This window comes from Ornithodoros turicata, chromosome 8 (assembly GCF_037126465.1).
Source record: "Ornithodoros turicata isolate Travis chromosome 8, ASM3712646v1, whole genome shotgun sequence".
Lineage (NCBI taxonomy): Eukaryota > Metazoa > Arthropoda > Arachnida > Ixodida > Argasidae > Ornithodoros > Ornithodoros turicata.
In genome coordinates, this window is record NC_088208.1 from 7,405,365 (window position 1) to 7,467,776 (window position 62,412).

The 62,412-nt window shown below is 48.3% G+C and overlaps 1 protein-coding gene and 1 long non-coding RNA gene across 3 annotated transcripts; both read left to right on the plus strand.

Moving 5' to 3' along the window:
* The first annotated feature begins 4,907 nt into the window (after positions 1 to 4,907).
* Positions 4,908 to 7,079, plus strand: LOC135365890 (uncharacterized). Its single transcript, XR_010413988.1, has 2 exons — positions 4,908 to 5,127; positions 6,785 to 7,079. It is a non-coding gene; the product is annotated as an uncharacterized LOC135365890 (long non-coding RNA).
* Positions 7,080 to 12,881: 5,802 nt separating this feature from the next.
* LOC135365891 (uncharacterized) lies at positions 12,882 to 48,239 on the plus strand. 2 transcript variants are annotated; one of them, XM_064598570.1, is made up of 11 exons: positions 12,890 to 13,267; positions 13,762 to 13,892; positions 18,399 to 18,470; positions 22,873 to 22,905; positions 25,779 to 25,931; positions 26,974 to 27,188; positions 36,640 to 36,716; positions 37,675 to 37,795; positions 40,212 to 40,391; positions 44,005 to 44,112; positions 47,972 to 48,239. In XM_064598570.1, exons 1-11 carry the CDS (start codon positions 13,167 to 13,169, stop codon positions 48,134 to 48,136), a joined length of 1,356 nt encoding a protein of 451 aa, XP_064454640.1. In that variant the 5' UTR covers positions 12,890 to 13,166; the 3' UTR covers positions 48,137 to 48,239. The 2 variants fall into 2 exon arrangements, with proteins under 2 accessions (XP_064454641.1, XP_064454640.1); XM_064598571.1 differs by lacking the exon at positions 44,005 to 44,112 and having other exon boundaries at positions 12,882 to 13,267.
* The last annotated feature ends 14,173 nt before the right edge of the window (positions 48,240 to 62,412 follow it).

Consider the following 62,412-nt stretch of genomic DNA (forward strand, 5'->3'; position numbering starts at 1 on the left):
GTTCTTCCCGCAGAGAAACTAATATGCCACAAATTTTTCCGGACGAAATCGCTCCACTCTGCGAGGAGCGCGCGCTGGAAATGTCTCTTCCGCGTTCCTCCTCTCCCGCGCATATTTCCCTGCCGATGGTGTAACTGTACGGACCGCTCTTCGGTTCCCCGTTACGTCACCGGTGTTGCACAATGGCAAGTAATGCCGCGAGCTCGCGCTGTGGCTGCCGCCACTGCCGAAATCTGCCGATCGCGCGAAAGCTGCTGTCATGGAGATTTCCACTCCCGATGAACGCATACGCGGGATCCTACGGCGCATGCTCCTGGCGGGATTCCTCGGCTCGGCAACACGTCACGATGACGTGTTGCTGAGCCGGCCGTGGTCGCGTCAAGTTACCCGTTGTGTCTCCGCTCGGCAGCTCGTCACGGCGCGGCGCCAGCTGTCCTCCCTTCGCCGCTCCGTTTAAATTCGCTCCCGAGAAATCCGCTCGCGCGACGAAAGTAAAATTTCGGTTCTAGACTCAGAAAAATGTCTTCTTTCGAACGAAACGAAGAAAAAAAATCGTTTCATAGTCCCTTTAAATCACTGCATTATCCCTGCGTGAACTGGCATTCAAAAGCGTGGCAGCAGACGATATATTTTTACGGCGAGTTCCTGGACCTCTAGGCTGAATGATTCAGCCTCTACTTTAAATGTCTAGTCATGTTTCAGCTTTCTTTCGGGAGACCCCGAAGGAGAACGATCAGAAGCGCACCGATCATCCCCTCGAAGCGTTCAGGAGGATCGCCACGCGTGAGGGATAATCCACACGGGGTCCCAGCAATCCAATGACATCTGGACGTCCTCAGAACGTTTATCTCCGGACAATAGAAACGTCGTTAGTACATCCTTTATCATCTCTGGGACGTCTATGGGACGAAGTGACAAAACCCCGCTCCTCAAATCTCAGGATATCCCCAAGAAGTGTTTATAAAATACCCGAACTACATTTTACGGATCTGAAATGGACTTTTGGATCTTTTGATTGGATATTTTGTTGAATAGAGTATGCACCTACTAGATGATTAGTTACATAAAATCCACTTGTCTATTGGGAATTTTTGTTCGCAGGGTTCTCGTAAACCTCGCTATATTTCGACATGAAACAGGTACAGGCGTGTTTCTCTCGAGCTTATCTAGGGAATTACATATTTTTGAAGGCATGACACGATTCACTGATTCTTGGCGAATTAAAGTTTGTCAGATTTTCAATACATCGGAGTGTATGGGAGATGCAACAACATCGCTTCTCTCTGCACGCACGCCCGTGATATTTGGGCCAAAATGATGTCATCCCTACAGTACAACAACAACTTTATTTTGAGATGGAGGAAGGGGAGGTTCATCGCCAGAGGCGATAGTCAAGGCACTGATTGCAATGAACAAATTCGACGAACTTACTGCAGATTTCCAGATCCATGCGAATGAAAATAATGGCTCTGTCGTTTTGCTAGCGTGTTCTGCACGCTGGCGCCGATTACATTACTTCCGTAAATCGCGGGAGGAAAGCAAAGCGAAGAAAACAATTTTGCGACGGTGCAGACAACCCTCTACGGAAGTGAACGTTAACTAGACCGCATGAGTCCGCCTTAATTTTTTCATTGTATGTTTTCTGGAAAGTGTGAGACAGCAGAATTGGAGCCAGTCATTATTTAAAGTAGCACAGAAGTCATTTTTAACACCCTGTTTTCTTCCTATAAAACTGTTAAGTAGGCCAGTAAGATGCACCATGCAAACTAATTCACACCACAAAGTCATAATTATCGCAGAAATTGAATTTAAAATACGCCGCAAAAAGCGAACGTGCACAAAGGTGGTGAAGAGCAGTACCAGCCTGTGATCTGCCTGGAACCTCGCGCTGACAGTATAAGGAGAACGCTCGCTGATTGGCCTAGAGAAATGTTGTCTGCTACTCCGCTGTCGTCTGCTATTCGGCTGTTCGGGGTTCTGAAAAAACCTTTCTTCTGGTTCGGTAATGATTCGGCCGCTCCTTCTATTCCCAATAAACCTCTACCCGAGAAACGTCATCATGACGTTGATAGACACACCGAAACCAAAACAGATCGGAAAGGGAGATGTGGGTTCCACGAACGGGCACTTGATCGCTGCCTCCCATTGAAAGAAAAGTAGGACCGAATGTCGCGTCCTTTTCAGAGACCATCGTAACTCCCCTCAAGACCGTGGCTTTCGGGCGCGACCTTGTTCGCCACTAGCTTTGAACGTAGTTCAACTCTACCAAACTCGTGGCGCTGTCGAACATTATGACATCATTTGTTTACAAACAAGTAGAGGTCTATTCTCCGAGAGAACTGGCAAAACTGGTTTACTGCGGCAAAGAGACAAGGCGCTGACCCCCACTGACCGGCGAACCAGAACGAATTCTCCTTATAACGTCATCGGTGACGTGGCATCATACCTCATCATCCTCGTTATACCTGGAGTGGCGAGTTAAGGGTGAACCCGTGGAGGCATGTTTATGTGAATTTTTTTCTGGGGAACAAATTGCACACATCAAAACCTTTCGCGCTGTTCGGTAAAATGACACACACTTTCATCAGACGTCTGAAAATCAATCTGAATTTTTTTTTGGATGGCCCTCTGTACTCCTTTAAAGCAATCTCGTTCTCAAAAAAAAAAAAACCCGAGATGCACATATTTTAAGACATTCGTCACCACATTTACATAAGTGCCAAATAATAATAATAAAAACACTGTAAAATCGAACTTACATGTACAAATTACTTTGTAAGCGTTACAATTTTTATTTTGTTTTTTAAAGCTATGAAAACAGTGAAATAAAACAACTCAGGGAAAAGGTGCTGACGCCAGGACTCGAATCGTTACAGGGTGTAACGGAAGCATCCCCGACGAGAAATCAGGTGGGTCTAGGTTCGAGTTCTGGCGTCAGCACCTTTTCCCTGAGTTATTCGTTTCTTGGGCGTTGGAGGCTTACCTTATGTGTTTGTGTCGTCCGTGTTTGTAGCCTACATCGGTTAATTGTCGTTGTTTATGAGAGATAGATACCGTTTTTGCATGCAGGCGGACATTTTCTCGGAGAAAGCTTGTAACTGCTGTATCAGTAAATACCCTAAATTAGTTAACTCTTTAATTTGGGACTTTTGGGACAAAGTCCGGAGAGTGGTCAGAGAGACATCCCTCATTGAAAGCCCTTCTATCTTTTAAAAATTCTGAAGCAAGCACGGGTTGTTAACACATACGTCGCCGAATTTTGCTATGCCCATAAACCGAAACCGTGCGCATTCCGCATCAGTGGGCCACAGTGCTTTGAAGCGATTGAGATGATTGGAGTAGGCGCTGATCTGATGGCCCGATCAACCGCTTTGCGGGAGGCACCCGGGTTCGAATCCGGGCTGGGATTTTTTCTGGGTATTCCTCAGACGCTGTCAAACATATGTCGGCACACTTCCTTTAGTGTCGGCCCAGGACGCAAATTTCCTCAGAGCGTTAGCCGTCACGTTGCCTACCTCTGTGAGGTTGCCAACTGCGCTCGCTTGCAGCATCATCATCGTCATCACCAGCTAACCCGCCGACGGCGAAGATCGTGCGCTCATGAGGGGCACGGTTTTGCTTTCGGCTCATTTGCGCAGCAAAATTAAGCGATTTATGTTTCAAAGCGCGTGATCGTTCCGGGATTTTAAAAAGACAGGGTTGCTTTCAACTCCCATTCTGCTGCCTCGCTTCTCCCCGGAAACCCCCAATTAAAGAATGGATTAATTTTGGGCAATTGGTCATCCGTAGTAGTTACACACTCTCTTTTTGAGAAGACGTCCGCCGGCTGAAGAGCTCAAATGCTAAAAAGGCATCTATGCGCTCCTCTGGCAGTTTTTTGATAAAATATCCGTAGCAAATAAAAGGGACATCCTGTCTAGCGTAGCTCGCACAGTGAGTGTAGCTCACAAGCATACCACACTGATGGAATTCTATGGAACCTACTGTTGGAACACGAAGAGAGACCCAGAAGGTGTCCTCACTCTAGTGGGCTCTTCCGACTTGCAGACGAATATTTACGAATATCTCTTACAGACACTTGGTACAACATGGTACAACGTGGGCGCACCAGTTGGTTCTGGGTCAAAATCGCGGGTCAAAAACCGCGAGATCCAAAATCGCGATAGGCAACATCAGCGACAAACAAATATCGCGACACCAGAAACCGCGAGTAGGGGAAAACAGTGACAGGCAAAAAACGCGACAGCGCCAAACAGCGGCTATTTTATAGCATAGCCTCCTATACGTACATACAGGAGGCTATGGCTATAGTCACTCTCTAAAGTGATTATATAGTGACTGCATTCCGTGCATATTTGCCGTTTTTCTTTCTTTTTTTTTTTTTTTTTTCTCTCTTCAGCCCCCTTCGACGTCTGACATAGTGTGATAACGTCCATGTTTATGTGAGTTTATTTTTTTTTCTAATAACAAATTACACACATGAAAACGTTTCGCGCTATTCGGTAAAATACCACACACCCTTTCATCGGACGGCTTAATCTAAAATATTTTTGGATGGCCTCTGTACTCCTTTAAGGGTTTGCTGGATACGCGACACTACTGGGTCATTGATTTGTGCAGCACGTAGCCCTCTCTGCGGTTGGCCTTTACGTAGCGTTACCGTCGTATTTATTGCTCGGCCAATTCATGGAGCAAAACTACGACCAGAGACGCCGACCATTGATGCAGCTGAATATGGAGTATCTGTGCCGCGGTGCAGTATCGAAGCGTCTTGTCCACCGGTAATTGCGCTTACCGACAGAGCTAATTGACCATCTGTGCGAGATCGCTGTCTATCAGAACACAGAAGCAACATTCATGGATGACGTCCGAGCAGAATCCAGCAGCTGCGAGGCAGATGCTTCGTGTTGTCGAATGGTGCGAGTACCTCGCCCTACCCGACCGAAGGAAGAACAAGATTTACGATGGCTTCTCCTTTCTTGGTCACCCGCCGTGCCCGTGATTTAAACACCTCATGGCGTAACTCTCACGCACCGTTCCCAGGAAGACATCATCTTAACAAGAATGACCCTTAACAGGCCGTCCACGTTCCCCATCTATGTGGCTCTCGTCTGCTTCATACTGTATGTAAGTACATGTGAATATATGGATAATATTGATAATGAATTGGTAATGTACGCACCGCGGTCACAGCGAACCGAGAGACAAAGCGCGGTATCATTCTAAATGCTGGTGGACTTTTGCTTGACCGATTTCTCTTCCGCTCTCCTGGTTGTTGCAAACGGGACCCATACGTGTTTTAACGCTTTACATCAAATGTTACAAATGTGGCGTACGCCCCTCGTCCTCAGCAAACCGAGAGACAGAACGACACCATTCTAAGTGCTCGTGAATTTTTGCTTGGCCGTTTTGTCGTTCTGTCTCCCGGTTGTTGCACACGGGACCCGTACGCATTTTAACGCTTTACATCAAATGTTACAAACGTGGCGTACGCCCCTCGTCCTCAGCAAACCACGAGACAGAACGATATCATTCCCCCCAAAGCACCGAATATCCTCTGGATGTACGAGTAATGTCCTAACGGATTCGCACGTTCGACAGATATCTGAGTGACATATCCATCGGACGTACGAATCCGCTAGGACATTATCTGTACATCCGGAGGACATTCGGTGTCGTTGGGATCTAGGCCGTTGTGGCGGACACAAGCTTTGATTTCGCATTTTGCGATTTGTTGTGGATTTTGAGATCGGGGACATTTCACGGCTGGATATATCGTGGCATACCCCTGTGGTCCACACCACGCATCTTATTCTAACTACGTCGTGCCTGCTCAGTGTAGAACAGTCCGCTTTATTTTCTCCGATTATTCTTACGCGTCAAGCGTTTCTGGTCTCAGGTCTTCCTTTCGTCTTCCCACACTTTCCGCCAGTCATAGGTTAAGTGTGGCATAGGTTAAGTATAAGGTGGATGATTGTGCTGCAACGCCAACCCTGCTCGTCCCTGTCTATAGTTTTCTTTTTTTTTTAATTCCACGTAAGCGCCGCGAAACAACTGTGGCTATGAGCGGCGTACAGACGTGGACAGATGGAGAGAGGACAGCAAGGAAGGAGTGAGGGATGGGGGATCAGAATGCGTCCTGGGCCGACTTTAGGAGGAACTGTGCCGACATTCGTCTGGAAAGCCCAGGGAAAACCTCAGACAGCTCAGCCGGCGACAGGATTCCAACCGGTGTCACCTCCCAGTCCACGTCTATATAGTTGCTTACGCATTACGGTTCTTTTCTTTTTTCTCTTCTTTTTTTGTAAAGCGAAACAACCGACAGGCTATCAAGCCTTTGGACGGACGGCCTTTCAAAATGTCGCGTTAGTTCATCGTATGCGCCTCGATGCGGCTCTTACATGTCAGCGGCGTTACCGCTTGAGACAACTTGACTCTCCCCAATGCGGTGCTGTAGAAGATCTAGAGCACATTCTTCTCCGTTGCCCACACTACCAACATTCCCTAACCGTACTCTTCGGATCCCTTAACGAGCTGGACTCTCGCCCCCATTTTGTCACAAAATTGCTTGGTCCCTGGCCACATCCGGCCCACCATCGCTCTGCCCTCAAAGCTCTCTTCATCTTTCTGGATACCAGAGGACTTCGATCCTTATTGTGAAGGGGCTCATTATTTCAGTCCCCGCGTCACCACCAGCAATGCGATAGAGCATCGCCCCTGGCGATGAAACTCCCCGTTCATCATCTGGCAATAAAGTTGTTGTTGTTATTTTTGGTCCTTTCAGAAAGCAGCCTTTGTTCATGGCGCGTTTGGTGACTGGGATCTAAAACGCACACTCAAAGTTGAGATGCATCTGGGCCAGGACGGTGGAGAGGCTCGCGACGGGACCTATGATGTGATGACGCCATTCGGGACCGTGTACGGCGTTCCTCCTGGCCAGTACCTCATGGACATCCCATTCAGCCCAAGAAAACCTGCCGTCTTACGTTACAGGAATAGCATCTTGCCAGCTTGACAGCGGGATGTCCCAGTGACGTTTCAAGAGCAGTAAAATGTTGCTTTTATATTTACTTATACAACTGTCGCATGCATGGTAATTTGTCGTCGTGCACACCTCAATGGCAAATACAGTGTCTGCGAGAAGAAAAAAAACGAAATCACACTTTCCTTGTCCCACAATGCCTTGTGAGGCCGCACCACGTTCCCCTGTTACCTACGTACGCCCCAGCAACATCGCGTATCATCTGCATATACGAATAATGTCCTAACGCCCGTGATCGATTCGTACGTCCAATGGATATCACTCAGATATCCAGTGCGGTTGAGGACAATCCGTATAACGTCCAGCATGAATATTCCTGGGAATTCAAAATACTGCACGCAGTAGTTCGTGCCGCGTACAGCCATGGTCGGCCGCAAACAAGCTCTGTCAAACAATTACAACAAATTTGTTTACTTATCGGTCCTAGAAACGCTCAAGAAGAGCTGGCATTGTTGTCTTACAATGGACACTCACAAAAGCATCTGTAGGTTGGAAAATTCCCGCGAAATTTTTAGATGTAACAGAATACCTGTCTAGTAAGTTCAGCCATATTGAGATGCATCCGGCCCGTGGATTGATGGACTGCGCGATATGCTCATGCCGTGAGCAGCACGACAACTATCGTCGCCGTTACAGATGGTTCCCCCTCTAGACAGACTCTGTATCAGGGCGTCAAGCGGAGGCGGAGGAGACTAGGTGGCGAGACCAGTGCACGGGATGTTGCCGTGTTCGCTTCCCAGGGTCGGGGACAGTTGAAGCTCGGGTGGGAGGCGCTGAGGGCAATGAGGATGTCGATAGTTGCACTGCAGTAGCAGGATCGTCAGCATAGTAGGCCGGCTTCAGCCTGTCAACGGAAATGACTTCACAACGACCACGGATGAGGACAACATAAGGTTTGGCGGTGCACTCGAGAATCTTGAAAAGGTCATCATAGCGTGGGTGAAGTTGCCTACGGGTGGCATCACACGGACGTAGACATGCGTGCAGGTTGTCAGGTCCTGGCTGACGAAGACTTTGACAGCAGCAGGAGCACGCGGTGGTGTCGGTCGCAGCTGGCTCATTGTCGCGCGAAGCCTCTGAACGTACTGTTGGGGTCTGGAACGTCTGCGCTGGAGCCAGGACGAGTAGCGTGGAGGAACTGCCCAGGCAATCGGAGTGTGGTGCCGTAAACCAGTTCCTTAGAGGAGCAGTGCAGGTCTCTTTTCAGGGCAGAACGTATGCCAAGGAGAAGCACGGGGAGAACTTCTGTTCAACGAGTAGTGTCGTGGGTGCGAAGAGAGGTCTTCAGCTGGCGATGGAACCGTTCAATTCACCCACTGGCTGAAGGATGGTAAGCTGTCGTGCGGATCCGTGTCGTGCCAAGGAGTCGAAAAAAGTCGAGATTCGAACTGACGTCCGCGATTCGTTGTAGTGATGGACGGTACGCCGAAACGTGCAATTATTCATGAAGAAAAAAATAAAGCGCGAATAGACACGACGAAAGCAGAGAAGACAGGACAGGCGCTACTCCAACGAACAGTTTAATGATACAAAAAAAACAGTACGCAGGCGCACAGCCGCCAAACCAGACCAGTCACCCTATACCTCGGCCCACAAGCGCACGAGCTCAAACAGACACAATCGCTACCGCCTCGACAACATCCTCCTCTCCCCCAGTGATGTCGGCCATCGGGATCGCTTATGGCAGCGTGTAAATCAAAGCACAAGCGGAGTCCGCTAATAACCTTGGATAGTCGGGTTTTATCAGTTGTGAATCTAAATGCAAGAAGTATAGTAAATAAAACGCTTGAGTTTGAAGAAATCTGCACTTCTCTAATGCCAGACGTTATTATTATTACTGAAACATGGCTAACTGAAGACATTGTTGATTCTGAAGTGTTTCCGTCGAATTACAACGTGATCAGAAAAGACAGAGGTTATAAAGGTGGGGGTGCAGCAATACTGTTGAATAATACATTTAAGTATGTCTTGTTAGAAATACCCGACGATGTTGAAAGTGTTTGGTGTAAACTCTGTATTGACAATGCCAGCTACTATATTGGTGCCGTCTACCGTCCTCCTGGATCACCCCCCTCTGTCATGGATGCACTTAATAAATACATGAGCAATAACCTTGACAAAGGAGCAAAGATTATACTAGGTGAAGACTTTAATTTTCCAGATGTCGACTGGGAAAATCTTATTCCTTATGGTAGAGATTCTTCCAGCGCCGATATTCTCATTAATATTGCGTATGAATTCGGGTTGACTCAGGTAATTATGGTTCAATTTTAGATTTGACGTTCCCTAACTTGAACTCTGAACCCATGCACTTGGGAGGTGGTAGATGGCATCTCAGACCATCTAATTACAATTGTCAACATTGTGCTTGGTCATAAGGCTAAACAAAACGAACAATATAAGTATGTTTTTGACTACAACCGAGCAGATGATGTAGGCATAATAGACGAATTTGAGAAGCTGTTCAATATGTCTGTTGCTCTTGAGCGTTCATGTTCAGTTGATGACTTGTGGAATTTATTTAGGCAGAAAGTACTTTTCTGTTTGAATAATTTTGTACCAAAAAAAAAACGTAAAAAGACATATCGTGAGAAACTTTGGATTACTCGTGACATCATACATAAGCAACGTAAACTAAGACGTCTTCGAAAAAATGCGAACAACAAGGACTTGATAACATTATTTCGTAACCAAATTAGAACAGACTTAAGAAGCGCTAAAAAAACAATTCTTTGAGCAAACTCTGGTTCGGTTTATGAACAGCGCACCACAGAAGTTCTGGCGATATGTTATCCCTCAGAAGAATAAGACAGTATCCTCATCCGATAGACTATCTGCTGAACGATTCAATGATTATTTTGCCTCTGTATTCTCTATCGATGATACACGGCGCCCATCATGTCACGATTACACCGGGCTTGATCCTCTTCCCGACCTTGAAATATCTGAACCCGGAGTGCTGAATATGTTGCTTCGACTAGATCTTAAAAAGTTACCGGGGCCAGATAATATAGATAATACATTTTTAAAACGATACGTACGCAGAATACGTCGCACCATTGCTGGTAATTTTGTTTAGGAAATCTTATGAGCCAGGAAATGTTCCTAACGAATGGAAGCTTGCTAAAGTCATACCCGTTTTCAAATCGGGAGACAAAACAGATTGCTACAATTACAGACCCATTTCATTGACTTCTGCATGCTCTAAGATAATGGAACACTTATTATTCAAACAAATGGTGGAATACTTAGATAGAAATAAAATATTGAGCAGTGACCAGTTTGGTTTTAGAACGGGGTCGTCTACAACATTGCAGTTAATCGAGGCTGTGCATGACTGGGCGTCGTGTCTCAACGAAAGAAAACAATGTGATGTCATTTTTATCGATTTTGAAAAAGCATTTGATAAGGTGTCACATTCGAAACTAATAATGAAAGTTGCGAATATCTTTCAAAATCAGAAGTTAACGTCTTGGATATCTGCATACTTAACGTCTAGGCAACAGTTCGTTTTCTTTCAAGAGACTTGTTCAAATACGCAAAATGTGCTGTCAGGTGTCCCTGAGGGAACTGTCTTAGGACCCTTATTATTTCTTCTATACATAAACGACTTAACCGATTCAGTACCGTGCAACATCAAACTCTTTGCTGATGACTGTATTTTGTACCGATGCATATCCACATCAGAGGACCAGTTTGTCTTAAATACTGCTTTGCAAGGTATAGAGAGGTGGTGCCGAGAATGGCAAATGAACATTAACGTAAAAAAGTCAGTGGTTATGTCTATAGGGCTGAAGAAAAACATGTTAAAATTTAACTACTACCTCGGAGACTTTCCGTTGCAACATGTAGACCAACACAAATATTTGAGTGTGATTGTAGATAGTAAGCTATCGTGGAACCAACATGTCGAATATGTAAAAGGGAAGTCTCTTAGGAAGTTGAACGTAATTCGTCGTACTCTAAGGCATGCACCATGTAAAGTTCGATTGGTGGCATACACTACACTTATTAGACCAATAATCGAGTACTGTTCACCAGCATGGTACCCAGAAGAACAAATAAAAAGGCGAGAACTTGAAATGGTTGAGAGAAGAGCTATTAGATTTGTCTTCAATAAATTTGGTAGATACGATTCGCCCACTCAACTGTTACATGACGCAGAGCTTACTCCATTACCTGTGCGAGTTGAAATGCTGAGCTTGAAAGTGTTTTGGCTACTGCTCAACGGAAGACTTAACACAAGCGCTGAAAATTTCCTATCGTTTAAAGAATCTGGGAGAACTCGACTGAGGCACACTAAAGTATTTATGTGAGCCACACTGTAATATCAACGTCTTTAAAAACTCTTTCTTTCCACGTGCTGTCTCGCACTGCAATTCACTTCCGCAAAACATCGTTGAATGTGACACATTGTCAAGCTTTTTGAGCATGATGTATGGCGAGCCCAAATAGGCTCTTACTGTTTTTCTGAGCTTTTATATTGATGCACCTTGTCCATGCTCACTGTCGTGCGTGAGCACTCCTACTTCGGTGCGGAATAGTATTACTAAATAAATAAATCTGTCCACGCAAGTGAGGAGGTAGGTGGACCCGTTGGATGGTGGTAACAGACCCAGGAGGTCAATGTGAACGTGGTGAAAACGGCGGGACGGAAGCGGAATGGCGGACACAGGAGTGATGGTATGCCGGTGAACTTTGCTTCTCTGGCAGTGTATGCACGACTGGATCCAGGTACGAATGACTGTGAAGTAAGACCCGAGACAAGGAGTTTAGACAAATTCTCGTTGAACTCCTTGTCTCGGGTCTTACTTCACAGTCATGCTTAATTGTCAGCGCCATTTCGCTTCTGTCGACCAGATACGAATGTCGGTGTTCATCTTGGGCCAGACAAATCTTGTGGTGATGAGCTTCTGACTAGCCCGAACGCCAGGGTGGCAGAGCCCGTGGAGAGCAGTGGAAAACTTGACGACTGAAGCTCAGTGGGACGTACGGTCGAGGAGAACCTGTGGAGACATCGCAGGGAAGCTTAACGTCTCTATAGGGTACGGAACGGTCTTGCAAGCGTTATGAAGATGACGAGCACAATTCCTATAGCTCATTGTGTTGCTGATGTTCTGCTATGACGGCGAAATCGATCCAAAGAAGGCCAGGGACTTGTAACGCCGTGACGTGAGCTCGCGTCAGTGCGTCGGCGACGACATTGTCTTTGCCGTGGATGTGGCGGATGTTTGTCGTGAACTCTGAGATGAATGCGAGTCGGCGGAGTTCGCCAAGTGTGTGTCCGGCACTGCTACCTGTAAACGCGAAGGTTAGCGTCTTGTGGTAAGTAAGCACGAAGAACAAAGAACCAGAAGTGTTTGATGGCAAGCTAGATAGCAAGAAGTTCCCGTCAGAATGTGCTATAGCGAGTTTCTGGTGGAGATTACGGTTTTGAGAGAAACTCGAGAGGTGTCCACCCCAATGGGAATTTGCCTACTACCGATGATCGTTCGACGTTCTATTTGTGGGCGCACGAACAACTTCTCAAGGTTTCACTCGGGGATACCTCGAGGACCGACGCCGAGCAACTCGGGTTGCCGGAGGTTCCCGGTTTTGGGCCGACTGACAGCGTAGTTGCTGCAAAGGTTGCCTCGCATGAACGCTGCCCGATTCTGTGCCTGTTAAACTTTTGCCTGTTCGTTCCTTTTGCATTATTCTCACGAGGACGGAATCTTTCATACCACGAAGATATATTTTTGCACTTTAGTGCCCCTTTCACGAGCGTCGTGATGTTTACCTCTCCCGCATTGCTACCGTCCTCGGCCGGGACCGATCCCGTGATCTTCAGCTCAGCAAGCCAGCCAACGAGCCAACTCGTTCCCGACCGAACCAAAGTGGCCTGCGATACGGGCCATAGTATGGCGAGCTCACCATACTTTCGGTAAAGAACTCAAGAAGTGAGAAGAACACAACAAAGTGAAGACCAAGGAGACTCTCGCATGTATTGTCCCTTGTGTGGCCTTCACAAGACCAAGAAACTGACGAGGAGGAAGAAGAAGAAGGTACATTGGATCATCTCCTTGAGCGTGGCCCGTGTAGCGAGTGTCAGACGGTCGTGGAACCATTCCAAGGTGTCGGTGTGATGGAGCAGCCATTGATCCCTGCCGGAGAGCTCCCAGAACAACAGCAGGGTGCTGTACCCCCTGAAGAACCATTGGATCCAATGCTGGTCCAAATGCAGATGTGAGTAGTAGGACACATGAAGAAGACCGAGAGACACAGAAGGACGACACACGCAAGTGCTTTATGTCCATGTCTCTCTGTCTTCGTTGGTCTACACCTGTTAGCCTGCACCTTTCCTTCGTTTCGTGAGTAGAAACAGTTTTTAAGAAACTATCATAGGTCAGGTGTAACAGTCGATCTCTGCTCTTATGGCTGCGCAAAAACTCTAGACTTGAAGCATCGTACCTGGCAGAAGTAGCTGGGGGGAGCGAAGCCACGGAGCCATTCAAGTTGCCTTGCCAACACCGTCTTGCTACGACGCACTTCTCAGCGTTTGTGGGCTTCGCTACGCTTGTTATCTTAGTCCAGTTATTGATTATTGCGTTGATTATTTATTATTATTTACGGCAGTGGTACCCTAACAGCGTTATTCTGGGTTCCCCAGAGGCGAAGTGATCAGTTTACGAAGCGGTTGACCCGATATGAGGTGTCAGCAAACTATTCTCCTTGTGCAGGGAGGAGCAGTTGTTTATGCTTCTCAACCAACCAATCATTCCGGACATTCTGGCTTTCACATGCGGCTGCCTCTACCTCATAGTTGCTTACGCGATGATGGGTGGACTCTCCATATACTTGTACTACAAATGTAAGTACGTTTTATACACGTGACTGTCTCGCCAACGTTAAGCCACGAATTGTCGTGGCTCTAAACCATGTCTCATTTGTCAAGCGGTCCACCGGGAGCCACTATGAAATATATTTTATGTCTTCGTTGTATTGTCTGTGCGCAATAGAGTTTACGACGACTCTCTGAGGAAGCGGCCGCTCCGATCCCCTCGCGTCACATGGAAAACTCCCAATGCATTTGTTATTTGTTTACTGGCGCAGGCGGTACGCCGCGGACCCGCAAGTGTGAATGCTTCTCTGTCGCCCCACCTTCGTTTCTGGTTGGACATTAGGGCTGCAGACAGCCGGAACGGAAGACTGCTCTACCCGTGTATTCACACGAGCGTATACAGCTCGCGAGCACAATACCCGTGTATTCACATTTCCCCAGAAGCGGAAGATGCGAAAAGCGTCATAGCTTTCTGCTGTCACGTGAGCGCTCAGCGTCGTGTCTTCACGTACATTGCTAACCACGGGGAACATCCTGCGCCTCAGCCACAAGATATTCCGTAGCAGACGACAGGAAAACACGCTGACGGCGTCGTCTGCTAAGTGTCGTCTGCTAAATGCGCAATACGCCGCTCCCGGTAGTCCGCACCGTCTGAATGCTCAGCACAACACGGGACGGAATTAACTTCGGCTCTGTATAAGCAGTATTTTCGCTTTTTCTTCCACTAGAATCGTCTTCTGTGAGTATGTAGCTCGTGTGAATACACGGTACCTCAAAATAACATTCCCTGGCTCCCAGAGACGCTTTTGCACACGCGACGCTCACTTTGCTCCGTTTTGCAGAGGCCCCGAAGCGAGAGGGGACACATTGGATGGAGCGCGCTCTGCAGATGTGCTGCCGTCGCTGCGATAGACGCAGACGCGGTGGTCGGAAATGAGGACCGTAAGCACTGTGCGGTTGATCATGCCAGAAAGCAGCGTGACGACAAAGCGTGCCTCCTTAACACTTGGCCATATCAAAAATACGCATCAAAGGACTGTGTCTTTAACAGGAAGTGAACGCGTTTGCAGTCGACAACCGTTTCTGCACAAGGCCCATGGCAACCTGCGGTCGGGCTTGCTGTTGGTACCGCACGCAACAGGGTCACAGCCCTTCGTCCGCAGCCATAGAAACCTTACGGAGTACAGGAGTTATTTATTTACACATGGTAAACGAGGCTTTCTTGCTCGAGACTGTACTTCTTCAGCTTACAAAGCTATGAACATGGTACAGACGCATATGTGCAGTTGACGGAGGAGTTTTGACATGAGAAGGTGACAGGGTGATCTTTTCATTTTGACCTCTGTTTGCATCCTTTCCATCACCCTGTTGCCCTCTCATGGCAAAACCCCTCGGTCAGCTGTATATATGTGTCTGTACCATGTTCATATCTTTGCAACCCGAACAAGTGCAGTGTGGTGTACGAGCGTCTTGTTTGCCATAGTTGGAGGAATTGTAACTTGTCGTCGGTCCGCAGCTTCACCTCCCGGAGCTGCAGTCTTCAGTTTTCCCGGTTAGGGCTGCGCCACACAGATCGTCTTGCCGGTGACGGTGAACGTGCTCTACCTGGCGACCTGCTGCGGTGGGGGACGCTCGGGGACAGGTCGCGTCGCGAGCCAGCAGAAGCATTCTGCTGCCTTAGATAGTCTTCAGTTGCGGCGGGGCGACTACCGCGCTGGGGGCGGGGGGCGTCGGGTGAAAAACCGGGAAGGCCAAGTCGTCGGTAGGGACATCGGCGATAGACGTGGTTGGCCTCTCCGCAGTGGTAGCAGAGCGGTCTGAAGTCGGGAGTCCGCCAAACGTCCGTTTTGCGAAACGGCTGAGAGTGTGGCGGGACGCTCGGAGTAGGTTGGACAGGCCGAGGAGGCGTCCAACGGTTTCCGTAGTACGACGGACGAGTAGGTGGCACCTGTCTCACAGCGGCGGCGTAGGTTGGTCTCGGTACTTCGGCGTCAGGGTTGGCGGTTGACGATGTCTGGATTGCCTGCTGAACCTCGTCCTTGATGATCGCACCGATCGAAGACAAAGGGTCTTGAGCCTTCTCAGGACAGAGGAGAGCTCGTACTTTTTCGCGTACCACCTCTCGAATCAGCTGTCTGAGCAATCCGACGTCGAGGCCAGCGGTCGTGGAGAAAGCCTCGTAGCCCTGGTGTCGTTCGTTGACGGTAGCGCGAGAGAGCAGGGTCCTCTCAATGCGGACGGCTTCGTCCAGAAAAGCGTCGGTCGTGGCGGGTGGATCCCGGGACAGGGCGCGAAAAATTTCTTCTTTTACGCCCCTCATGAGTCGCTGAACCTTCTCCTCGGATGCTTTGGGGTCAGTTCGCCGGAAGAACCGCAACACATCTTCGACGAAGCCTGTAACGCTTTCGTTTGGCAGCTGGATCCGTCTCTGGAGCAGATGTTCAGCGCGTTCAGCTCGTTGTTGAAAAGCGAACGCCTCGCGGAGTTTGCTTTTGAAGACGTCCCAGGACGTGAGTGAAGTCTCCCGGTTCTCGAACCATGTCTTCGCGGTGCCTTCCAGGGAGAAATAGACATTGACGAGCTTCTGGCCGTCACTCCAGTTGTTGAACTTGGCGATCAGCTCATAGCGGTCGACCCAATCGTCCACGTCGTCGTAACACTCCCCGCTGATTGTCTTCGGCGACGGTGCAGGGGCTATGGGCGTGGCAACAGGTTGCGCCACTTGGGTACTGGTCTCCGCAGTCATCTTCTTGCGTTTAGGGGGTTCTAATGGACCGAATTCTGCAGGCAGACCAAGCTGTCGTCTGCTTTGTCGGAGTTGGTCTTCCAGGCCGTTGGACAAGGAATGCCCCGCACCTCCACCAGAAATGTCACGAAGCGAAATGGGTCGGCGAGTCGTCGAATAAACAGCGAACGGTTTATTCGACTACTTGGTAGCAAAACACAAGAGTTATAGCTATCTGAACACAACTGAGTCCAAAGAATGAAATGCCCCAGCTTGGAGCGCACAAGCATTTAAGCGTCGCGCCGAAAAGTCTAGAAACAGCACGTGCGTTTGCCAGAGAGCAGGCGATGTGTCTGGAAGCTTCTTGCTTCTTCTTCAGCGTGCGCCGGGATGAGATGTACCGATTCGTGCCTGCCCTGGAAGTTTCGCGATGATGATTCGGGGCAATATACTAAACATAACGCAAAAAAAGCCATAACACGCAGCCGTAATTCTTTACTGAAACCATGAGATTAGTGGAAAACGTAAAAGGTTGTTACAGGAAGGAAACTCGGAGACTCGCTGTCATGAATATGGTCCCAGTTTATTCCAGAGGGGCGGAACCAAACTGCCTGAACGAAGGTACAGCCCCAAGTTCCAGGCTCGCGATTTCCCATTCTCTTCCCGTACTCGCATGGGCAGAAACGTCCTCGTCAATTCCAACAAAGTAAATGAGAAGCCCGTGAGATAAGGTAAAAAGAATGACGATTAACAGGTTATAAGCACGAATAATTTAATTACGAGAACTGACGAGAACGATATACTGGCGACCAATAAGATGACAGAGAAAGGCCACGCCTCCTAGTTTTTCGTCTGCATTGGACGACGAACTGCCAGTGTGGTAGAAACGTGAAAACCGTGCGCTCTCATATGGTGACGGAAATGCGCCTCTATACTTCCGCCGCTCGCTCACGACGTCGCATTCGGGCGTAGAGCCCTGCACGGGCCGACTTTTCCGGGCCCGACCCGGCCCGGACCGGGACCTTCATATTTTTATGCGGCCCGACCCGGCGAGTAGATCCCGGCCTAGTATTTCCAGCCGCGACGTACACGTTTCTGGCGATTATCAAAGAAATTTATAAGTAAATTTATAAGGAGAGAAGACAAACATACAAGTGATGGCGGTTTAACACCGTAACCGCACGAGACCAAATTAAATCCAGAACGCACGCGGGCATGGGCGTTATCGTTACACTGTCAAGATTTTCCGGAGGTAGAGAATGCTGTCGACAAACTGCTTCTCCCAGTCCCTACCCCTCTCACCAAACTTTGCCAAAGTGATTGTGAAATATGTGAGTAGTGAGGAGCAATGTAAAGTGGCTTGGAGAATGTTCTAGAGGGTCGAATCATATGCATAATGCAGTATCCTTTGCTTGTCTTTGCAAAATATGCACATGAATGCCGCAAGCGCATGATGATATGAACTAATGCATCTCCATTGTGTGGAATTAGCTGCGTGGCCCGGCCGGGCCTGACTCTCGGGAACATATTTGTCGGCCCGGGCCCGGCCCGGCCCGCGGTGGTGGCCTATTTTAACGGCCCGGGCCCGGCCCGGCCAGCGGTGCTGGCGTATTTTGTCGGCCCGGCCCGGAGCACACAGCCAATAACAAGCCCGGCCCGGCCCGAGGGCCGGGCCGGGTCGGGGGCCCGGGCCTGTGCAGGGCTCTATTCGGGCGTCGCCAAATGAGTATTGGCTCGTGTGGCGAACCTCTGGGACAGGAAAGTCATTGCTGTGCTCACATGGATGAAAAAAAAAAAATTGCTTTTTGCAGTGGCGCCACCTACCATACCACCTGCGGCCGCCGAAACTGAAGTAAACATCGAGTTCATAACCACTCCGAAAGGTGAGTCGTCGAACCAACCTTGCGACGAAGTAAGATGTTCCCCTTTGCCTGTTGACTTTGTTTCGGAAACACAGCGGCAAGGGAAGCCTCAATCCGTATACAGGGTGTCTCAGTTAAATCCCCGGGCTAAATAATTCGCGAACGGGTGCACCAATCGAAGAACTTTCTTTTTTACAAGCATCTGTCCGATACCACCTACAAGCTGCGCACCGTGCGAATGAGTGGGAGGTGCTCATTATTTAAATAAACATGCAAATGAGTTTCGTAAGAAAAAAAAAAACTTCTAAAGCAGGGCGCTGTCGGCATTAAAATGGGTACTACCACTTTTGGGACCTTCAATGGACAACTTTTAGAGAAAAATGTGCCACCGAAGCGGGTCATTAGTGGCTGTAATTGGTTTCGGTTCACATATTTTCGTCGCGGCTGGTCGCAGTGATGCACAAAAGGACGCTCTTACACTCCCTTATCCACCAATGAGTTATGTCCATACACCAATGAATACACCAATGAATTACGTCCTTTTCCGCTTCACCGCGACCAGCCGCGGCAAAAATACGTAAACCGAAACCAATTGATTACTGCAACAAATGACCCGCTTCGATGGCAGATTTTTCTCTAAAAGGTGTCCACTGAAGGTTCCAAAAGGGGTAGTACCCATTTTAATGCCGACGGCGCCCTGCTTTAGAAGTTGTTTTTTACGAAACTCATTTGAATTTTTATTTAAATAATGAGCGCCTCCCACTCGTTCACACGGTGCGCAGCTTGTAGGCGGTATCGGACAGATACTTGTAAAAAAGAAAGTTATTCGATTGGTGCACCGGTTCGCGAATTATTTAGCCCGGGGATTTAACTGAAACACCCGGTAGACAGGGTGTCCCAGAAAACGTGTCATTGAATTATAATAAAAAAACTACGCCACCTAGAATCATGCGGTCAACGGCATTTGTTCTTACCAAGTTTTTGCCAACTCCTGATGTGAATGTCACGTATCGTAAGGTTAATTATGTAAATATTTGCGATCTGAACTCTGAAATTTGCCAAGTAAAGGTCACTTTTTTTACCCCACCAATATGAAGAGCGTGCCGAATTCACTCAAATTCATGATAGTCGACAGTGATAGTCACGAGCTATCCCATCGGAAAAAATAGCCGAACATCATGCTTTTCGGAGCACCGGACCATAACGCGCGATGTCTTTTTGAGCGCAATCGCTCGCAGTCCGACGAAAGGAGGTTCCGAAGCCAGCCCACAGAGTGATAGTAGAAAAAGTAACAGTTCCTAAAATTGGGAGAGGGAAAGCATTATCCCAGCGAAAGTCGGACGTGATAAGCCATGCCTGCGTTATCTCTTTCTGCGATGCCGGGGTGGGCTGGGCTTCCAACCTCCTTTCGTTGGACTGACAAAGATTGCGCTGAAAAATTCATCGTGCGCTATTCTGTGCGACCTCCGTAGAGCATGATGTTCGGCTATTTTTTGCGATGGGATAGCTCCTGAATATCTCTGTCAATTACCATTAATTTGACTAAATTAGACACGTTCTTCACGTTGGTGGGGTAAAAAAGCGACCTTTACTACACTCTTAAAAATGAACTTCACCGCATAGCACGCAACTAGCCAACCATCACCTCGAATGATACCGTTATCTGCCCTGATTTGTTGGAAACGGGAGGCGTACGCCTTTTCTGTGACACTTATGCTGTTCATAATTGTCACAGAAAAGGCGTACGCCTCCCGTTTTCAACAAATCAGGGCAGATAACGATATCATTCGAGGTGATGGTTGGCTAGGAGCGTGCTATGCGGGGAAGTTCATTTTTAGGAGTGTAGGCAAATTTCCGATTTAAGCTCGCAAAAATTTACATAATTAAGCTTACGTTACACGACATTCACATGAGGAGGTGGCAAAAACCGAGTAAGAACAAATGCCATTGACCGCATGACTCTAGGTGGTGTAGTATAATTCAATGAGACGTTTTCTGTAGAGTCACTAAATAAGGGAGCAGAGTAGCGACACTGAGTCACGCCGGCGAGCAAGACCGCCATCTTGAGTCCGGCGTGGCTGCGTCGCCTAGCAGTGGGATGACCAGCTCCGGTGGCGCAGCGGTAACGCGTGCGCTTGGAGACTGGGAGGTCCGCGGTTCGAATCCGCGGGCCGGCTGTGCCGTCTGGGGTTTTTCCTGGGTTTCCCTCAGATGTGTAATAGGCGTATGCCGGCACAGTTCCCCTGAAGTCGGCCCATGGACGCAGCTATCCTCCCCCCGAGCGGATTCCGCTCGGTCTTCCACTTCACCCTTTCCTCCTCTCCACCATCTTTCCCTTCCCGAGAAACATGCCGCCTAATCAGGCAGGCAGACCTCTCGGGTTCCTCCCAACGACACTCCTCCTCCTCCTCCAGCAGTGGGATGCCGATATCTCCCTTCTCCGCCGGAAAACAGCACGCAGTCGAGCCAGCTCGCAACCGAGAAAACCCGTTTTGGATGGAGGGGACTCAACATACACGGCGCGTTGCACGTTCTTGGAAAGAGGCCACGTGACACGATCAGCCCACTCGCGGACACCGAACGGCGGCTCCGGCGCGGAGAACGAATGGGGTACTCTGTACCCCTATTTAGTGACTCTATCCGTATACTATATTCACTGTGGGCAAAATTTTCTTCGATTAATGAAGCTTTTTATTACGGAAGATTGAAATTGGGCGAAATGGGGACAACATCTGCTAGTCAGTCCTTTGTCAAACGGAGGATCAAACTAGGGGAGCGCAATGAGAAACTGCCCATTTGAAGGTATTTCCTGCTGCATGCTGTCGAGGGAGAAAATGAAACGGTTCGGGACGAAATTAAGTAAGAAAACGCTCCATGGGATTGCCTATGAGGTCGTAAGCTGACCCAAAGGACCTAGAATGCATCACTGCTTATCGTAACGGAACTCTATCTTAAATTTTATGAAATTCTCTTCATAGTTACCGTGACACGCGGCATATTGCGGAGCTTTGATCTAAATCTGGTAATCAAGTATAATCGAACCACAATAGCAGCAGTCACATCACAACGAAGCATTCAATTTCGAAATGGGGAGTCACGCGTAGCAGAAACCTGCAGTGCCTAGCAATGACACCAGCGTATCGCACACCAAAGGCTGTGCTATATATGTCGGCGGAAATTCGCCTGCTACGCTCCGCTAGCGAAATGTGAGCACATGAGCAGTGACCTCTCCAGAAATCGACCTCTGGAGAGGGGAGAGGCTATGCGTTTACGGCTACCACGTTTATGGGTATAGATATGTAATCTGTAGCTGAGCTGTATAGGCTCGTTCGGCTTTCCAGGGGGCACCATATCGCTCACTACTATCAGCGCCACCTGTGGTCGCAAGGTTAAGTTATTTCCAGCATATACTTCACTTATTTCGCAGCTTGCTACAGTTATCAGGCACTGCATACATTCACTGAGGCAGTTCCAACACAAGACAGAATTCGCGCGATGAGGTGTGACTACGCTCGTAGAATATGCTGGAAGACTTTTCCTCCGCCTGCCACCAGGGAAGAAAGTCGGCGTCAGCGTCGTCGTGCCAAACTCTAGCCGAACGTCCCTATTGGGCAATATTGAGAGGGTGCACACGTTGGCGTGTGTGTGTGTGTGGGGGGGGGGGGGTATCCCTGCATGTGAATCGTAGGACGCGCACAGTATACAGCGTTGTCGGTGCTTTTTTTTTCTTTTCTCCCTGTACTTAGACAACAGAAGCCAACATAGTGCTTGAAACGTTGTATGTAAAATGTCGGAGGGTCATACATACTTCCTGCAAATGTTATTTTCATATTAACACTACTACTTCAGCGACTGACATGCCGTTCTTGGGTATAGAGCGCGACTATAATAGGTAGTTATTGTCGCTGCTCTTTGCTCCGCCGGAACAGTTGGCAATCCGTTGGAGAAAACGGTGCGCCGAGACCACGGACACTGTCGAACACAACAACAACTTTATTACAAGATTATGTATGGGGAGTTTCATCACCAGGGGTGATACCCCCTTGCTGGTGGTTATACGGGGACTGAAATAGTGAGCCCCTTCACAATAAGGATCCAAGTCCCGTGGTATCCAGAAAGGTGAAGAGAGCTTTGAGGGCAGAGGGTTGGTGGGCTGGATTTGGCCAGGGACCAAGCAATCTTGTGAGAGAGTGGGTGCGGGAGTCCAGCTTGTTAAGGGATCCGGAGAGTACGGTTCGGGAAGGTTGGTAGTGTGGGCAATGGAGAAGAATGTGCTCTAGATCTTCTACAGCACCGCAGTGACTGCAGTGGGGAGAGTCAGCTTGCCTGAAGCAGTAACACCACTGCGCTGTAAAAGCCACGTCGAGGCATGTCGAACACGACCTTGATTAACCTATTGCATCTCTTTGGTTTTGTCACGCAGCGAATGTCACTGTGAAGCCGCTGTGGGATCAAGGTAAGTTGGAATCTTATCCTAGTGCTATAAATGCCTAAGAGCAACGTGAGCATCATAACTTGGGCATCAGTGCTAGGGCTACGTGCCTAGACGCGTGCGCCGCCGACGCCTGTAATTTTCGGTACGCCGACGCCCTTTCCAAACCGGTGCGCCGAGGGCCTGCTCGCACCACAGCGGTGACACAAACCCGTCATTGTTGTAACTACCCTCAAGCGGGGGTGCCTTTGGCAAAACTGCCATCTTGTCCTGGTCGCACGTCATAGAAAACATCATTTTGAGGTCACGTGACTGTGTTTACATATATCGTTTCGCCGCTTACCGACATATTTCCGTCGTCATAAAGCCACGAGATGAACGTATTTTGCCAGCGTAAACTATGCGGTGCTTCTTCCGCAACATGGTAGCCAATTTCTCCTTAGTTTGAGTACATCGCATCGGCTTAGTGAGTCTTAATGCGCGGTCATCATATCTTTGGAAGTCGTCAACAGTACGAGGCCTTATGTGCAAAACTGCGCGTTTCACTGCGAAATTATCGAATAAAAATAATTACCGCGATCGAAAGACATCCAAAACGTCGCGCAGAAACAACCGCATTTTTTACAAACTGTTTGGCCGCCGATCACGGGCGCCGCCATCTTTAAGGTCACGCGTGCCTTGACGTTCGCTGTGACGTGCGACCAGGACCTGTCCAGGATGCATTGCGTTCGCCCAGCACGCTTTCGTTTACGGAACAGTACATTGGATGCCACCCCTGCGGTTCGCACCCGGACGCGAAAACGCGCATTGCCGCTGACGATAGATTGCGGTTTTATGCTGTTGATGACTTGTGTTTGTTCGCGCCACCGGTGGACGACGCCGGTGAAAGTTACTTCGGCGCACACCAGGGCGCCCACGTTGGCATGGGCGTATGCGCGAGTCACGCCGATTCTGGCAGGCGCTCCCTTCCTTTCTGCGCCGCCACCGCCAATTTTGGAGGCGTCACCACTAAATATCTGACGGATATACCGAGCTGCTCACGAACGAGCTTGCTCATAAGGCGGACTCATGCGGTCTAGTTAACGTTCACTTCCAGAGAGAGTTAGCTGCACCTTCGCAAAATTGTTTTCTTCCCTTTGTTTCCCCCCACGATATAAGGAAGTAATGTAATCTGCTGCGCCTGCGTGCAGAGCATGATAGCAAACGACAAAGCCATTATATTCATTCGCAGGGATCTGGAAAACTGCAGCAAGCTTGTCTTATTTGTTGATTGCAATCAATTCCCCGACTGTTACTCTAGGGAATGACATCATTGTGGCCCAAATATCCGGGCGAGCGTTCCGAGAGAAGCGATTTTGTTGCATCTCCCATATAGACTCCAATGTATTGAAAATCTGGCAAACTTTAATCCGCCAAAAATCAGTGGATTGCGTGAGGCCTTCAAAAATGTCATTCCCTAGGTAAACTCGAGGGTAACACGCCTGTACCTGTTTCGTGTAGAAATCTAGAGAGGTTTACGAGAACCCTGCGAACAAAAATTCCCCATAGACTGATATACCATACTGATAGACCATAGACATAGATATTGAGGTCCTATCTTTTGCGTAGGAACAAGGAAAGCAGGTCCTTTGTGTTTGGTGCCGCCAGAGGTCACTTGATCAAAAGGAATTTGGGGAAAGGTTTGGGAAGAGGACGAGTTTATTTGGATATGGTTGGTTGGTGGAGCGTTTTTGTCGAGCGGGCAGACATCATTGGGAACTACATCGACACTTGCTTGCAGGACACCCATATACAGCACAGCCGGTGCCGCGCCAAGCATTTACTGATAACGTTGACTAGCTGTAGACTAGCCGAATGCACATTGTCACCGCCGAATCACCGGCGAGCTATGTGTCCACTGTCGCGGCCGCCTTTTACGCAGGGGTGGTGCTCTGCCAACGCTACATCTGCCTATCGGAACCAATCGCAGTTGCGCGTGACCCAGAATCTTATCCACTGATTGGTTCCGGTTGACACGATTCGACGCAAGAAACGTTATCAACCGCTTGCCAAAAATTATCTATTCTTTGAGACGCTGGCGTCGCTCAAAGAAATTTATCTGGCTCGTAGCTCTAGTATACGCTCTGCAAGTAAGCGAGCGTTCTGCGCATATCTCCTCTCCCGGTTACTCCACTCGGGAAGCCCCATTGGCTAAGGCGGCGCCCTCCCTCTTCCCTCTCACTGCCTCCTCTCATGCGCAGAGACGCACTTGCACAGCGAATAGTACAACTACACTCTTAAATTTGAACTTCGCCGCATAGCACGCTCTTGGCCAACCATCATCTCGAATGATATCGTTATCTGGCCTGATTTGTTGAAAACGGGAGGAGTACGCCTTTTCTGTGACAGTTATGAACAGCATAAGTGTCACAAAAAAAGGCGTACGCCTCCCGTTTTCAACAAATCAGGGCAGATAACGATATCATTCGAGCTGATCGTTGGCTAAGAGCGTGCTCTGCGGTGAAGATCAGTTTTAAGAGTGTAGCGACTAAAATTCCACTTGCCAAGTGAAACGACGCACTGGCAGAGCCGTCGCGATGCAAGTTTGCGCCCGGGGCAGGGCAAATCTGAAGCGCCCCCCCCCCTCCCGTTGCCGCCAGAAGCTCTGTAAACAAAGAAAAGAAAACATTTATTTGCACTGCCGAGATCGTCAATTTAAATTTTCCTCATTCCCGCTTTATAATGTCCAACTAACCTGCGAGGGGGCCTGCCGTTTGGCGCCCTCCCTGGTGAAGGGCACCCGGGGCGGCTGCCCCTCTCGCACCCCCGTCGCTACGGCTCTGCGCACCGGTGACGGATGAGTACCGATAGGGATGTAAATTTCGCTAAATGACGCGTGCACTGCTTCCACCTTTCAGCATCCGAGGATAATCCAGTGATTTGCCTGGTGGATGCGAATATGGCACTCCAGATAGACATGCCGTACTATCTAACATTATGCATTCACACTGTGCTCACGAATCCACTGAAGATCCAATTTAAGCCATCTGTCAAGTGGGATACCACAGATGGTAAGGCATCTTTCTTTCGATGGTATACTAGGGTCGCTAAATAGGGTTACGGAGTTTCGCATTCCTTTTCCGCGCCGGAGTCGCAGTTCGGTGTTCGCGATTGGGCCTCGATCGTGTCACGTGGTTTCTCCTTCCAAGAACGCGCCGTCCATGTTGAGTCCCCTCCATCCAAAACCGGTTTCCTCCACTCTTAAAAATGAAACTCACCGCATAGCGCGCTCCTAGCCAACCATCATCTCGAATGATATCGTTATCTGCGATGATTTGTTGAAAACGAGAGGCGTACGCCTTTTTTGTGACACTTATGCTGTTCATAATTGTCACAAAAAAGGCGTACGCCTCCAGTTTTCAACAAATCGGAGCAGATAGCAATATCATTCGAGATGATGGTTGGCTAGGAGCGTACTATGCAGTGAAGCTCATTTTTAAGAGTGTCGGTTGCGAGCTGGCAGAGCCGTTTATAGGGGAGAGCTTGGCCATTAGGAGGAGCCTAAGTTGAAGCGCGTCATGCGACGTCACGGCTCCCTCGCCGTGCTCTATTGTTGTCCCGTTGTCAGCCGGTCGCCGACGACATATTGATGCTGACCGTTTTTTACGGTGCAAGGAGTGAACACACGTGCTTCGGCAGCCCTTCGTCCTCGAACTCTGTCAGTTTGGCCCTACTTATCAGAGGCGGCTGTGGGTCATAAGCCGGTTATTCCAGTAGATTGCGTTCCGTGCGACAACAAAGCTGTCGACCAGTTGGCGGACAGCATCAAAATAGCGCGCACCAGAAGGCTGATAAGCGTATTCTCCTTCGATTCTGACTTTTTGGGCGGTGCAACGACGACGACTGACGTCGAAATAGGCTCCGCCCAGGAGGCGGCAAAAGATCAGAGAATGGCCAAACTCTCCCTATAAATGGCTCAGCGGCGCCTGACCCAAAATGGCGGACTCGCTCGCCGGCGTGGCTCCGTTTCGCTACTCTGCTCTCTATTTAGTGACTCTAGATGGTACAAGGGATTTCCGGAAATGCAAAAGGAGATTGAATCTGTCTTTTCAGTGACGAAACAACGGTACGGCGAGATACTCACTGTGTGCAAGCAGCAATGCATGCTCAACCTAAATTGGGGATACTTTTTTATGAACCAGAAAAACAAAAAGCTCACCCCGAAATGGACATCATTCAAGTTAGGTAATAATGGTTTCTACTATGACGTCGATATTCAGCACACGAAGACTCCGGGCTGGGAGAAACATCTCAAGGAGTTTACTAATGTGAGTACGTTCATAATAATAACAATAAACACAAACACACCCAACCACAATAAGACCCGAGAAACGTCATCATGACGCTGGTAGACAAACTGAAACCGAAACAAATCGGAAGGGGAGGGCTGGGTTCCACGAATGGGCACTTGTTCGCTGCCTCCTATGAACCTCTACCGCTGAGCTGAGTTGGAAAAAGCGACAAGGTCCACGCTAGTTAAAAGTTCTTGTCTGAATGGAGAACACACCTCAACACAACACGGACGATATGCGGTCTGATTATGACAACCAATTAGGCTCATTTGCATAAAAGAAGAGAGATAGAATCCACGGAGTAGCATACGTTTGACGGCCGACATTCATCATGTTCTCATGTCCACTTCGTGTGAATATGGCGGGAAGCTCTAAAACCTTGTACCCCGTGGGGCGTTCTCGGGTCCCTGGTTGCGTGGGCGGAAATGATTGTCCAGCGGGGTTCTGTGCGCCCAAAAATACAGCAGTCGTTCTGGAAAGTCGATCAAGCGGATCCTAGCCGACCAAATGCTATCATTCGCCCTCCTGATTTGTTAAAATTGGGAGACATAGGTTTTTTTTAAAATTACCGTTGATGTTAATGAACAATAAAGGCAGCACGCCTTTCAATGAGGAACATAAAAGCGATTACATTCGCTGCACCAGTTGTACTGAGAGCAATGCGTCTCTCTTTTGTGCAGTACAGACAATGCGGTGTCTTGCAGATATGTCGGGAAATGGTACACGCATTCTTTCATAACAGGACTGATTACAGAGGAGTAAGCAGAGAGGCACGTTACCTTCTGTATTCGTACCAATAAAATGCTTTACACTGAGCTCACTAGCCTGGCTCCGACCTCACACTCTCTGTACGGGTGGCTCGTTGGGTGGGCGCTACTGTTTTCCTATTGTCGGTCACGCAGGTTACAGTTATTCTGTCATACTTTCTATGTCGATGAACAGTATCTCTATCAGAAGCGGAGAGTTGTAAAGCCAATGAAACAACGAATGAGAGGACGACAGCTCTTATTGTCCATAAACATCACCACGGAAAAGATGCAGGGGACAACTGTAAAGCTCGTGTCTCTTTATTTTTTATTTTTAACATTCAAGCACGCGTGTCTGACCGCCAGTAGAAAAGTACTCGCATCCACCGAACGATATCGCTAGCGATCTAGTGCAGCAAATGGTGTCGCTTTTGAATGTCGTGCAGACTTTATTATCTATTAACAGATGAAAAATTTTCTATGCCTAATTTTTCAACAAATTGGGAGATTGAATGGTCACACTCGGTCGGCTGTGATGTGTTTCATCAGTGACACCATCCACACCCATGTATTTTTGGGTGCGCAGGAGCCTGGGGGACAATTTTTCTGCCTACACAACCCGGGACCTTTTCTTTTTTTTTTTTTTCATACCCGCATTATCATACGTTTTTGTGCACCCAACGACGCAACAGTTTGTGCGGTACCGCATTACATTTAGCAGCTATCAATTCAGGTGCGGCGTCACCGAAGCAAGGTGACGATTGAAAGCGTACGAATAGCCCTCGAAAACTGAGCGGACTCACACAACAACTTCCTATGGCTACCGCCAGGATTTTCCGTGGCGCGGCGGACGCTTTGCACGAAGCGTATAGAGATCAGTGCCAGGGTCCCTTGAGGGCGAACGTAAACGTGCGCACCCTCAGCGAAGGGCTGGGCGTCGGGAGGCTTGAAGGGGATTCCGCCCGATTCCTCGTAGGCCTCGTAGAATGAGGCAGAAGCGCATGCGCAGGACCGCGCTTCATTTCCGCTTCCGACGGCTGTCATCTGCTACTTTGGTGTCGCCTCTTCTGCTTGCCTTTTGACTTGCGAACTTCATGTCAATATTTTGTTAAGATGTTGTACAACTGTTGGGTATTGCGAATATGACGTGTACCCATCTCATCATCGTCTCTTTATGTGTGTGTGTATGTTGTACTAAAACGGCCAGATTGTAATAATCACTGAATGGGCGGACAAGGGAAGCCAGGTTATGACCCTCCTGATGTTCAGTATAGTCGGTAGTGTTCATGCACACACAACTTGGACAAGCAGTATCTTTCTTTGAATTCATATTCGTCATGCCGCTCAAGGTGGTTTTCCCAGTCCCGAATTCGTCGCACCGTCACTACGGCAATAACACCGTGAGAGTGACGCATGAATCGCAAGACGCGATCCTCAAATGCACATGGCCTCCATGTTTGTTTCGAGGCGGGCGTCCCTCAGGGAGCGTACAGCATAGAAATCTTACGGAGAGAGGCTAGAAGGAAAGCTGGGGAGGAGGATCGGGGGAGAGCAAAGCACTTGAACGGGGCTCTTCCCTCTCTCAACTCGCGCAAGTGGCCGTGGTCCAGACGTCCCCCACCACCACGACAACCGCTTTCTCAAGGCCGTGCTGTGATTGATCCCAAGCAGCACAATGTACTGAAAGTCGAGTGCAATAGGTGTGGGCGGTATGTGTCTTATCAATGTTCTTTAGTTTCAGGAGTCTGTTCAAGGCCTTCCACCTACCCGTCCGCCCCTATTGCACTCGACTTTCAGTACATTTTGCTGCTTGGGATGATGTAGCCAGGGAGGGAATTACGTCATGCACTTCCGGGATTCGCTCTGCTGTCGGACTGCACTATTATATTTCTCCCGCGATTTTCGATCCCGTGGTAGTTTCGAAACCGACTGGAACATATACAACCGTCCCTTGAAAGAGGCTAGCACCTCGAAGAAGTTGGTCTTCGTAATAAATTATAAATCGTTAAATGTTAAATTTGTAACAAGTCGCCCGAATCCTTGCTGTAAAGCATGGTTCACACTAGTGCGTTCTGCTGCATGCGGGCGCCTGCATCCGTATGCGTGCGTTATAAACAATCCGTTCCGCTGTTCACATACACTCTTAAAAACTTCACCGCATAGCACGCTCCTAGCCAACCATCATCTCGATTGATATCGTTATCTGCCCTGATTTGTTGAAAACGGGGGGCGTACGCCATTTTTGTGACAATTGTGAACCGCACAAGTGTCACAGAAAAGGCGTACGCTAACCGCTTTGAACAAATCAGGGCACATAGCGATATCATTCGAGATAATGGTTGGCTAAAAGCGTGCTATGCTGTGAAGTTCATTTTTAAGAGTGTACCTGCATCCGAATGCGTGCGTCATCAAACCGTAAGCCAATGAGCATCGAGCGGAATTTTCGACGCCTTCCACACTCCGGTGGCCGCCATGTTGAAAATAGTCGGCAGAGAGAAACCTACTGCGCACGCTCGGAAGGCAGCCTCACGATTCGTTCTCCGCTTGCGGGCTGCTGCGTGCGTCGGCGAACTCCTTGCGTTCTGCTGCGGGTTGCCACGGTAACTAGCGCTCGCACGCATCCGCGCGCAGCAGAACGCACTAGTGTGAACCATGCTTAATGCAACTACTGTCTGTCCACGGAAACGTGGCTGCATCCGGGCATTGGTAACAGCGAGTGCTTTCCGGACAATTATAACGACTATGACAACACCCAATTTGGAGGAGGTGTTCTCATAGCAATTAAAAATGAGTTTCCTTCATACAGAAGGTACGACTTTGAAGTAGAGGACGAAGGTGTATGGGTCGAAATCAAACTGAAGAATCAGCCGAGTGTGCTCATAGGAACGTATTACTTCGCGCCCCGAGAGTCTCTTTCACATTTTACTAATGTTTTTGAGGGCCTCAGTAGTAAATTAGATGTTGATGAAGATCGAGTCATTATCTTTGGAGACTTGGATGCGCCAAATGTGGATTGGATCCGGATTGCCCTCGCTGGATTGTACACACCGGATACGTTGAGGCACACTCTTAAAAATGAACGTTGTCATTCGGGATGGTGGTTGGCTAGGAGCGTGCTATGTGGTGAAGTTCATTTTTAAGAGTGCACTCTTTGCCTTCCTGAGCGTTACTGGTTTAAATCAGATCAACTTTATCAAGAACCCTGCTGGCAACACCCTCGACCTTCTGATGTGTGCAAGCGCAGAGATGCAGGTAGTTCCTGCAGACCAGGGTGTCGGAGCGAACCGAAAACCAGAACCGAAAACCGAAAAAAAAAAACGCTATTTTGGTGCGAACCGTAACGGAATCGAAACCGTATACGTTTTTGTTTTTTGTTTTTTTTCGCTCAGGAGGGAAACCGGAGAATTTATTTAACGGTTTTCGGTCCAAGAAAGAACTTCGCCGGTTTGGACTACGAATACACTCTAAAAACAGAACTTCACCGCATAGCACGCTGTGCGCCACGAATGATAGGGTTACCGCCTCTAATTCGAGGAGAGAAGGGGGCGTACGCCTTTTTGTCGCAGTTTGAATATATGGTAATTGCCACAAAAAGGCGTACGCATCCGTCTCCCCTGGAATCAAAAGCGGTAACCCTATTATTCGCGGCAATGATTGGCGCACTATGTGCTATGCGGTGAAGTCCTGTTTTTAGAGCGTATGCGAATGAAACTGACGTCGTGTGTTCTGAAGTCACGTCATGGATACTTTACGAGGGTTATGGTTACGGTGGAATGTATGTCGGTATACCATGAAGTTCGTTAAAACATCCCTGATGTTTTGATCAATGATTAAGAAAGCGGGCAACACGTGTGTTAGCTCGGAAAGTATTCAGATATCTGAAAGTGAAGGAGTTCCTGTTGCAATGAATATAAGCACTTGCCATGTGACATGTCAGTAAAGTTGTTGAAAGTGAGCGCTCGATGTTGTGTGTGTCTGTGTTCGTCCTGGTTTTAGCGCTTCTATGTTACGGAAGGTATACCATGACCCTTAGGCTCCCTTTGTAACGTTTTATCGTTCGCGCACATATACTTAGAGGTACATGTAACTGGTTGTGACTCTCTACCAATGTGCCGTAGTGTTCGTTTTAATTTCATCCGCCCAAACTCTCCTCAACTAAACAGCGACCCAAGGGGGCTGCGTAACGACTTCTCTATCGGTAATGTCGCGCAACGTGTCCCTTGTTTGAGAGCAGCGAAGTTTAATGCTTGGTTCACACTGTTGCATTTTCATGCGTTACGGATGCGGCGCGACACGGTTGTCATGACAACGAAGCACGACACTCCGAAAAGCACACGCACCGCAAGTGTTGAGCTCCACCGAACTCCATACGGTACGGGCTACCTGCGGAGATGCAGCTGACCAATGAGCGAACGCGCTCCGCGCAAGCTCCCCGGGCACGGCAGGTTCCTGTAGTATTTGGCGGACCCACTGTCGTCGTCGTTTTTTCCTTTTCAGCAGCAGCGCTGCTGCTGCCATTTGAACAACAAGTGGCCAGTTTACGCGCTCTGTATGACGCAGATACGCTTCAATACACCTCAAAGTTTCGCCGACCACATCACGTTGCCCGTTCATGGCTGCCTGTGGAATGGAGACGTGGTGGAGTGGAGACGTGATTGGTCAACGACAAGCGTTTGACGTATCAAGAACGCATATGTCTGAACAGCGTGTCGTACGACAGCCGCCTCCGCACTGGATCCGCACCGTAACCGCAACGGAGAGAAGTTGTAGTGTGAACCACGCATAATACATTTACGTGTCCGCGAGGGCAAGCGCGTGTGAAGTGGCGCCTCCTTTGTGCACAGGACACGAAGAAAAGAAAACTGAGCCGTCGAGCGCGTTTGTAAGTGAAGGTGTTCCTCGAATTGCGTCGTACTCGTGCGGTGGTGCTTGCTGGCTAGGAAGCAGCAACAGACATTCGGATGGGACGCGATCGCACCAATCCAGCAAGAAAGTACTGTCAGTACTGTGTACTGTCTGTCTGAAAGAAATCCGTCTGTATCATGCGCTTCAAGAAATGAGAGCCTATTTGAACGCTACTATCAGTCACCTACAGAAACCAGGAGCTAGCAATTTCACAGCTGCCTATTAATATTAAATACCATGTATGCGGAATAAACGGATTTACACTTTGCAACATGATTTTTTTCCTGAGAAAGAAGCGAAACCGGTTAAAACCGGTATGAACCGTTATTTTTTTGCTCCGGAGCAGAAACGGTACCGGGCCGTTTATGATAGAACCGGAACGAAAAACGTTTCGGTTCGACACCCTGCTGCAGACTCTGGTGTTAAGGACCACCCTTGGCATCCCTTGGCGAGTGTTCCTTTTGGAACGTCATTCTGTAGCGACTTCTTCGCCCCCCCCCCCCCCGGATTGGTATATGTACCGTATTTTCACGCGTATTAGCCGCGGCTTATGCGCGATATTTTTGTTTTTCACGGACGCTCTGCGGCTTATCCACGGGTGCGGCTTATCTGGTGGCTATTTTTCCCTGGTATTTTCCCCATACCCCGGATTAAACCAAAGGGCCGACAGTGCCTCATGTTTTTCGGAACAGGACCGCCCTGCCAGTGCACGAACAATACCGAACAGGGGAAGGTCCACATTCGAGTGGCCTGACCTTCCGAATAGATTCCCCCACGCAGCTTTAACAAAAGGGGTGACAGTGATTAATGTCTCCTGGAACACCACTAACTCGTCAATCAAATTAAAAAAAAAACACTCAACAAGGGCACAATCCGATATTAGAACACTAGAACTGACCTCCTTTGTTATACATCATGCCGACACCGGAATGTGGACAACAGGGTTTATGGCCTTCCCTACGGTCTCCTTTGTCGGCAGACCCACAAGAAGGGTTCAATACACCGGACATCGGGATAAAACGTGGTCAGCTAAGCGTCAGTTCTCATTTGACCTGAGCAGCAGCATTCGTGGACACGGGCACGGCAGTTAGAGATAAGGCATGGCTCCAACGCGGAGGCACAGTTACGACAGCGGCTTCAAACTAAAAGTCGTCGACATCGCGGACCAGTACGCGAACAGGGCAGCTGGCAGGGAGTACGGCGTCGACGAGCGTTGAGAGTCTTTATTGATTTTGTTTGTGCATCACTGGTTTAGCGCACAAAGGAGTCGCGTCGTATTACCCGCGGCGTATATGCGAGTGCGGCTTATCTGCAAAAACATTTCCAAAATGTATCTAAAAACGAATCTGGCGGCTTATCTGCGGAATACGACGAAGACCTGTACAAGTACCTTCGCGACTACGACTGGGAGAGCACAGTCCTCCTCGAGAGCGACGTGAAGACCACAGTGTTGAAATTAACTTATGCGATCAAGAATTCTACGGATACCTTTATACCGAAGTCGTCAATTAAGAAGTCGCGGTATCCCTACTGGTTTTCGTGGGAACTCAAGGGTGCGTTGCGAAAAGAAGTTCAAACGAAGCGGCGCTGAACATTGGTATCTTAAGTTCCGCCAGTGTCGTAGGGAAGCAAAGATGCTCTTCAAACGCGACGAAATATCCAATGATGAATTGATATCTAGAAATGTGACCGCCAACCCGAATCTTTTGGAAGCACATTTCGTATCGTCGAAACTCTTGTCGACCAAACATTGCTGTGAAGCACCAAGGTGTGTTGATGTCAGAGCCGTCGGCAGTGAGCGAAGCTTTTGCTGCATGTTTTTCTTCGGTCTACACTCTTAAAAATGAACTTCCCCGCATAGCACGCTCTGTGCCAACCATAATGTCGAATGATATAGCTGTCTGCCCTGATTTGTTGAAAACGGGAGGCGTACGCATTTTTGATGCCACTTATGCTGTTCATAATTGTCACAAAAAGGGCGTACGCCTACCGTTTCCAACAAATCAGGGTTGAGATTATGGTTGGCTAGGAGCATGCTTTGAGGTGAAGTTCATTTTTAAGAGTGTACCGTGACTGAGGCAGATGTATTGTGTGCAATTAAGAAACTGCCCTCCAAGAAATCCATGGGTGTAGACTCTGTGCCTGTGTTTATCGTAAAGGGCTGCAGCGATATTTTAGCACCGGTACTTAGTCACATATTCAATCTATCTCTCTCACATGGCATTTTTCCCGATTTATGGAAACAGACTACGATTATTCCTATTCACAAAAGTCGTAGACGTGATGATGTTACAAAATGCAGGCCAATTTCAGTATTGTGATCATTTTCTAAGGTTTCTGAGAAGATAGTACAGTGTTCTCTTTCTGCTTACTTTGTTGCTTATATGTCGTCCGCCCAGCACGGTTATATAAAGGGTCGTTCAGTTGAGACCAATCTAGATTATACAGCAGCTACACGTGTTGGCCATAGAGGTCAGGTTGACGCTGTCTATTTTGATTGCTCAAAAGCATTCTATTTGGTCAATCATTCTCGTCTTATCTACAAGCTGGGGATTTATGGTCTATCGGAAAGCTTTTGTAAGTGGTTCACTAGTTCCTAATCACGTTCAATTGCATGGTGCGCGCTCTAAAACCTTCATTCCTTCCTCAGGTGTTCCACAGGGTTCCACCTTAGGACCCTTATTGTTTAATATTTATGCTAAACGACTTTATAAAACACTGTGAATTACTTGAGTTCGCAGATGATGTTGAGCTTTTTTGTTCTGTAGCCAGCACTGCAGAAGGATCCAAGATGATATCAATTCTCTCGTGAAATGGTGTCGCCATAACGACCTCGTGTTGAACTCGCAGAAATCTCATGTTATGACTTACACAGCCAATTACTTATGCTGACAGTATAGAAACTGTAAACAGTCATCGTGAATCTAGTGTACGCGATTTAGGTGTGACGTTTGACAGCAGACTTGCGTTTGGCGATCACACTGTTGTTGTTACCAACAAGGCCTACTCTATTTTTGGAGAAATTGCAAGAGGGACGAAAGCTTTTAGCAATCCCAACTGCATTATATCTTTATTCCGGTCACTTGTTCTGCCTATATTGGAGTTCGGGTCAGCGGCCCGGAATTGAGAAGGTGCAAAAGAGACTCGTGCGCACAGTAGAGTATCGCTTTCCGTGGCTAAGTGACAGCATTTCACTGCCATCCCCTTTTGAGCAAACTGGTTTACCGTGATCAGATATTTTTGTATAAGTGTCTACAAAATCGTGTAGATTGTACTAGTGTATTTACGAGGCTAGCTCTCTCCGTCCCAATGCGCAACACCAGGGCGCTGCGAATGTTCCATATTTTTGGTAGCTCTACAGAAAAATGTCCCTCATTAAGAATACAGGTTTTAAGTAACATTAATTCTGCTTGCGTTGACTTGTTTAATTGTAATATGAGAAATGTCCAATCAGCTCTTTGTCGCGCATGTGAACTCTGATGTTTGTATAAGTATGGCCAATGCGAGCTGCTTTTTCATTGTGCTGTGAACGTTTAATTTTATTGTATTAATACATTCCTATGTTGTGTGTTTTTATTGTGTGCTGCTGGTAAGGCTTTAGGCTGTTAATAGACACATATATAAATAAATAAATAAGTCAGCGACGTTGTGTATCTGCACTTTGCGATAAGCTAAACATAAAAAGCGCTGCCGCACTGCGGCTGCGCCGGTTTTCAATGTGGAGGGGGTGACGCATCGAAATATCGAGTCAAAAAGTGTCTGTCTTTCAACTGCAGGGCGTGGGGAGAAAGAAAACAACTATTATTCTCAACGTCGACATCCAACTCATCACGACCTTCGCTAAGATCATCCAGTAAGTAGGCGTCAGCTGTTCCACGGTAAGGGATGTACCTCAAAGTTGACGAACGCTGCAGCCCGCGAAGTAGAAGAGAGCCACTCTGGCAGGGCTTAGCAAAGAACACCACCTTCATAACGAGGTTCATCTCTCTAACTCTATATACAGGGTGTCCCAGAAAACGTTATTAAATTATAAAAACACAACGCTTAGAATCATGCCGTCAACGGCATTTGTTCTTGCTAGGTTTTTGCCACCTCCTGATGTGAATGTCGTGCAACGTAAGCTTAATTGTTGCGAACTGAAGTCTGAAATGTGCAAAGTAAAGGTCATTATTTTACCCCACCAACGTGAAGAGCGTGTCAAATTAATGGTAATTGACAGGGATACTCGGGGGGGGGGGGGGGCTATCCCGTCAGAAACAATGGCCGAGCATCATGCTCTACGGAGCTAACGTGCGACAAATGTTTCAGCGCAATCGTTGTCAGTCCGACGAAAGGAGATTAGAAACCCAGCCCACACCGGCACCGCAGAAAGATGGCACAGGCATGGCTCATCGCGTCCGGCTTTCGCAGGGATCATGCTTTGCCTCTCCCAATTTTAGGAACTGTCACTTTTTCTACTATCACTCTGTGGGCTGGGTTTGGAATCTCCCTTCGTCGGACTGAGAGCGATTGCGCTCAAAAAGTCGTAGCGCGTTATGGTCCGCTGCTCCGAAAAGCGTGATGTTCGGCTATTTTTTCCGATGAGATAGCTCGTGAATATCGCTGTCAATTATCATTGTCAACTTGCCACGGTAACCAGCGCCCGCACGCAGCAGAACGCACTAGTGTGAACCATGCTTAAGAGGTTCATGCGGTTCAATGTTCAATGGACAGCATGGCTCGCCAAAATTCTCACGCTTAGTCCATATCCTCCTGCGCCCGTTGTTTGATGTGGGCAGGATGCCAATAAAGACAGAGCCCATTACATGCAGGGAACCAAAAATGCAGTTTGTGAGATACCTCATCATAAACAAGCTCCAAAGCAGAAGCCCAGCTCGAGCGTTGCTTCCCAACCCGTGGTTGCCTTACATGACTGGAAATGAACCTGATCTGGTAAGTGTTCTGGTACAAACTGAGGAAATGAATCACGTGCTGTCTTGCCCCAGGACAAGAATATATCCTAACTGCCGTAACGAAGTGCCACTGCGGTAGGGTGAGGTCGCCTGTCTCGAGAGACTCGTTGCTCCATGCGCTTTACTCATAGGTGGCTCTGCATGTCCGATTTATTGCACCTGAGAATTGTCCGTAATAATGACGATAAAACCTAGGGCAAGGAACAGAAAAAAAACGGCACGACACGTTCTCAAACTCAGCAACCCATTTGACTAAATGAGTTGCTGAGTCTTTACTTTTTTTGTGTTTACTTTATCGTCGTTATTACGATGTACCAGCTCGCCTGCAGCGTTGCCAAGAATAAACCTCTACCCGAGAAACGTCATCATGACGTTGGTAGACAGACCGACGGGGAGGGCTGGGTTCCACAAATGGGCACCTGTTCGCTGCCTCCTATAGACCTCTCCCTGTGTGTAAATAAATGACGTCATAGTGTTTTACAGCGCCACCGGTTTGGCAGAGTTGAACTATGCTCGAAGCTATGGGACGGACAAGGTCGCGCCCGGTTTTGAGGGGACTACGATGATCCCTGAAAGGAACGCGACCTTCGGTCCTACTTTTCTTTCAATGGGAGGCAGCGAACAAGTGCCCATTCGCGGAACCCAGCCCTCCCCTTCCGATCTGTCTCGGTTTCAGTCTGTCTACCAACGTCGTGATGACGTTTCTCGGGTAGAGGTTTATTGAAAGAAAAGTAGGACCGAAGGTCGCGTCCCTTTCAGAGACCATCGTAATCCCCTCAAGACTGACTTTCGGGTGCGACCTTGTTCACCTCTAGCTTCGAGCGTAGTTCAACTCAACCAAATTGGTGGCGCTGCCGAACACTATGACGTCATTTGTTTACAAAGAGGGGAGAGGTCTCTATTGTCCGTATTAAAGTATGCCTAGAAAAGGGGGAAAAAAATCGGTTACTTTTTGCTGGAATGTAAATGGACTTCCTGTAGTCCTGTTTGTTGTCATCCGTGCACGAGCATGTCGCAGGCTTATTCTGTCAATGTACGTCCTCGTCCTGTTTATTTAGTCATTTATCTAAATATATGAAAAATATGGGTACCCTTGGTTATCCGCTGTTGAACAGAAAAATTCATTCTTAATGAAATCTGCGAACGGATAAGTCAAGTATTAGGTGGCTTTAGGCTTGTTCCTCAGAGATTCCTTGTTGCACATTGCCTAGGATTTTCCAGTAATTTCTTGCTGTTTCCTAGGACATTTGCGAGCGACCAGCGACACGTCAGACTGCCAGTGTCTTGGTCGCAAAGGACGGTGGAGCAATATATGGCACCCGGTTTTATTGCACATCATGTGGGCGGTGTGCTCAGGGGGATTGTATAGGGGCCCACGGGCTTGTCTGCTTGGATTGCAAAAAAAAAAACTAATTTGTATAGTTCATTAGAACGGCGCGCCTCATCGTGCCCCACGCGATGTCTCGTCTTGCCCCGAGGGTTGGGGCGAGACGAGACATCGCGTGGGGCAAGATGAGGCACGCCGTTGTAATGAACTATATATTTTTTTTTTGCCTGAGTTTTTTTTTTTTTTTTTCTTGTTCCGTGCTTATTTGAGACCGGCTACGCCCGACCTGCATTTACAGGTCGGAAGCTCTAGACCCTTGAGAATGTGCTTGTGGTTATTTCTTTTTTTCTTTTAAGCAAGAAAAATGAAAATTTCACATTCAATTGCAAATTTCTATCTCATCTCGCGCCACCTTACCCTATATCAGCTATGTTATTTCTGATATGACGATCACTCCGTGGTCGTGGTTTTGTAACCCGTACTCGCTCGTGACGTCACCTATTACGAAACCAGTCGAAAAATTAATACGAATGTATAACTAGGGAATGACTTTTTCGGGTTAAACCCGATTCCGCCAGGTTATTGCCCCTCGAAATGACCTCCGACCAATTCGGGTTAAACTCGATTTGTCCCCTAATTTCTGTCACTATGAAATCCTCAAGTGACGTTTCCAATGAAGACGAACAAAGGTCGCCAGGTGTAACACATGTAAGAATGGGTCACTTACGTTCCCAGCAATACACCCATGTGTGTCAACACTGTCTATGCCATTCTATGCCTTCGGGGATTACCGCTGGAAGGTCACCATCCAAGGAAAAACAACAACAAAAAGCAAAACAGAAGAGAGCGATTAGGAAAGGACTGATGATAGCACCCGAAGTCACAATTATCGCCCGATTTCTCCCGAATTAAAGATTGCAAAATAGCGCCAGATTTTTACCCCCGGAATCTGAGAAAGGCATTTAACCCGAAAAAGTCACTCCCTATGTATAACTTGTCTTCGACCTCGGATTTTTGTGCTAATTGCAACGATTGCAAGCAAAAACTGCAGAGGTTGTTTTACTTCCAGAATTCTACATCGGAAACAGTTGCTGAGCAGCAGCGGAGCGTCAGTTCACCTAACAGTCCATATAAACAACGCCTGTGCATCCTTCTAACGGCTGCCACCTACAAGGCTGTAGGCACAGGAAGTGGACCAGTGGACCCGGGAGCTAGCACCACGAGTTTGGACATAGAACCGTTCACAGCGGTGAGTTATTAACCTGACTGGTGGCACGTGCTGCTTGCAGACGGGGTAGTTGAGAGGAGACAATCCGAGACAATCCGACACTACTAAGCGGTGTAAGTAATAGCGAATTCGGGTGGTCATTTCGTAGCAAAACGGCCGAGCGCTCGGAAATTGCTAGGTCGGCGACCAAGCTGGATCACGTGACCGTTGCCACCCGAACATGATTGCTAGGAATCTAGCGGTTTTACGTACTTGGATCACGCTAGGGGCGTCGCGGTCGCAAGTCTTCGAGTTCTGTCGTCTGCTAAACCACGTGATTTCAACATGCGGGCCAATGAGGGCACTCGCCACCGTTGCAGTGCGGATGTGACGACACCGGATACAGTTGAGCAATCTGCTGCTCGATCGTTTTGAGACCGGGCAAAAAAAGTGCTAGCTAGCAAATTCCGAGCGCTCGGAAAGCGCCACGCGAACATGCAAGATTTGCTTCATTTTGACCAAGCGAACATGACTGCTCGAGATCTGGCAAAAAAAGTTGCTCCGAAATGACCACCCGAATTCGCCATAAGTTATTAAGTTAAGCGTATTATTAAGTTAAGCGGTGATATATTCTTCCGAAATGAGGAATAAAGATGGTTCTGTGAAGCTCAAAACGAAACCTAAACTTCTGAAGGCTCCCTCTTGTACTATGCGTGACGTCACCGGTAGTCTCGTATGGGTCAGACTGTTTTTCGGGCACGCGCTTTGTAACTTCTTCCTGCCACATGGATGACCAGTCATCGGCTTCCTCGATTTTGTTCTAAAATATTCTGCAGAGGTTAACGCAAAACATACAGAAAGTCGGTCACAACGCCCAGTGTTGCTGGACTGCTTTTCCCTGAAGGAGCGCCTAATCTCTCAAACGAAATTATTCCTCGTCTAATTATCTCTGCCACTTGGAAATGAGAAATTGTATTCATTGAAATATCATACGGTACGGATTGATGTCGCACAGTTACTTCAGCACTTTTTTTTAGTCCGGTGTCTCTCTTTAAAGGAGCGGTATCGTACACCCCGGGCGGTCCCAAAACTTAGCCAAAACTATCTTCACGAGTACTGTACACATACAACCGTCAACCACGTCGTTTTCGAGGAATTTGACGAAACGTTCGGTAATAGCAGGCGACGGAACCTGAGCTTCACTCTCATGCAACGTCACGCATGACGTCGGCCTGCGGGAACGTCGCCGTTGTCATGGCAATCGGAACCTGCAGAAGGACCTTGGGTCGACTCCTCTCTTTTGCTCTCGAAATGCGAACAGTCATAGATTTCCGCCAGTGGACGACCAGCTCCGGTGGCGCAGCGGTAACGCGTGCGCTTGGAGACTGGGAGGTCCGCGGTTCGAATCCGCGGGCCGGCTGTGCGTCTGGGGTTTTTCCTGGGTTTCCCTCAGATGTGTAATAGGCGTATGCCGGCACAGTTCCCCTGAAGTCGGCCCATGGACGCAGCTATCCTCCCCCCGAGCGGATTCCGCTCGGTCTTCCACTTCACCCTTTCCTCTCCTCCTCTCCACCACCTTTCCCTTCCCGAGAAACATGCCGCCTAATCAGGCAGGCAGACCTCTCGGGTTCCTCCCAACGACACTCCTCCTCCTCCGCCAGCGGAGAATGTAGTCCGTGCATTGAATGTGGGGTCTCCGTCTCTCCGATAATGTGGCGCATAATCGGATACGTGGAGGCTAAGTCACATGTTTTCTTTCCGCGAGTATTTAACGCGGTTTTTAAATCAGCACGCACTCCTTATCCACGTACGTCGTCAGCGACAGTTCATTTCGAAACATGATCGGTGTGCAACGCGAGCGTAGTGGAAGCGCGCGTAATATATTTTTGGCCGGAGTTGTTGTGCGGCCGCGCTAGCCAAAATGCCGGCGACTTTAGTTTTGTGATGTGGATGGGGGTTGTCTGCGACTTTTAACTTGTCTCTGAGGACTAAGATAGGTGTTCTAAACCACCATGTGGTATTGCGGTATTGCCGTTGTTTTAAGGCCTCACATCCAGGCGATTTATGCGTACGTCTGCTTTACATTCTTGTGTTCCGGGGTACAAATAGTTGGTAATGCGAAACTTGAGCGCGGCTCTTGCCATCAGGTGACACTCCTATCTCAGTTCTGCCCGAAAGAACTGCCTGAGCATGTTTTATTGCGCTTATACAGGGTGTCCCAGAAAACGTGTCACTTAAATTACAGTAAAACCTCCTAGTAAAGTCTGACACCCCCCTTATGCGAACAAGATTTCATTGCATCGGCGGGCTCCCATTGAAAATACATGTGGACGAAATTCTCTATATCGGACACCTCCATATACTCCGGAAGTAGAACAGGATTTTCCCTGTTAAGTCGGACAGAAGCCTCGCCCAATTATCTCAACCTCAGCCCATGTTTGCACCGAAAAGGCAAAAAATGAGCCTCTGCACTTTTTTTTTTCTCTCTCTCTCTTGCCGTACTGGTCTCAGCATTTTGTTGTTTTAGTTTTTGGAGTCCAAAAACAAAACTAAAACAATCAAAACCAGCTCCCGTGGCATAGTGGTTAGAGTGATCGCTTTCCACGCCGAGACTGGGAGGTGACACGGGTTCGAACCCTGTCACCGGCTGTGCTGTCTGAAGTTTTTCCCTGGGTTTTCAGAAGTCTTTCCAGACGAATGTCGGCACAGTTCCCCTTGAAGCCTGCCTAGGACGCATACTAACCCCTCTGTCTCCCACTCCTTCCTGCTGTCCTCTCTCCATCTGTCCACGTCTATACGCCGCTCATAGCCACAGTTGCTTCGCGGCGCTAACGCGGAATTTTAAAAAAAATCAAAAATGGGCTGACACTTCAGAGAAAAGTCCTTGAGCTTAATTTCAAGTGGGTTTAAACGCTCAAGCAAGTAGCACGCTGCTTGAAAAGCTCCAAAGGTAATGCCATTTAGTGGAATACGCACGTGATTGAATCTACCAAAATCAGCAATATTTATCAGTGAAGAACGTTTAGAGGTAACGACCATAAAACGAAGAAGGGGGACATTGCTGGCAACACAGCCGTGTTCTTTTCCTTTTCTCTCTCTCTCTTCTTTCCTTTGTATTCTGTAACTCGGACACCTCCCTAAGTAAGACACATTTCGGCTGCACCACGGGTGTCCAAGATAGGGAGGTTTCACTGTAAAATAAACTACACCATCTAGAATCAGTGCGACCAAAAGGTATTTGTCCTTATTAGGAATTTGCCACCTCCTGATGTGAATGTCACGTAAAGTTTAGTTCTGTAATTTTTTTTGTGAACTGAATTCGGAAATTTGCCAAGTGAATGACACTTCCCTACCAACGTGAACAGCATGCTGAATTCACTCAAATTAATGATAATTGACAGGGATATTGAGGAGCGGTCTATTCGAAAAAAAAAATAGCCGAAAATCATGCTCTACGGAGCTTCCCAGAGGATAGCGCGCGACGCATTTTTCAGCGCAATCGTTATCAGTCCGACGAAAAGAGGCTGGAAACCCAGCCCACCCCGGCACCGCAGAATTAGGATCCGTAGGATTCTTCTTCTACGACAGTAACATATTCTTCAGTGAAGCGGCATTGTAGCTCACACCTGTCAGTAATAATCCACTACGCTTTCAGGCCTGCACACATACAAAGCCCGTGAAGCATCCCAAGGCACTCACCATGTATGTCCAAGACGGGGCGACCTTCTATGGCTTCGACAAACCAGAGACTTTATCCGAAAAGGTACCACCAATCACCACATCTTCATAGTACTTCAAGTGGATTCGAACATGGTTTTGTTATTGGCACGTGTAAAAGCAGCCGTGCACCGCAGTACTTTTTAGTGGCCTCACTCCTCAAACATTCCTGGTCTCTGCGCCGAAACCTCAGGTCGGACGATAGATGGCGCCACGGGAACTGCGGGCGCAGAGTCGTTTATTAGAACTCTCTTCTATCTCAAAGCGCTCAATTTGACGTTACATGCGGCTCACTCAACGCACTTCATCGCAGCGCCCGGCCGCTCAACACCGCGGTTCTCCCCGTGCTTCACGATGGTCCTCTTCAGCACAGTCTTGGCGGCAACATTTTGAGCATGCCAAACAGGAACCGGCCTCAGTTCCGTTGCCCCCTCACTGCATTCCTTCAGCCTATCTGCCTGCACTACGCTTCGATCCGACCATGGAACTCGCTCGTCCAGCGTTCCTCCGCACGGTTCATTCCCCCGTCACTGCCCGTTTAGCACCCTGCCGTCCCTCTTCCACGTGTCGACCTTCTTTCTCGCCTTCGCGTACCCACGCGGACCTCAACCGCACCCTCTGCGCCGCTTCGCGTCTAAGGAGGGGAGGGGGGGAGTGATGTCGCCGCACGTGGACGACGACGATGAAATACCTCTGCTGCCGCGCGTTACTGCGCCTGCCAGCCAGTTCTACCGGCACCCTCATAGCGTGAGGCCACGAAAATCTGCCCCCTGGGACATGCCATCATTGCCGATCAGGACTCATGCAGCGGAACACCATCTATTCTACGTAGCCGTCCAAGCAATATTGGCGTGATGCGGTATTGTTTCTTTGTTTCAGGCTTCCTAGGCTGCTGGAAAAGGGTCGTCATTGCGTATTTTTACGGGATCTTGCTATACCTTCAATTTGGATTCGTTTGTTATTGGCCCTGGCGTGTTATGCGATTTTTAGCCGCAACGTATAACCATCCATAACGTCTTCTCCAGAGTCCACTCCACTCCACTCGTCATCTCCGTAAAATGTCGCTTGCCTCCATGGTTACTAGATGTCGCTTTTCTTTTGCTCACTTTTGCACACGAGTGCAGCAGAAAGTATGACCTTTACAACGACATTATAAAAGTGACGCAACACAATACGTATTAATGGATATCCGATAATTTAATAAATAATTAATATGTACACAGGGTGTGTGCAGAAAAACGTAACCCGCATTTATGCACTTAGCTTGTTGTCTGCCTAACAAACTCGTTGTCTACTTAGCCGTGGAACTTCCGGTGGCGCACAATGGCGCATTTATGCGTGCGAAATCTTCAGAAAAATTGTGAAATCCATAATCAGCTTAAACAGAGCAACGAAAACTGGGCCTCCGTCCATCAGAATAGGGCAACACGGCGGACGCAGGAGAGTTGTGTTCAGGTACCGCTAGGGGAGCTACCGGTGCAGAAATCGAAATGATGTCCCACATGGATGCTCATCAGTAGTGCCCCTAGCGGTGCCTGCACATAACTCTCCAGAGACCGCCATGCACTATCATGCATTGTCATGACCGCCCTATTCTAATACATGGAAGCCGATGTTTTTGCGCTCTTTATTTTTTTACGCTGGGTATGGCTTCCAGGATTTTTTAGTAGCTTTCGCACGCATAAATACGCCATCGTACGCCACCGGAAGTTCCTCGGGTAAGTAGACAACGAGTTACATGTAAAAACGTGGGTTACGTTTTTCTGCACACGCCCTGTAGTTGACAAGCTATGGTTTGCAGCGCACTAGTACAAAGGAGCTGAAGGAGATATGCCCGAGAGTATAGAGACACTAAATATGAGCTACGCCATCTTGGGTCCGTTGCAGCTGTGTCGCCTAGCAATGGGACGCCAATCTCCCCCTTCTTCGCAGGAGAACAGCGCGCAGTCGAGCCAGCTCGCAACGCAGGAAATCGGTTTTGGATGGAAGGGACCCAACATCGACGGCGCGCTGTTGGAAGGAGAAACCACGTGAGACGATCGGTCCAATCGCGGACACCGAACGGCGGCTCCGGCGCGGAAAACTAATGCGATGCTCTGTGGCCCCTATTTCGTGACTCTACGAGAGTATACGTCACTGAGATTTGAGGACCTCGAAGAAGTCCCGCGCTATTCCGTTGACTCAATCGACAGCTTAAGCGACGGTCGCTTTGGAACGTTGCGTGGAGTCTGTAGACAGCAGGGAAGGGTAAGGTAATGGGAACGGAAACAGAAACGGTATATTACCGAAATTGGAAACGGTAACGGAAACTCATACCACGGTCCTCCATTACCGGAAACAAAAACGGAAATTAATTTATCGTCCGGTTCTGAATTCGGGTATTGGCTATTTCTGTTGTGCGACGACATTCATTCAGTGACATTCGGTGTCTTTTCATTTTTCTTTTTTTTTCCCCCGTTTTGATGACTCCCCTTTAATGCTCTAAATACTACACGAGAGCGCGCAATACTGGATCTCGAGGGTGCCTCCGTCGCTTACCTCGTCCCAGCTCTCGTAACTCATGACATCAACACCGTACTCCACCATAGCACGAGGAGCAGGCACTACGAATTTTAGTTACTTATTTTGTAGTTTTATTTTCTTTTTTTCATTGCACCGTGGCCATGGCAGTGTTATTTACTACTGACAGTGTCCACTTATGAATGCGACATTGGATGAAGGTTACGGCCGTCTTGAGTTGCTGGACTCCGAGTGACTGAAGACAATGTTCTTACTTTTTTTACCTTGCAAGATGTACGCACCCCAACGACGTAAAATTGCTTGTGTAGTGTGTACTCCTGACACCGAAGCAGCACTTGGGCAAAACAGGGCGCTGATAGAACCGGACAGGCTGTCATCCCACGGCTCTGTAACGTTCCATTACCGGAAACAGTAACGGAAAGGTAACGGCAACGAAATTGAAAGGCCGGTATCAGAAACGGATAACGGAAACGAAGATATAGCAGTATCGAAAATGGGAACGAACCAAAATACGTCCGTTAACCTTCCCTGGTAGACAGTGCGTTTCAAGTCCTTCGAGATGGCACCGGTATGAACATCCTGTGTACTCTGCTGACGTCCCCGGCCAGGTTCGTACGCACAGCCTTGGGGACCGTCAATGGTTATTGTCCAAGTACTGTGGAGCCCTGCAGCGGCAACGTCATGCAGCCACATATTCTCTGTCGTGTGCGCTATTGTGAGCGTACGATTACTGGCAAATCACCTACTTGTGGTCAGCACAGATTGTCTTAAAGGGGCACTAAAATCCAAAAGAACTTGCTCTCAATGAAAGTCCGTGTTTCAATTAGTATAAAGAGAGCAAAATTAGTTAACGCGGCGCTAAAGTGAAAACAGAGCCGTTGTTGGCGGCAGCGAATGGGATCCACAGGAAGCGACGATTGGCGGCATCCAATGGGACAGCAGGACAAGCGCGCGCTTACCTATCGTGTCACTGTGGATTTGGAACGGGTCCGATCGTAGTGTTCCGTATATGCGCGGCATGATGCGTACTGCTTCATTTTTCAATACTGACTCACTGAATTGTAGCCTACAACAGTTCACGCAAATCTTCCACTGACAACATTCCTTCGGACAGCGACGCCAGTAGGCTTCGCAACGCGCACTACGTTTTTCGCCGGGACTGTTCCATGGCGAGCTGAAACGATGTTCATTGCTTAGCGTCGAAGCAGGACAGAGTCCCGTGTATTTTTGATTGTAGCTTCGTAACGGAATCAAAGTTTTATGGTAACAAGTACGAAACTAACATAGCGTGGAACGTGATTTGAAGTGAACTTGTTTTTGCATTTTAGTGCCCCTTTAAACCATTGGGAGTGGGGCTCCGGCTACATGAAAGTGCTTGTTTGCAGGTGATCAATATGCTTTTGGTGGGCAACGTTACGTGCTTTGCAGTGGCCGAAGCAGCCCACGACGATCGGCAGACGACATGCACGGGAAAGCAGCTACCACTCATTCGAGCCATTCGGAACACAATCGACAGCCAACCGCTCGACCATACGCCTGTAACCCCGTAACGGACGGGAGGAAATTGCCCAAGAATATTACACCCATAAAGCAGTTGGTCTCCATGAAATGGACGACACGGCTTAAAACCTGAATAAAAAGCCCTCTGACGCATCCTGTTTAGTGTTATTCTATAGTTCTTCTTGTTTGTACCCATCATGAGGGTACTCAACTACGGCTCTATTTTACGGTCAAGGGCTCTGTTGTGACACACTTGGTGACAGTTCATTTTGGGGTGACTCAATGACATATCCAATACGAATCATACAATATACGGTATCTTCGACTGACGGTACCAATGCTCTAAGCCAGAGCGCCTTGAGGAAGAAAAGATGGAAGAAGGCTGCCGAAGCTGTTGTCAGGTCATTCCGTTTTGACAAGTCGGAGATCGGCTAAGTTATCGGTGGCTGCCAATAGATGCCAATTGTGCGCACGTGACAGCATGAGACTGAGTTTGTTTGACAGTGCACTGTACGCTGTAGCAGATGAATCTAAATGGCAGTCACCACTATATCGGGCACTGTATAGTTTAGGCTATGGTACCCGAGCGCATTGCGGTCCCAATCATTGCGGTCAACTGTAGAATCTGTGCATAAGTCGTTCTGGTAGTGTTATAGCACGCCCACCCACAGCAAGGCACTTGGAGTTGTTGCACGGGCAATGTGCCAACACACTACTCTCACTCACTGACTGTGGCGGCCTCTCACAGTATAGTCGAATGGCGAATTCAATTCAGAGGATTTGCTACCCCACGATAAGGGCCGGTCAGGTCCAAGCCACCCTAGGTTTCATTCGTTTCCTCTACTCGCGTGACCAGGAGCCCGAGTCGTGACATATGCCCAGGCAAACCATTAATATCATTGGGACGTCCATACAAGGCCACGAACGTTCGCGTCAATCTGAATCTGAACGTTCGGACATCCAAAGGATATTGCGCAGGATATTCGTATAAGTATCCTGCAGAACCCAGGGGTATCCATCGGAGATCCAGGCAGCAGGATTTGGGCACTGATTGAACATCGACGTCAGCAGGATGTCCTCCAGACACATACAGATGGGACCTTTATAAAATCTTGTTCCGAATGTCAACTGTCCCACAGTTTTGGCAGCAAAGAAAAATAACTTGTCTGAGCATGAGATATAGGGTGAAAAAGTAAAAGCTTGTAACAAATAAGTAACAGCAATGTACATACGTAGCACGCTTCCAGCAACAGAGGAACATTGGTTCTATCTCCCAATTATTAATATTACATTGGTTCTACGGATCCACTCAGCAGATAATCACATTACAAAGACGATAACCTGAATTGAAAACACTACCTGACAGGAAGGAGCCAAGCAGCACAATGTACCGAAAGTCGAGTGCAATAGGGCTGGACTTGTGGACTTGTTGACTCGATGTAGATGCATCCTCGTCACCGTCACGTACGTTTTACGCCCACTACACTCAGCGAACGTTCTCTAGAAATTTGTATTTCGGTTCAGAGCCGTAGCGAGGCAAGTTTGCGACCAGGGCAGGGTAAATCAGAAGCGCCCCCCCCCTTCTCCCACTGCTCTCAGAAGCCATGTAACCAAAGCAATGAAAACGTGCCCCAGTGCCTAAGGCAACTTATGCAAGCAAAGTGCAAGGTACATGTGGTGGCGCTGGTGCATGGAGGCGCGGAAGAAGGACGAAGAGAAGCGGCGGCGGCAGTTCTCTGCAGGTGCAGCTCGAGAGAGGGTACAGGCTGGCTTTGCTGGAAGAAGGAACTGGACGGAACTTCTGGCTCGAACCGCAGACTTGCAGACACCTGCCCTTGGTGGACTTCAACTTCCACTGCACTTCCCGGTCATATTCCAGCTGCCGCCTCACTGTCACGTCGTACGAGGGTTCTCTATCAGTTCGGCCATCCATCCCACCCGGTTCCAGTTACCCTGGGCGGTACCCGACCGGGTCCGGCGACATTCCCTGGCAGCCCATACCACCAAGGGAGTAAAATCGCGTTCAAAACCCTCTCTCGATGTTTCCCACTATGCTCCTCCCACCAGGCGTAGGCCAGCTCACCGTGAGGTGAACGGGCGCATTCACCAGAATTTCTTCGGCCCTTATATCCTCGTCACACAGCGTTACTGTACTGTTGTTGTAGAGGAGAGTGACAAAAGCATTTTAATATGTTTTATCAGAATGTGCGGCATCACGCTGAACAGCATAGTGCAACATCTCTGAAAGTACGCAATTATTTTAATTAAAATCAAGTATTTGAGAACATCCCAGCAATCCATCATTATACCACAGACCTCCCAAATTGGTCTCATATGTCACAGATGTCAGGTGCATCCTCACTACGTCCGCTGTATATCCACCATGGGACGTCACAAATATCCCCCAGCGAATCGTCTGTGGATATACTACGAATATCACTACAATGATATTTCTTTACATTATAATAGATTTCTTGTGGCAATAGCAACCATTCCCAGCATTCTCAGAATGCGTGACTACATTGTTTGAATCAAAATATAAAGCGTCTTTAAATAAATAACTTATCACTTCAGACATGTCCAACAGAGCAATTAAAAAGCTCTCGCAGAATAAGCTGTCAGTGAACACCGACTGTTGGTGAACGTAGAATCTACGTTGTCTAATGTTGACTAATATTGTATGTAAACAGATAGCGCTGAATCAATGCTCTTTCAACTGTACCTGGTCAATGGTGGATTATGAGCATTAAGAACAACGTTGATTTTCCACGAGCCACTCGACTGTGGATTTACACAGCAAATATTTCCGTGGATTTCATATTGTACCTCCAACATATTGTCAAACTTTATCACGAATAGAAAAGTGGTTGCGCCTTTAGTCAACATACTGCATACCCAATTTGTTCTCAGAATGTATTTTATTTTATTAATAGTAAAATGTTGTTGCCTGTTTGATGTGATATTTATATCTCACGTCTTCCTCCATTAATAATATTTATATGATACGTACCTTCATAGTTTTTAGTCACATCTGTAACGACTCATCGCATATCTCACCACAGTCAATAAACAAAGGAAAAAGCATTTTACCTTTTCCACGGGAATTCGCCACCGCCACCGACATTCTCCAGCCGCCGTTCCATCTAACAGGCGGGGCGTCGGGCGTGTCGTCGTAGCGGATCGCAAAACCAGTAACATAAGAATAAGAAATAAATAATACTAATAATTATATAAATAGAAGCTAAATGAAAATAAAAATGCAGCAAAATACAATAATAATACACGTCTTGTATATGTCCTCTGTATGTCCAAATATCCCAGGCGACGTTCCTAGAACCTTCCCTGGATCAACAAATGCGGAAGAAATGCGGGTCCTGTGTCTGTCCCAGAGACGTCAACGGGCTATTCAGATTAGTCCCGGGGATATCCCAAAATCCCAAGTGGTGCATCGTGTGGATGTTTCTGAGACATGTCTGGTTTACTGGGATCCTGTAAATATCTAAATACCCCAAAGTTACGTCCCTGGGACATTCCTGGAATGTGAAAAAAGTGGGACAAACCAAGTCGCCAAGACGTACATGCAACATCTACAAGCTCTCTGGGATAATCCCAGGGGTATCCAAACATCCAGATCGGAATATCGCCCGGATATCGCCTGGATGTCTATGGCTTACTGACATATCGTGATGATTCCATGTTTATTTGCGCCACAGAAATCTTAAGGAGTATGCTAGAAGGAAACCTTCGAAACTGGGACGTTGGGCCGATGATAGCGCCATATTGAATTATACTTCTGTATCTGTCGCCACTTACTATCAGGGTTTATAACTGCTTTTTCCCTTCAAAAGCACGTTCGGAGGTCAAATTCAAAGCCAAAACATTTTATCCGACAAACCCCAGATGGCGCCACTCCTTATATAACTTTCCCTCTCACCAGGATATTCCATCTTTCCTTTCTTGACACCGTCGGAGGTCTGTTCATCGCCGTCGCGCTCCCCATTTTCCTTTTTGTTTTCGGTCTTCATATTCAGGTAAGTCTCGGTACACGATCTCAGTCGAATCCCGCCACCTTTTCCTTCAGTTTGGGCAGCTCTTGAGTTTCACCCTGACACCGTACGGGTGATCAAGAACTAACTTTCGGAACCGGGTATCTGTTCCCCACGCCGCGGCGACCGAATGCTCATCAGATGCCCATGTCTTCAGGCTGGAGGTCCTCTGGGGCCGACTTTTCCTTTCACACCCGGGACGGACGATCACGCTGAGGCTGGAAGGCCACAGAAGCGTGCCTCCCACTAACCACGCTGAGACTGGAAGGGCACTAAAGCGTGCCCCCTCTAGCCACGCGGAGGCTGGAAAGCCACTAAAGTGTGCACCCTCTAATCACGCAGAGGCTGGAAGGCCACTTAAGCGTGTATGCCACTAACCACCGGACGCGGTGGCAGCCCACTTAGGCCGGAAGGCCGTCCTGGGCCGAGACTCTAGGGGGAGTCCACGAGTCCTAACTTTCGCCCCAACTATCTGGGCTAGTCTGGTGTCGGCGTAACGAGTTTTTATCGGCCGTGACGAAATTTTCGGCCAAAAATAGGGATAGTTTCGGGCGGCATTAGCGGTTACACCGCCCTCACCCAATTTTCGACAGGGAGGCGAAACCAACGTGCAGATGTGACGCAACAAAACATTGCATTCTCTAGCGGAGTTCTCCTTTTGACAGTAGATTAAGATTTGTCTCTCCTCTGTCGCTCGCAGACGATGTCGACACCACAGACAGAATCTCAGGCGGACCTCCGCGCAATGGTGGAGAATCTGGCCACAACTGTGGCGTCTTTGGCCAGTCGCCTACCGCCACTCCCGGAGCAGGAGGTGGACGTCAGTACCTTCTACCTGGAGGACGATGCGGCCTCCAACCTAGTCTCTTCACGCCCTCCAACACCTACGGGTTCCCCTACGCCTACAGGCCTAGATGGGGAAGATGAGGAGGTGGACTCGGAGGCACCCCCAGGTGCAGACAACTGGCTCACAGACCTGGCCGGAGTTGGTCCTCGTGAGGTGTCTCCGGCCATTGTTGATTTTGTTCGGTCTCACTGGGGCCCAGAGGGAAGACCTGAACGCTGCCGTAAGGCTCTTGTTGATTTCCCGCGCTTGAGACTTCCTTTCCTCGTTGTTTCTGATCTCAACGTGGAAATGAAGTCTTTGGTGCGGGAGGCAGCAAGGGACCGTAGGCGCACCGGCACGGAAACTGACCTGGACACAGGGGTGGGCCAAAGAGACCAGGCGCTCAGGGATGCGCAAGCTGCCATCTCATCAGCAGTGAGTCCTCTGGTGGCCCTACTTGAAAAATGTGCCGATCAAGGGTCGGCACCATCGGACACCCTCGCAGGCTCCAACAGCCGTATTGAGAGAAGGGTGGTGGCGGATCACCTGGCAGCCTCCCTCTCCCAGCTGGGACGCTTATTCGCCTTCCTGGGGAACGAGCGCCGGGAAAGCGTTCTCTTCCGGATCGCGCCAGAGCTGCGATCCTTCGGCACCCAGGGGTCTCGACCAGAGGATGAAGGGGCTGACCAGCTCTTTGGAAAGTCCTTCCTCGAGCAGATCAGGACCCGAAACGCCACCTTTCAAGCCCTCCGCGAGGCACGCCAGGGGACCGCCCGCGGTTCCACGGAGGAGCCTGCTGTCAAACGGAGTCGGCTGGCCCCGCCCACCTCCACCATCTCCCGTCGCCCAGCCCAGCCCTTTCAGGGAAGGCCTTTCCCGGGGGGATACCAGGGAAGGGCCACACGAAACCCCAGAGGTAAGTCCCGCAGTCTGGCCACTCTTGCCAGCAGGCAGAATACGTCATTGTCTTCATGTCTGGGCTCAGCTTTCCCAGGACCCATGGGTTCTGCAGACGGTAGTGGGTTACCAGCTCGAATTTTTGCGAACACCACAGCAAAATTGGCACATCAAGTGCAGTCAGACCACCAGTCACTCCCAGACCCTCCCGAAAGTGATCATGGAATTACGCCTCAAAGGGGCTTTATCCCCCTTACCCGTACAAAACGCTCGCTTTGTGTCCCCCTTCTTTCTACTTCCCAAGAAGGACTCGAGTTTGCGACCCATTTTGAACCTGAGAGAGCTGAACAAATCTATGGTCCACGAACATTTCAAAATGGAGGGTTGGGACACTGTAAAGGGCCTGCTCCTTCAAGGGGATTTCCTAGCACGCATCGATCTGAAGGATGCGTATTTGTCCATCCCGATAGCGGAGGCTCTGCTTCCTTTCTCAGGGCAGTTGTTACCAGTGGAATGTTCTTCCCTTCGGCCTATGCACGGCACCAAGGGTGTTCACTAAGCTCATGAAACCGGTCGTGGCTTACCTAAGATCCCAAGGGATCCGGTTAGTTATTTACCTAGACGACATTCTGCTCATGGATCAATCTGCACGATGCCTGTTGTGCTCCGTGCAGCTGGTACTCAACCTCCTCCGGTCCCTAGGCTTTGTCGTGAATCAGGAGAAGTCTCATTTATCCCCAACTCAGAAACTTGGTTTTCTGGGATTCGAGATCTCAACAGCTCCCTTGGCAGTCGCTCTTCCCCTGGAGAAGGGCATGGCCATATCCCGAGAACTCAATATCCTACTCCAGCCAAGGATATCTGCAAGGCAGTTAGCAAAAGTGATTGGTCTTCTGAACGCAACATCCCTCGCAGTGCTCGAAGCCCCACTTTATCTCAGGTCACTGCAATTCCTACTTCTTCAAACTTTGAAGCGGGGTTCCTACGAGAGCATGACTACACTCTCCTCGGAAGCCAGAAGGGACCTCTCGTGGTGGAGCAAGGTGCTCCTCACCTGCCCCAGTCGAAGTTGGTGCGAAAGCCCAGTTGTACAGGTGATTCAGACAGACAGTTCCCTACAGGGCTGGGGGGCCACCTCGAACGGACAAGTAGTGGGCCATCAGTGGACCGCAGAGCAGACACAGCTGTGTTTTGGCTTTGAATTTGACCTCCGAACGTGCTTTTGAAGGGAAAAAGCAGTTGTAAACCCTGACAGTAAGTGTCTCCCTATACATCGTATAATTCCTGTTCTAACTTCAGGTAAGTACCATTCGCTAGAACTGGTAATCAGCCGGCGTTGTCACAGCAGCACTCTGCTCTATACCGCTTATTTTAGCGGATAGCATCACGCAATTAATAGCCACGCTAATTATTAGAAAACAACGTCTGTGCTCAAATACGAAACACATAAACCGCACACGCAACATACGGTCATGTACATTACACATGACATGCAGTTGTATGCATGGGGAGTTGACAAAGTATACCTACCCAATACGCCTTATTCATAAGTGCTGCCATCTCGTGGCGGCGGCTGGCGGCGGCGCCATGTTTGAGTATTCGGGCGGTCGCGCTATGTGCGATTTCCTGTAACAGGACCAGCTGGAAAGTCGGGAAACTTGCAATTCAAGCTTTTTAGCATGGCAGGCGAGCAGGAAGAATGCACAGCCGAGCTCACGAAGCTAACGTTATACGAACGTTCCTTTCGGACAACTTCGTTATTGTCTTCTACAACGAGCGGACAACATCGGATAAGCACGCTCGGCGTAGCTGCGATTTCGTGACTGAATCTCACGTCGAACTGCGGAATTTTGGGGACTCTGTCGCTTTTGTACATATGAATACTCAACTACTTGCCCGAACTTTACAGCAGGGTGTTCTGATGCGGTGTGTTACGCAGTTACGTAGCGGGTCCCTATATATGCGCGTTTGTGCAGCATGGCGTGGCGATGGATGAACTTACTACATGACTCTCTGCTTAGCTGCTAGTCCTGTTCAATAACGGAATAAAAAAGCATTTGAGCACCTGTGACTAGACACATTTTGTGTACCTTCAGTAAAATATCGTATGCACTTTCATACTCGCATGTAATTGTTTGGTACCAGTAACCCAACAAAAGGTGAACGGATATATACTTTTGTAGATGGAAGTCATGTGGAGCTGACTGTTCACACAAAGAAAGAGGAAGAGCACCTTTCTTGGAGACACAGAAAATCGGACTTTCTGTAATGATTTGACGATTTCCTCGCATCATATGTGATTTTCTTTGTGATGCAAAGGCAACGGCACATCAGAAGGAGCACATTGCTTTTGCTCTGAAATCTGATGTGTCGTACTTGGTTATCTGCTTGGTACATAGCTCCTTTTTAAAAGCAATTAGAGCAACAATGTCCCAAACGGACATGCACCACTAAGAGATACAGTGCACAAAGCTCATTTTCCCAATCATCTTCTAAATGCTGGTCTGGCAGCACGCTGCCACTGGAAATTCAACACTCCTGCACATTAATAAAGTCCTCTGTAGATCGCGTTTCGTATAGACCTACTTCTGAAAGAAGCCGCCGTCCCGTGACACGCCAAACAACCTCAATCTAAGCATGTTCTGACCGTGAACGTGTCACGTGCCTTTTTAATTATTTTAGAGGCAATAATAGCGAACTGAGGATTTACCTGATCGGTATTCCAGCCAATATTGCCCTTTTGGGTGCACAGTGGCACGAGCAGTAATGGGGAGTTGCCGGTCAACCTCCCGGGATGCCGCGTTGCTGGCGATAGGCGATGTGGCGAAAACCGAAACCACCGGCAGCTATACTCAAACATGGCGCGTAAACGTAGTCTCCGTCTCCGCACATAGATGGCGCGCACTTATGCATAAGGCCAGAGCCGTATATTAAAAGGGAGTCTGGCCATTGGGAGGAGTCACAAAAAGAGGCTCTACCTGTCAATCACAGTTTCGGCCCTCTGATTGGTTTCCTTTTTACCAAGGGGGTCGCCATGACACCTTACTGCCACCCAAAATGGCGACGAAAACAAACGCAGTGAAGCGGGGATTTCGTGACAAAAAATTTTCACAGACTACTCTGATTTTACGCTGCAAATGTACATCCTAATATAAGTTTCTCGGAAACCAGTTTCAACTTATGCTCATCCATCGATATCTAACTGAAAATAATAAGTTTTGTCGCCGGTGTTAGGCCTAGTGAACACGGCTATCACAACGAAATCATAACAAAAACGGCGCTGTGCTGTACAATCTTATATTTAATTGCTGGATTTCGTGGATATAAACATTCTTGCCTCTTATATTCCAACTATTCATGGAGATTTGTTTAAAAATCATACCGACAACAGAATGTGTCCCAGCAGGTGGTTCTGCCGGCAGCGGTACAACGACGGAAGCAGACGACAATTCCCGACGTGCCTTACGCTCCCTAGGTGGCGCTCATCAAATTTGCACCAACAATCCACTACTTTTGCAGATTGCGAGAGGTATCCATTTCAATCCCATCCAATCCACTTGCCACCCAAAATGGCGCTGCCCATGTTGGATAAGGGGACAAATAGTGAGGATAGGCTGATTGATAGCGCCCCATATTTTAAGACTTGATTGGTCGGAAAGCTGAAAAAGTGGGTGGAGCTTCAGGTATAGGCATGACCCATTAATGGCCAGACTCCCTTTTAATATACGGGAGTCTGGGGGATGCTTGCCGTCTTCCTTTTTCAATACGCCTGACGGCTCTGCATAAGGCGTATTGAAAAAGGAAGACGGCAAGCATGCGTTGAACATAACGCAAAAAAGGTTTCTGGAAGAATAACAAACAGCTGTAGTCCATTACTGAAACCCCGAAATTGGGTAAATAAACACAGACACGACACGGACGCCGTGCACCACGTTTTTGGAGGAATAACACACAGCCGCGATTCATTAATGAAACCATGAGATATTCTACAAACACGGCACGAAGAAACACAGACATGACAGAGACACAACGTGGGGGACGCGGTCACCACGTTGGTCCACATAATAATAATTCGGCTCCAAAGGATCAGGAAAGGGTAACGGTAATGGTAACGGAAACAGAAACGGTATATTACCGAAATTGGAGATGGTAGCGATAACAGAAACGGAAACGCATGCCCCTGTCCTCCATTACCGGAAGCAGAAACGGAAACGAAAATTATCATCCGGTATGGAATTCGGGTAATGGCTACTACTGTTGTGCGATGACTTTTTAGTGACATTTCATTTTATTTTTGTATCTTGATGACTCAGTTGATGACTGAATGGAGACATGTTCCTCCTTACGAAATCTAGCAAGATGTGCGCGTCTCAACGACGTAAAATTATTGGTGTACTGTGTACTCGTTGCACCGAAGCAGCACTTGGGCAAAACAGGGTGCTGACAGAGCCAGACGGGCTGTCCTCCCGCAGCTCTGTAACAGCCGTTCAGTTACCGGAAACAGTAACGGAAACGGATAACGGAAACGAAAATATAGCATTAACGAAAGTAGAAACGGCAACGAAAATACGTCCGTTGTCCTTCCCTGCATAGGATACCCACACCATCCCCAGCGCACTGCAACCGCCGCTGCCTCGACGAGCCTTAGCTTCGAGCCTGGACAGGAGCGGAGAGTGACAAAATCCGTAGCCAACGGGAGCAGTGGAGCAAGCGTTGCCAACAGTTTTTTCGCAGTTGGGTCCGTTTTCGCAGGCTAAACATACGTGGCGTTCCCTCGGCTGATTCAATAGGGCTGCCTGCGGGCGCCTACATTGAGAGAGGGAAGAGCCCCTTTCAAGTCCTTTGCTCTCCTCCGATCCTCCTTCCCACCTTTCCTTCTAGCCTCTCTCCGTAAGATTTCTAAGCGTAAGATTTCGGACGACCGCGGTCAGGGAGAAGCGGGTGCGTGGTTTCATAGACCAGCTCCGCGAAGAACAGCTTGTGGTAGCAAGAAGCGCAACCGAGAATAAAACACACCACTCCGGAGTCGGCTGACTTGGAGAATGTTTATTTCGATGGAGCGCGGGCTACAGGTATTGCGCAGGTGGCATGCGCACAGCAGAGTGCCATAACTACGCCATATACTCTGAAGAGGTCCTGAGTGTATAGGTGGAGGGCGAGCGCAATGTTGGAAGAACAGAGGCGGCCGTGGGGACCGATGAGCCGGGAGCGTCAGGTGCGTGTGCCGTGAGAACGTCTGCGACATAGGGCGGGGGATTTGAGATATCGATGGATATCGATGCCAACGGTGACTTTACGCCGGTCAACTTCGGTGGAAGGGGTCTCGTCTGAACGGTGGAGCCCCTTGTGCCGGACTCTGTCAGTGCGTAGGAAAACGTGCGACATATGGAATAGACGTAGATGCAGCACAGGCCGGCGAAAGCTCGTTTGAGGCGCGGTATTGTCGGACGGACCGAAAGCGGGGTCTGGAGGAACTTGAAGGTTGGTATCATAAACAACGACGTGTGGCGACGAACAAGCGAGAACTCCAGGGTGAGTAAGACACTGGATGATGCCGAGGTGATGTGCCAGAAATGTCACAAAAAAAGAGATGTGGCCTTGCCGAGAAGGGAACCTTCAGGTGTTCGAGTCTCCGCCGGGAGAGGTCTATTTGCGATACCATGGATGTGTAGGTGGTTACGGCCCCGACATCCTGGGAATAGTTATATAATAGTTAATATTAATTAATTAAGTTTATTAATTAAGTTATATAATAGTTAATAAAAAAATCCCGTCCCGGGATCCACATTTAGAAATCGCCAAGTCCCGGCACTATAAAAACGGCGCGGGATTCCGAACACTACTCGTGGACCACTGAACACGGTATCCAAAGCCATCGATATCAATATAAAATATCAACATCAAAATCAATATCAGTATCAATACCAAATAACATCAATATCAATATCAAACGTATCGCGCGAAAGGGTGGCCGTAGTTTGGCTGGTATTCTATGGTATACATGACAAGAGCAGACGACGATGTTGAAAGCATCCCGGAATTCCCTCTCTGAAAAAACGATATCACGTCACTCCCTACGAACCAATGAGGGCGCGTCCTTGAGAGAAAGGAATACCGCGGCCGTGCGACTTACGGCGAGGCGTCTGGACGGCGCCTTTCACTCTTTGCCCTCTCCCTCCTCCGGTTAGGGAGTGACGTCACGCCGCCGGAGCTCTGCTGCGACCGCGAAAGCAACGCTGATCTTTAAATTTCGTTTGTTTAATATCTAAGCACCTTTCGGACGCATCAATTAGCTATATAGACCCCCTGTCCCCCACTCCTTCCTGCTGTCCTCTCTCCATTTGTCCACGTCTGTACGCCACTCATAGCCACAGTTGCTTCGCGGTGCTAGCGGGAAAAAAAGCTATATACAGGGTGTCCCAGAAAACGTGTCATTGAATTATAATAAAAAAACTACACCATCTAGAATCATGCGGTCAACGACGTTTGTTCTTACTAGGTTTTTGCCACCTCCTGATGTGAACGTCGTGAACGTGAGTTTAATTACGTAAATTTTTGCGAAATGAAAGTCGGAAATTTGCCGAGTAAAGGTCACTTTTTTTCTTACCCCACCAATGTGAAGAGCGTGCCTAATTTACTCAAATTAATGATAATTCACGGGGATATCCAGCAGTTATCCCATCGGAAAAAATAGCCGAACCCTACGGGGCTCCCAGAGGATAGCGCGCGAAGAATTTTTCAGCGCAATCGCTCTCAGTCCGACGAAAGGAGATTGGAAACCCAGCCCACACCGGCATAGCAGGAAGAGATAACACAGGCATGGCTTATCGCGTCCGGCTTTCGCTGGGATAATGCTTTCCCTCTCCCAATTTCAGGAACTGTTACTTTTTCTACTATCAGCGTGTGGGCTGGGTTTGTAACCTCCTTTCGTTGGACTGAGAGCGATGGCGCTCAAACAGTCGTAGCGCGTCCGATGCTCCGAAAAGCATGATGTTAGACTATTTTTTTTCCGATGGGATAGCTCGTGAATATCCCTATCAATTATCTTGAATTTGCGTGAATTCGGCACGCTCTTCATATTGGTGGGGTAAAAAATTGACCTTTACTTGGCAAATTTCCGAGTTCAGTTCGCAAATATTTGCATTATTAAACTTACGATACATGACATCCACATCAATAGCTGGCAAAAACCTAGTAAGAACAAATGCCGTTCACCGCATGACTCTACGTGGCGTAGGTCTTTTTTATTATAATTCAGGAAAGGAAATTTCTTCGCGGAAGGAAAAATGCGACCACCTTGACATCAACGCAAAAGACTACGGGATGCGTAGTTCGCGATTCGTGAGCGAAAGACACCGCAATTCACGTGTTCATGATGAGGCATCGCAGTGATGGCCCGTAGTTAACTACATGCAGTTAAACTACTAGTTAAACCATCTGATTGTAGTTAGATTGTAGTTAAAAAGTAGTTATCAACTACGTGGCAGAAATGTAGTGGCAACTACTAGTTAAACTACTATTTTAAGTAGTTAACTACAGTAGTTAGGTTACTGAAGGCGCAAACTACTTCCGATTTTGCCGCAAACTTTACGGCACGATTGTGTTTCCGACTTTTACCTTGAGCTACTTGTTTGATGAGAACGGAGGTGCAGAGCAATTGTGTCGTGCATGTGTACTAAGTCTTCACTGTTAATGCTTGTCTAGTGAAGCCTCATTTGCTGTGAAATAATTCCGCAACTTAGTTTATCGCGTAGGCACAGAAGGAATCCCGCCACAAGCTTTGTGTTTGACGATCGCAGCAACGGCTTGAGCCAAAGTTTATTATTGTTTGTGATTCATATTTAGGTGTCCAAGAACTCTACAAGGGACTGGTGTTGGTGCACAACGTTAAGTAGTTATAGATGCAGTTAAACTACATTGCAGTAGTTAAAAAAGTAGTTTTAACTACTCCCCTGGAAAGTAGTTGAACTACTAGTTGAACTACCCAATCGCAAAGTAGTTAGTACTTATAGTTACACCACTAAAGAAGTAGTTAGTGGCCCTCACTGAGGCATCGTTTGAAGCGACCAATGAGAGCACGCTCCGCATTGCAGACATTCTTAAAAATGCAGAGGGAGAGGGGAGACATAAATTGTGGTTTCTTTCTCTCCCAAAATCACGGGTGACGCGACGGTTGGACCCCGTTCCTTTTGAGGTTGGTGTGAAGCTAACGGGTAACCTCTTCAGTCTTCGAGGAGATTTCTCTCTCTCTCTCTCTCTTTTTTTTTTTTTTTTTGCTTTAGAGCTCGTTTAAACAACCAGAGGTACATCTTGTTCTCACTGACGGGCGAGCTTTGTTATGCTGTTTAGGCTCGCAATCGAAGCTCGTAGAAGTCTGCCTGTTTTTTATTTTTTTTGTTTTCTTGTTTTCTTTGTTTCAGCGACCTGTTCCATTGACAACAACACACAGCCTACATTGCACCGTTCTAGATAGGCCGGTCCCACTGCGAGCAATTTGCCCACTTAAGATCCCGAGCCGCTTTTATGCTGTTATGCGATGATGTTGCCTCGTACTTTT

Coding starts and splice junctions, on each gene's coding strand:
- LOC135365891 (XM_064598570.1), top strand. CDS start 13,167: ATGGAGCAGCCATTGATCCCTGCCGGAGAGCTCCCAGAACAACAGCAG. Junction 18,471..22,872: donor GTTCATAACCACTCCGAAAG/GTGAGTCGTCGA, acceptor TTTGTCACGCAG/CGAATGTCACTGTGAAGCCG. Junction 36,717..37,674: donor ACCTTCGCTAAGATCATCCA/GTAAGTAGGCGT, acceptor CATTACATGCAG/GGAACCAAAAATGCAGTTTG.